We start from the raw sequence: 72,089 nt of genomic DNA on the forward strand, positions 1-72,089 counted from the left end.
TTTACAATATTGAAATAGGATAAAGCATATTTTAGTATGGTCAATTGAAAAATTAATTTGTGAACTTATGCTTCGTTGTGAGGTGACCCATTAAATAAATGGTTCTGAAATTTTGCTCATACAAAAGAAACTATATACTTTTAAATAAATAAATGCTACTATGTACATTTTACTGTACAATTAAATGAGAGATGACATGAAATGGAATAAATTTAGGCCTGCCTTTTCATCAGCAATGCTCATATCTTGACTTTATTACAATTTTGAATAAAACCCTCTGCTTTAGATTACTTTTTTTATTTCAGTGGCAGCCACATGAACGCACCACCATATTCCTGTATTTTTTTAAAATAACATTGGAACTGTCATCAAAGTAGAGCACGGAGATTGCGTTGAGTTTTGTTGGTGCACAGCATGGCTTTGGTACATGATCGGGGAACATCAAGTGAACCTGAAAGACAGATAAATACATAGCTCATACATCAAACAGAGAGGTGCAAGGACAATGTCAGTGCAAAACATGTCTTTGCAATTCAGCAACAGCTGTGGTCACAAATTTTCCTTGGTTAGCAACTTTAAAGTACAGCTTACCTCCAGCACATTTTTCTGATTTCAACTGCATGGGCAGAGTTACACAATAAAAGCAGATGGAGAGATAAATGAGAAGCGGCCAAAACAGAAAGTTGGTTTTCAGATGAAATTTGGAGAACTGGAGTTAGGCAGCTGCTCAGGAAAATGTTTAAACATATTGTCAGTACTGTCTTTGCTGAGGTCAGGGCATAACATGAAGCAAAGGCTCAAGCCCCAGGTCTCACCAGGATCCCAGCATGTGCTAAAATGCTTTCCTGTGTTGGGAGCTTAGTGTGGAGGAAAATCTACTGCAGACAGCAAAGGCTGTGCAGGCAAAGCCTTATAATGAAACTGTTTTCAGCCTATGGAATGGTAAGGTGTGGAGTCTCAGACAGTGTGAGTGCGTTTCAAGGTCTCATTTAGGTATCAGTGGATCCAAGTCTGCTTTCACTGAAATAAAAATCAGTTTGTAAGGTGGGTGCCAGCAGAATATTTGGGCCAGAGGCTGAGGCAGAGAAGTCTATTTGTTCACCAGGCTGAAATACATCAATGAAAAGTTTAAAGCAAAAGAAATGAGTTTTGAAAAGTGTCCCAGAACAAACAGGATCTCATAGAAATAAAATGGGGGAAATACAAGTTCTTTGTACTCGAAGGAAGGTTGGATGTAACATTCTACACATGCTGAAGACTTGGAAGCTGGGGAGGCCAGAGAAGAGGGAGTTGTAATAGAGAGGGCAGGAGATTATTAAGGCATGGATGAAGACTTCAGCAGTAATGGGTTTTGTTTGTGTGTTAAGTCTTCGTAAATCTGTTAGAGCCATCTGTCTTGCAGTGATATAAACCCAGATCCTTTGCCAGACAACAGAGAACAATCTATCAGGAAACGATTTTTACATAACAGTTACCATGAGAAGGTCTTTTGAAATGAGCAATAATAAATGCTGAAGTAGCTGTTTTGTAACAGTTTTGATACACATTTAAAAACTATTTAGCAAATGAATGGCAAAGCACTGGAGAAAAAAAATTATTGCGCCTGACCTGGGCAAATGTTTGTCCAGCCATTAATCCTGGTCCCACCAGCCCTTGCCACCCCTGATGGAAGACCTGTGGCCCCACAATACCCCCATGGAAGTGATGTTCACAGCTTTGTCAAATGTTTGCACCAAATTCAGTGGAGCCCAGCCTGAGGAACCACTGCCTTGCATGACCAGGAAGTCAATGCTACCCCTGTGCCTGTTCTGAGGGTGGTGCCGGAGACGAGAATAAAGTTTATGGAGCTCATTAAATGCACCCTATTATTTATATGCATCTGTATCATCTGTTCGCCTGAGCTCAGTTGCAGAAAAACGAGAGAGAGAGAGAGAGAGAGAGAGAGAGAGAGAGAGAGACAGAGAGGTACTGGCCTGTATTTCTCCTATTTTTGTACAAAAGAAAATAAAAAAGAATCAGCACAGTTTGGAGGGGTACCAAGGAACAATCGCTTCCCAACCCAAAGAGTAGGCTTTTTCAGAATGGTGTAATCAGTATGGCCAGGAGGTGACGGCATTTGGGTTAGGGTGGAGCATATGAATAATTGCTTCCCAAGCCATCCCCATATGCACACCTTGTGTAAATCTGAATGTTGTATAATTTAAACCAGAAAGCATTCAACTACTGTTATCTCATCTAATTTATGTACAGCTAAAATTTAATTGGCTTCATGATTTTTTGGCTGCATTGAATGCATGTACAGTACATGCAAAGGGAGGCGCACAATTCCAAAATGGCCATAAAAAGAGGGAAAATTAAGTATCCAATTTAAAAAAATAGGACAAACTACACACATTTCTTAACAATGGGAAAACAACCATTTTTGGACAGGAAAAACACACAAGAGAAAGTATCACTGAGCCAACTCTTATTTAACAGTCCATAATTGCAGGAGGGAGCTCTAACCTGGGGATCTCAGTGATATTGGCAAGTTTTCTGGACAATGTTTGCATAATACTGAACTATTGCTTTGCTGACCTACTTCTTTTCAGCTCAGCACTGCAGATATGCTGTTCTTCATTGTCTTCTAAGAACGTTGCTATATTCCTTGCCAACTGGCATTTTCTGTTCCTTTTCACATGAACTCCTTAACACACTTCTACTTATTTTCAGCCTCTGACATTTTCCCTTTTTTTGTAAATATTGCTGACTGGAATTCTAGTATAGAGGAATACTGTTGCATTGGTGACTTGACTTGGAGAAGGTGAGTAAATGAAAGACTGAACGGAAGGGAAAAGGTCTCAGTATATGCTAAGTTTTTGAAAATGCCCCTCTCATAGAAATACTTGGCAATTTTCACAAACAGAACTTGTTTTCTATCAGAAAGAAATAAAATTTTATTTTTGTTTGTTTGCTCACTTGGTTTCAGGGTTTGTTTTTTTTTGGTGTGGGGGGGTTAAATTTGACAGGGAGGGGTGTTTGGGCCTGGTAGTAACTCCACTCATTTCTCAAGAAAGAAAGGTTTTTCAGGCCCAGATTTTAATGTGAAAATATAAGAAAATGATCATTATCTTTTGACAGGCTCATCAGCATAATCTGATGGCCAGAATACTTTACCATTATCAGTTTAAATCAAATGGAGCCTTAAATCCATGTTTCTCTAATCTCAGTTGGGTGCCTTGAACTTTCCAGAAACTAACTGCGGATGACAACCCTTTCCTATTCTCATTTCGTGCTGTGACTCCCTCCTTGTGTATTATCTCTCATTCCTCTCCTTCTTAATCATTCTGTTAATACCAGTGCTATTCAGAGACAGTTGTCCAGCTGGCACAGGTGAAAAATCAGTTTTTGACCAGACTGGCCAGACTTTGGCCTCACAGCATTACATTTAGTCATAGACTAAAGGTCATGATTTCTGTAGCTGAACATGGCTGGGGTAGAGGAGGCCTCGCCAGCTGCCTCAACTAAGATCATCTTTTTGGCTGCTTCAGCTGAGGCACAGAACTAACATAAGAATTAGCAGAGGCAGAAAGCTGGCTGCAAATCCCCTTTTACATGTACCAGGCAAAGCAACAGATCCAAACACACTTATTTTTGAATTGCATTTGCAAGCCAGGCATGACTGAACACAATTTCTTACATGCAAATGCATCTGTTTGCAAAGCTTCACATTAAATTACACTGTAAGAATCTCTGCCAACAGTTGACAAAAGAGGTCCACAGTGGCCAAGTGTCATCATTTCTGGAAGGTATAACATGTAGATGTTAACACTGAGCTTCAATAAGCTGCAAGAACTCTTGGAAGTCAGACCAGGGGGCCCCTTTGGTTCCTGTCTACACAATTCTCCAGTAATACAACACAGTTTTCTCATGTGGTCTTGCATTTAAAATGGAGGTGAAGCCTATCACACAGGCTACTCTGAGCAGCTCATTCTCTCTCCAACAAAATCACTAAATTGAAATGAGTTATGATTTAACCAGAAATAATCAAAATTCAGTAGTTGTAAACAGAAGAGTCTGAGCAAAGACACAAACAAGTGCAGCATAGGCAACTATAACAGAGTCAGAGGGAGGCATACCAGAGTCTGAACAATGGCATGGTTTGTCGCGTTCATGTGGGCGTTGAGGGGGAAAGAACACTCTCCATCACAGTAAAACGCAGCATAGCCCTCTGGTGCAATAATCCAATCCTAAAACAAGAACAAATAAATTCGCTCATTATATTTTCTCATTCAGGGAATTTATAACTATATCGAACAAAAGCTTGCTTAATGACGAAATGAACTTCAGAGGGTGGCGTGTGAAATGAATGGGTTTCTTAAAAAAAAAAGTGCTCACTTTGTTCATGCAAAATTGTGATGAAAATTAATTAAACCTAAAAATCTGTACTGAATACCAACTAATGGGGCTATGAAGGAGATTTAAGATTAAAATATATTTGCAGAATACTTTTCCTTCCAGACTAAAAATATTGAGCACTTCTTGGTGCAACAAAAGTATTTAAAATGCATTCTCTTTCTTCAGCATGCTCAATGGTATTAACTGTATAATTGCATGAGACTGAGTGTTGCTACTGATTACCTCTTGACATGGCAATGAATACATTTTCAGTATTTCAAGCAACACAGCATGGGCAAAAGACCACAAGAGGGAAAATATTTTAAAATTTTAATGAAAGCTGTGTGTTTACTTTGCTGAATTCCTCCTCTGCCAGGTAATAGAGGTGCTGCAGGAAGGGCAGAGAGGATCAAGGAGCTACTTCTTGGGATTTGTAATTTTACTTTTTTCTATCTTATTTCACTCCATGTTTCACTGATCAAATATTGTACTGTGTAGCTCTGGCTTTCCAGATGAAACTTCTAATTCCTATAGTAGTCTTTATGTCAAAAATAGATTCTCTTTTTCCTTTGGCTCTCATGGCCACTTGGACCACTGACCTGATAGCCTAGCACATCTCAGAGCATACCAGAATTTACTGTCCAAAGAATCCCCCCAAAAAACTGTTGATATCTGAAAAAATCCCCTGTAATCAAGAAACAATGGCTCACTTGTTCAGTGGTCTGAGTTCAATACCACAAGCCTACTCTGTGGCCCTGGTAATTATGCTTTGCAGGCTTGGGAAAACAGCCTCTGCCTACTTCTTCAGGCTGCTCTGGGGATAAATATACTACAAAATATCAGACAGGATAATGAGGCCATATGAGAATCTGAGCTAGATACATAAAGGACAAGCTGTCACTAAAGAGACAGCATTTTCTCCTCACAGACTTGTTCTGCTCCTGGAGAGTTGTTTTAAAATATTTCAGAGAAATGTGAAATGGACAGACAACCATCCCTGAGTTCTTACCTACATATGCAATAGTTATAGGTTGCTGGAGGCCTTCATGTTCTTTCTTTATAGACAGTTCCTTGCTTGCTGGGAAAAATCCCTAGATTGATCTCTATTTTCTTTTCCCATAATGCCCTGCCTCTGCCTTCACGACCTTTTACTGTAAGTACATTATTTTTTTTGTTAGTGTATGGCAGGACAACTTTTCCTCAGAAATTATATAAAATTAGCTGTAGTATCATAAAGATCACTGAGCAGTGATCCAATATTTATTTCCCTAAGGACCCTACCCCAGTGAAATCTCTATGACCTGCAGCAGACAACACTGAACAAGGGAGGTTTAAATCTGAACTAGTGAAAATTTAAAACATTTCATAACTTGGTGTGGAGATTTTGGTTTCATTTACTGCAGATTCACTCATCTCTTGAGCAGGAGTTAAAATTTATGTGAATGAATCCAAATCATAAAGCTGCTAATGTATGCAATATCTTTGGGAGAAGAGCTAAAAAAGGTAAAGTTATAGCAATGCAGAGAAGGAATTGTTACAAAATGCACTTAAAGAATTTGCCTCTCATCGTTGTAATACCAATTTCCATAAAGAAAACAGGATGTAAATAATGGGGGACTTTAAAATAGATTGTCCCAGTTTGAACTGTTATGAAAGAGCATTTGTAATCTTACCTGCCATCCTAAGTCTCGGAAACTCACATAAAGTTCATGTTTCTTACATGCTTGCTTTTGCTCACTTGTGTTATAATCTACAGGAAGTAAATAACATTAATAAATTATTTGGAAGCATTGCTAGAACTGACAAGCTTTAGCTGTTTTTGAGATCCTTACCAAGCTGTACAAAAGAAAGGAAAACCATATTGTCATTTATATTCCTAGGATTAGCTGTAAAGACACATAAACCCAGAAACACAGAATCCACAGAGTCAGACTGATACAATTTCTGTACGCTGGTAAAATAATGCATACAACATTAGAGGAAACAGGTGTACAAGACCTGTTTTATTTGCTGGCTAGCTGGGTAACACCTCTGATAATATCCACACAGGTAATCAAAGAGAACAAGTGAGAGCCTGATCCAAAATATGGGGAAATTGTCTGTAGGTTGGCAGGGTTTTAATTGCCGGCTAAAGAAAGTAGCCCAATTCAAAAGATGAATTAGCAACAAGAAAAAATGTCCTGAAACAAGGGAATTTCCAAAAGTCTTTTAGTTAAACACATAGTGGCACATCTTGTACTTCTTATTTTTTACCATATATTCTGGAGATATTCACCACTTGATGATCTTTGTTTGCTAATACTAATGTAAACAAATAGACAAACAGGTGCTTTTTTAAGGACTTAAAGCACACTGTCAGAGATGTGTCAGGATAGAAGGACACAGAGAACTTCCATATATGCTTCTCCATGACAACCTTAATCCTGGAGAAATTCTAGTACTTGCTCCTTACTGCTCCTAAGTAAGAGGAAAGGAAGGCAACAGGGTCATGCCTTCATCACATTAGCCCCCAAAGTTGGTTTATAGAACTATTCATGTGATGCCATAAATGAGGCATGTGACAGAGCAGGGAGTACAGACTGTCTCCTCTGTTTCCAGTTCAAGAATGCTTAAGATGACTAGATGACTTTTTTGAACCAAAATAACCACTCTGGGGGAAAAAAAAAAAAAAAAAAACCAAAAATCAGTTTACAAAAAAAATCACAACAACAACAAGAATAAGAAAAAGCAAACAAACAAAACTCCGCAAAAGCCTATCAAGGAAGACATAGAAAAAGAAATAAATCTTTCCACTTCAGAAAAAGAAGTTTTTTAGGCACGTTTCTTTTTTAACATTATAAGACTTGAGACTGAAATGGGAAGGTCTCTGAAAAATTTCAGGATAATTAAGATTCAGAGAGAAATTCATTTTTCACATAAAATGAAAGGAATTGCTACAGTCTATGAACTAATCTGGATAGTTCTTCACCATTCTTGAAGATAACTCTTCCAAATATATTGCCTAGGGGAGTTTATTTTGCAAATTTGCCAAGTGTTTCTTGTTAGCCATCCTGACCTCTGCTACCATTGCTTCTCTGGGTTTTCTTCTGCTTCTTTGCAAAGATGTGATAGCCACAACCAAATACAGTATAAAATAAAGTAAAATAGTTATTTCATGCTTTTTTTGGAGTATTATAATCCAGAACAGGAGTTTTGCAGTAAAACCACACTGTCAAGTAATCAGCTTCCAAACTTTTTTAATATATTCCTTCCTCATCAGCCTTAGGAATCTGTTGTAATTATACAAATCAATTAATAAGGAACAGATTGGGGATGAGGATGTTGGTGAGACCTGCAGCATGATGGAGCTGCAGCAAGAATGGTAGAGTTAAGGTTCTGAGGGATGACATCAACAACAGCATAGCAACCTGCTGAAAGTCAAGCAAATATGGCACAAATCCACTGTGGTTGTCTAGGAAGATCTTGACTGAACTCAAATTCAAATAGGAAGCAAAAGTAATGTTTAATTGGGATGAAACACACAGAAATAATTTAAGCATATTGCCTGGGTATGTAGGGATGGATGCTAGGAAAGCTAAAGCTTAACTGGAGTTGAAACATGAGGGATGTGAAGGTGAACAAGAAGCACTTCTACATGTATATTCACAGCAAAAAGAAAACATAAGAAAAATACAACTTTGTTGTTCAGTAGAGCAAAGGCCCTAACGACAAGGACTCAGAACAGGTTAATGTAGTCAATGACTCCTTTGTCTTGTTTTTTACTGGCAAGATTTACCCTCAGGACTCCTAAGTCCCTGGCTCTAGTGGCTGAAGCTCTACCCACGTTAAGAGAGGTAGAGTTGGGAATCAGTTAAGCAACTTAAAGATACATGAGTCCATGTGAGCAGAACGGATGACTTTCAGGGTGGGGAATGAGCTGACCCACACTGCAAAGTCACTTCCTGCTCTTTTTGAACATTCATACACCAAAAGACATTTCTGATGATTCAAAATGGAAAATGTCACACCCATCTGCAAGGGCCACTCAACCTCTGTTTCTGGGAAGTCTTTGGAACAAATTCTCATGGAAACTGTCCAGGCACACAAAGAACAAGAAGGTGTTTTGGGAACAGTCAGCATGAATTTATTAGTTCAAACTGTGCCTAGCCAACCTGACTGTTTTCTATGATGATCTGACTAGCTTTGTGGGCTTTTGAAGATCTCTGGTTGTTGATCCTTTAGCTTTCAGGAAGGTTTTGGATATGGCCTCCCATAGTATTCCTTGAGTCAAATTGGTCAAACCAATCAATAACTTTGATAGGTTAGAGTACTTTGATAGGTAAGAATATAATGGATGGAAACTGGTCTAGGCTGCTGGGCCCAAACAGTTTGGATCAGGGGTATAAAGTCCACCTGGCAGCTGGTTACTAGGGAAGTCCCTAAAGAATAAGTACTGATATTAGCATCCTGTTTAGTAGCTTGGTCAATAGAACAGAATGTGTTCTCTGGAAGTTCACAGAGGATATGAGATCTGAGAGGAGTGCTCCATCATCCAAATTACCAATAAAAAGTTGGACTGTACCAGATCCAGAAGAGACTCAACAAGACATCATTCAAAATACAAATTTTTTTTCTCTTACTGGTAGCATGATCTTTGAATAGGGCTTTTTCTTTATTTTTCAAACAGGCTGTATACCTACTTTCTACACATGGGCCCCATATTACTCCCAAAACTGTGTCAAAAGTTGTCCACAAGTCATGATACGTCCCTTTGAAATACTAAATAAGCATCAGAGATGGGCTTTCTAAGCTATGGTGCCTCAAATCCTCATAGGTTTTAAAGATAAGCACTCTGTTCTTTCCTATGGTATTTTCCTAGCCCTTCAATGACAGTCATTAAAGGATCTCCACATATAGCTCGTTATGTGTTGCAGTCTCAGATACTCCCAGTTGTCCTTGGGCATGCAGGGTCAAAATATACACCCACATCACATGGGATATCTATGTCTTTTTGGAGTAGCAACTGGAAGCAAGGCAGGATACCCTAAGACATCACAATTTTTCAAAAATCTATGTGCCTTCAGTACAACCAAAATCCCTGAGTCATACCTTGTGCTGAGTTGTCTGTAATAACGTAATGGGTTTTGAACACACTCTAGAAGTACAGTGAAGGTGGCTGAAAGTAAAGGAACTTTAAAAAATTGGAGATGGGTTCATTGATCACTCTTCACAAGGATCTATATATTCATTTTCACTAACATCAGTGCTCATAGAGATGAATATTGAGCTTTTGTGTCTCAGCTATTAGAGGGAATTTAAAACTCATACATACAGAACACAAGTCACTTTGGAAAAAAAAACCTGTGACTGAAAAATGTGGAAAAGATACACATGAGAAAGTCAGGAAAGTCGCCATATGGTTTTTAATAGCAACCAAGCAGGCAAACAAACAAAAGCTGAAGATTGTGTTTTTGCCAGCTTTCTCTGCAGTGCCATTTTCATGTTCAAGAACGTGTACAGAAGTTTTATGGCCAGGATGTAGCAGAAGTTCCTACAGTTAAAGGCGAAAATCTGAATAATACATATGTAAATCACTGCACAGATGTCACTGTTGTGATATTCTGAGCCATTTGAATATAGGTTCAAATGATGTGTGGTCACACCAGAACACCTGATAAAATGGACGGTGTGTACAGACTGTTAGCCATCTAACCATCTATGAAGAAAGTGAGACTCAGTGTCTGAATTCCTTCTTTGAATTCTATCTTTCATCTAAGACAAATGTGTGCAATATAACATCTTATGTAAGCACCAAATGTGACATTTATAATAAGATCTGGTGCTAAGGACTCAATTTCACACACTTTAGCTTCAAAGTCCATATGCTTGTTCTGTCAAGAATCAAAACCATAGGCTATTGTGATTGAGAAAACATTGTTCCTCAGCTATTCAGGGACAGCAATTGGAACCTAAACCCCAGCCTAGCAGAAAGAGCTGTGGAAGGAAGTCAATAAAATTTATGTAAAAGAAATTTAATGAGATTTCTTTTTTTTCTCAGGAGAAATAAAGAACATAAAAACATGCTTCTACATACTATTGCAAAATACTGTATTTTTGAACCAGTTAGTATAACACCAATCAAGAGCATTCACAAAATATTTTCTGGTTTTATCTCCATAAGAACAAAAATTATGTAACTTTTTTTGTTTGTTTCCTGGTGCAAGTCACTATTCAGTATTTAAATGTGGATATTCTCTAGTGCCCAGTTGCACTGTAACTCTTTTTAGACAATGTTAAAAAATAAAATTAAGCCAGCTTCTTTTTAGAGGAGAGTTATATGATATACTTTGTAAACAACCTGCCTGGTTTTGGTTTGGTTTGGGGGTTTTAATTATTTTTTCTTCTATTAGAACTTTGACAAAAATAAAACTGGGCAAATAAAGAAGTGTTTAATCATCTGTGCATAGCAGGCAGGTAGAGCCTGAATGCTAAGCTTAATTCTGTCTGTCTTTACACTGCACTGACATCATTTTCTCTTGAAGTTCTTAGCAACAGAGGGATGATGTCCTCAAGTCTGTAAACAACTTTCCCAGTGTTATAATCATAGATATATAAGATTTTAGAATCACAGAAAGTTAGTTAGTTGAAAGTGACCTTAAAGGTCATCTACTTCCAACTCCCCTGCCAGGGGCAGGCACTCCCCTCATTTTCCTCTAGACCAGGTTTCTTCCAACTTAAACTGTTCTATGATTTTGTGAAACCTCATGAATAATTTAAAAAATGTCCTTTAGAAGGGAAGAGCTGAGTTGTCCAGTGGAGCTTCCCTTTTTTGACATGCTGAGAACACAGAAAACCTAATTGCTGAAATCCAAGAACTTAAAAAATAAGAAGGAAAAAAGAAGGTAAAATAGAAAAGGCAAGAGGAAAAAGAAAGATGACAAAAGGCAAGAGCAAAGGGAAGCAGGAGGAAAAAAAAGAGAAAGAAAAAAGATAAGGGGGAAATAAAGGGAGAAAATGAAAACAAAAGAAGCAAGGAAGAAGTGAAGACATGATTGTGTTAAAGTTGAGACTCATGTATAGAGAGAGAAATATCAGAAGTCTGTCATATATGAATGGCAACATACCTATCTGGGTCTGACTACTTTACCTCTGGCTATGTAAGTGAGCATTTTTCATTGTCAGTGTCTGTTTTAGATGCTGTAGATACAAGATTATGGAAGAAGCTTAGAAACAAAATACCTACATCACACAATTGTCTTTGCTCATCACTGTGTCAAGTGTCTTGCATCAAGGAGTGAATGAGAATAGAATATAGTCTCTTGAAAGTCTTTCATAAGAAAGATGATGGGCAAAATTCTTTGGTTTTTTTTTTCCAAAAACTGTTGTGTTTAAATATGAAGATGCGAATTATACTTTTGAAATTCTGCTCATTACTGAAACTGTAAGGAATTTGGACAATCAGCCTTCTCCACAAACCTAAAGGGATGCAGTATATCCCCCAGATCCTGGGGCTGGAAAAGAGAAGAAAAAGAGCATAGCTTTTGCCTCACAGCAGGTTCTCTACATGGAGGGGCTATATTCTGAAAAGACTCAGAAATCAGAGAAATAAGGATGTGTTCTTTTCTCTGTCTTTTTTGCACACTGGTGACACCTGGGTAGAATCCGTACATTGCCTTTGTAGGCTTCTGCATGCTCATCCACAGCATTTCAAAAGTATTGTTGTAGTAGTTTTTAAAAATGTTCTGTATCACCCATTGTGGGAAAAGTCCAATGAGTGATCATTAATGACACCCAAATAAAAGAGGTTTGTTTATTTGTGACAGGGCGATTGTTGAGGCAAACTGCAAGGCAGGAGCATGGAATGTGGTTTGCCACAGTGCAGGAGCTACGCCTCCAAGCAGTTTTGCCACAGAGGATGTTGCTATGTGAAGTTGTGGCCACTTACCTACCTTCAACTTTGTCATCTTTTCCAGCCTGCCTATATCTTGTTTCCTCCCTCTCCAGGCAACGGTCAATGCTTCTGATTTTGATGCAATTGCATGAGTAATTGCTTCTGAACCTGACCTTGTTCTAACAGTATGGTTTTTTTGAACTGCAATTTCTTTTGAAAAAGATCTGCCATGGATCAACCTATGTAACGATGTACTCTTTGTTTATGTAGACCTTAGAGAGATGAGGAGAAAAATTGTTTTCATAATGCATATTTCACTAATATGTTCTGACTTTCCTTGTTTTACAACAAGTCTGGCGCACAACTTGATGCACAGACAAGGTTGAAAAGTATTTTGAGACTTACAGACAGCTCTCCTCTCCTTGAGGTAATTATTATGTCAATTCTTGCCAGCATGTGATAAGTTTGTGTTTTTCCCAGGTTAAACCAGCAAGGAGCTTGTTTCCTGCTATAATCAATGAGGCTTAAGAAATCTGTTCAATTCTCTTTTTTTCATGCACTAATACGTAGAATTAAATCTGAAAGTATGATATTTGGGTTTAGGGATCTTGTGTGTACCACATACTTAGGTGATTATCCCTTCAACCAAAATAATGTGATTCTCAAAATTAGCAGAGTTTACAGGGAAAATGAAAAATTATTTAAATAATTCTTTAGCAACTCAGCAGTAATTTTTGGATGTTATGGTAAAATAATACTTCTGCAAAAGATCTGGGGAAGGCTTTTGCATTGCATTAGGGTGGTCTCTAGCCTGCTTCTGTCAAGGTTCTGAGACAGATATAAGTAATGCATATAGCTCATAATGCTTCTCCTCAAATAGATGATCCCCACGCCAAGGCTAAATTCCTTCCACAAAATACTGATTTGCTTACTTGTAAGACATCCATGGGATTTAAGAATAGCACTTATATTAATATTTTGATATGCTCTTATTAAATCTGCTATGCTTCTAGAAAGCAACACTTTCACACCCTTTTCCCAAAAAGTAGAAACGTTTGTTCAAAAGTGAGAGTATTTAGAAAGTGACTTTGTGCCTTAAGCTGAAAGGATTGTTTCAGGAAAAACTGCAGCAAAATTTATTCCAGGCTCTAAAGTGATTAAGAAGATTTTCATGTGCATTATCATCAGTACCTTTCAGGTAAGGGACCAAATTCATTCCATAGAGGGATATATTTTATATTTACATCATTACTTGTCAGCTGGTCTGAACTCCTAAACAGTTTATGATTTTTTCAGATTGGTTAAGCATCCTCATTTCCAGTATTGAGACATCTGTGTTACATCTTGCCTTCTTCAGTTGAAAGGCAGTTTTGCTCAGGCTTCCTAGACAAGTAGTAGGGGTGCAATCCTTTACCTCTATTTTTTATTTATGCATTGCAAAGATATCATCCAGTTTCATACTGCCTAGGCTTAGTTTCAAGCTCGGACACAGCCTTTCTTAAACTGCTTGGTCATTTCACAATCCTGGGGCCCATGATACATGTAATTGATCTGACTTACAGAAGCTGGATCATGCCCAGGACCGACATAACAAAAGAGGAGTGGGAACACTGTTTCTGACTGACTGGCTGACAGTTCAGCCAGTGAGCAGCATCTTTGTGAGCTGTTGTGACTGCGCTGCATTTGAGCAGGTGCCCATACCTCCTATAAAAAGGCCAGTAAATCATAGCTCCATCTTACCCCCAACACTTGGCATCCTAGAGGACTCCTGTTGACTACTGGATTTGTTGCGGTTCTGGTTTTTCCTTTTATTGTTGGCTGCTCGGACAGAACGGAAAAGCACTTCACTTGCCTTGAAGAATGCAACCATGAATGGTTGCTTTGACTGAGGCCCGTGTCTTCCAACCAGGCCAGCAGACTTAACATTGATACTTCGACCTGAAAGCAGTGAAAATTGTGAGTTAAAAGGTGAACTTCTGTCCCCCCCAAAGTACAGCAGGAGTTCAACTGCTGACTGAATCATAGCAAGGAATTTGCTACAACCCTGAATTTTCACGATTAGGAATCCTATCCATATTTTGTTGAATAGAACTTAGAAAGACAAAAACCTCAACAATTTGCAAAGGTTTCAACAGCTTGGCAGGTACAGTTTATTAGTGCATAAAAATTGCGGTCTCTCTGTGCTATATATCTTATTTATTACAGAGGTGTTTTAATTCAGTCTCATGCATACATCTATAGAGTTGAAAAATAAATGAGCCCCATTAAAGTCTATTTTCTATAGAAAGGATAATGTAATGCAGTCTTCTAATTTTGCACCACTTCAGTGGCACATGGAACCTTATATCCCCAAAGCAAACCAGTAGTAAATAGAAGTGTAGATAATAAATATAATTCTGCTTTAAAAATAAATATTGTGCAGTGTTACTCAAACTGATGTTCATTCACCAGTAAAGGTAGGAAGCCATTCAGTTGTTCAAGAGAAGAGACTTTGAAATATGTGCATTATTGACTCTGGTTCTGTTCCCAGGGGATGTGCATATTTCTTTAAAATATTTGTTCAGTCGGGACTGCGTGGTAAACTCACTGTATTATGTGGTCTAAACCTCACTGAAAGAAAGGAAAGCAAAACAAGTCACTGAAACTGCATCAGTGACATTTTAGCAAATAAACCCTCGCTCTTAACAGAATTTATTTTGGCAGCATAAACACTTTTGTGCGTACGTGTATTATGCAGAGCCCTTCAACCGTCAGAAAATGAGACAGTGTCATGTGAAGCTGTGCAGCTGTGCAGGGTGGGGACACAGGGGTCCTTTAAACGGGAAGGTATGGGCACTGGCACCGCCCGCCGGGCGGCATCGGGGCGCCTCAGGGATCCTCTAAACCCACTGGAAAATCTGGTACGTGGGCAACGAAGGAGCATCTGCCTCACAAATGTATAGTGCTGTTAACTCAATCACCCTGAAAAAGAATTTGCAAACAAGCATAGGAGTAAACCTTATAGAAATAAGCTATAGGTTTCCTTTTCAAACACAAACTTACAGTGGCTACACGCCAGAGTCTATATTTCTTAAAAAAACTCTATCACTGGCGTAAATGAAAGAGGCAGTTTGATTTGTGGTTAAAGTAGTTTCCATTCTACTTCCACTGTAACAAATGTATTAATTCAGCTCAGACTTCCTCCTTCTGGCAGCCCTTTTGCAGTAAAAAGAGAAATTAGAAGTTCCAGCCAAATACCATACCTTGAACTGACCCACTTCAATACATAAACACTTTTACAACATGTTTATTCAGGTGTAGCACTTTAAATTGGTTTAAGATGTTTCCAGTGACAGAGAGCCCAGCAAAGGCAAGAGAAGAACTGAGAAATTTAGCAGTTATGGAGCAGAGTAATTGGCAACATATTCTGAACAATTTTGATAATTACTTTTTTGACTGCAAGGGAAAAATATATTTGTTGAAGCTTCTGATTTCGTTTTAAATGCCTTTTTAGTCATCTGTTTCTTTAATTCTTATTTTCATGTGTTTGAGTTACTATTAAATAACTCAGTAACATTAATTTCTATATGTTCCAATCTTCTGGTGCTAGTCAGATATGAAAAACTGTACATGCTATTCTCTATTCATAAAAACATGACAAGCTAGCTTCTTACCACAAAGTTCCACATTTCCCTTCATTTCTAGAGGGAATATTTTTACTATTTTTCTTTATTTTTCATTCCAAAACTTTCAGAATTTTAATTTTATCTGTAAAATATTAAAGTTTTACTGGTGGACATTTTAAGAATATTATTAGATTTATATATTCAGAACTGTAAAGGTGTGTGAAGCTTTTCTGAATTTAAATATAGGTTCTCTGAATTTACAATGGTGGATATTGTGTGCGAAGCAAAATATCCTTCAAACCAATGTGAACTCCCTTTAAAATAACTTTTAATATTATTAAGTTTCCTCTGGGTTTCCTTTAGACTTCAGCAATGAGATGGCTATTAAGATTCCACAAGTTAAGGCTTACTTGGTTATCCAGGGTATAGAGATATACTATAAAAAATTAATCCTGTAACCCACAGCCTTTTTACACAGAGAAACAGCTTATGTGACTATATTCCTTTATGTGCTTGATCTTCTAAGCAGCCAGCAAAAGTTTTTAGGACTCATTTGTTCAATTCATGAATGGTATATGCACTGGATCTGCTTCTAGTGCAGAGGAAAACTTTTATTGACTTCTGTGGGTACATCGTTAAACTTTTCTCTCTCAGTTTATCATATACCTTAGCTTAACTGCAACTTTCAGAAGACGAAGCAATCAAAATATACACTGCCCTTGAGACACTATATTTCTTCTGAGGAGGATCTCTGATTTGTTTGGTTTGGAAATTCAAACTACATGTGTTGTCTCCATTTTAGGTTGCTTCTTTTCAAAAGAAAGTTTGCATTTACAGAACTTCTATTATCCTTTATGAAAGAAAAAAAAAGGTAAAAAGAAAAAAAAGTGTACACGTGGGATATTTGCCTTCAGTCTAAAAATAATTGACCCTTCTTGAACAGGAGGTATTTTAAAACATTCTGCCTCTGAAAATCGTCAAGATTTCTGCCACAGCACTAGCTCCATTGTGTGTGCCACAGTCTTGTTATGTAGTCCTTATTTTTGTTTGTAGTGTCAATTTCAGAATACATAAAAAAAAATTTACTCTGTCCTGAATTTCCCCTTTTAGCAAAAAGCATTAATGAGCTTCATTTTTGTAAGTGGTTTTAATCTATCATTTCTTGTAAACATTTAGAAAACTTTTAGTTTCATTGACAGCTGAAAATCCAGGTCTCTCAGGCATGTGGTTGTTCCATACTGTGGCATTGAAGCAATACTTTCTAAAGTCAGCTGAATGATTCAGGCTGACCTGTTTAACTACACTCGGAGCTTCAGCCAGATGAAACTCGTAAAAGCAAAACAGCAAAGTTTGTCTTTGTGCTTCTCTTGAGCATCTCTCAACAATGTTGCCAAGCATCCTGAAAAATGGGTTTGGTTTTGTCATTTGATCATATCTTTAATTCTGAGGATTTCAAAGATTTTCTTCAGATTTCAGAAGAAAAGAAGAAAGTGCAAGTAGCCAGCAGTTGGCTAATGCCTGCTCCACTGAACTTAACCATTGCAATTGCCCCTGCACCTTAGGAAAAATCTCAAAAAACAATAGATAGGTTTGCTCTGTGCAGTGATAGTCCAGAGGCTTTGTATTGTTCACATTCTGGCATGCACTTCTCAGTACTGCTCTGACAATTAATTATCTCTTCTACATACTGGCAGGTATATTTGGACTTATTTAAAGCATTATGTTTCGAATTTGCTGAACTCCTTAGTTTTTATGCATAGGATTCTGACTCTTTGGCAAGATGTATTTGTTTGACTTGGCACTTAAACTTCTTTTTGGCTTTTATGCTATTTGATAGTAAAGTGCCCTTAGCAGTTTGCATAAAAGCTTGCATGGAAGTTTGGGTTTGACTGACTGAACTGAATTAATATTACTTTCCTTTTTACATTCTCTCCCCTAAAAATAAAGGAATTCCTGCTACAAAAATAACTGTGAAGTTCAGTTTACAACAAGGTCCTATCTCAACAATCCTGACAATTTTGTGCTTTTTATTTTTTCACCCACAAAGTAGGAATAGCACTCAGTATGTTAACTGCAGATCTATTTGCTGTGTCACTGTGTCTGCTTCAGTGCTGTCACATGAAGTCATAGCATACAATTCTTTTTGTGAACTGATCGAGTTCCATCTTAAAAGTTCATTTCCCCCCAGCTGCTCCAAATGGAAATGCAAGAGCCTTTCAAGCTTTCAATAACAATCTGTCTTGCAGTCTTGACCTGGAGACATCTCCTTGTTTTTTCATAACAATCAGAAAGCTGGCATTTTCTGAGATTGCCAGTGTGGATGCCAGTGACAGTAAGATCTTGTGCCTTGGCTTTATCTCCTCAGACAGTACATATTCTAAGTAAAATATTCATCAGACACTTATTTTTCAAGAGCTTTCAGTCATTATGCATCCTAGCCAGATTTACACTGGCAACAAAGCACAATGAGTAATTCCAAAATCCATTATTTTGTCCTGAGTCATCAGCCTGCACCAAACCACTCATTTTGTTATGAAAAACAAGAGCTTATTTACTTTCAAAAGTGTTCAAGAAGTCACAAAACACATTCTACGGACTAACCACTACTACTAGATCACAGGAGTTATTTTTGGTAATAATTTTGCATATTTTTACTTAGAAATGAAAAATGTAGTGATTTGGAGAATTAATTTCAACACAGGTTGCTGGAAAAAAAATTAATTCCAGTGCCACACCTATGGCTTCCTTCCTTTGGGGAGTGACATCTGAAATGATTGGGAAAGGTCTTTTGAAGAACTATCCTGAGCATCCAAGATCCAATAACATTTAATATTTGAGCAAAAAAACTGCCCATAGGCTCTGACTATGAAAGTTCACACAGTAGTTTTCAAAATTAGAGAGAAACTTCTGTGTTTTCTCATGCCCAAACAGTACTCTTGAGAGCAATGGAACTTGAAACAAAAGAATTGAGGCAGAGTTTGGCTACCTAAGCTTATTTTTAAAAAAAGTCAAGAGAAAAGCTAATGACACCAATGTGATGGTCCATATATAACACATCCTCAACATTCCAACTCTAAAGTATTTTTCATTGTCTCTATTGTATTATCTACATAAACTGCTGTGCAAACTTTCCCTTTGGTGGACACATTTATCTATAACAACATAAAATATGCTTTTGACACAAGCTTTATGTGTTTTATTAACTCTTCTTCTCCCTGGAGGCTTTAAGGAATTCTGACAAATGTGTGGTCTTGGATGCTCTGCTCTGCCTTTCCTAGGCTTCACAGCTTTAGTCAGTACTAGATTCATCTTTTGTTTGTCAAATCTTACATTTGGTTGTTTTTGCTCAATTGATTTGAAGGAATTTTGGGTATCTTTTTGTGTTAATTTTGGTGTTCATAAAGCTCTTGAAGAAAGCACTTGGGAACACATAAGGAATCCTGATATGCCATATAATATGGCAGTACCACATATGCTTACACAAAATATCTAATGCAGTTATACACAAAAATGCTATGTAAGTACTTGATTTATCCTTTCAAGTTAATGCACTTAAACTGTGAGTGGCTTGTGGGAGTCCTGGGGCTTTTCTGCACCATTAAAAATGTGTTCAGGAAGACAATAAAACAAGGAGAGATTAGATTAATTGGTCATCCACCAAAGAATAAAATGGATAAAAGCCTTCTGAATGGAATGGAACACAAGTGCCATTATCTCTAAACTAATAGTGTTGAGAAGCAGATGTATCCTTCATCTGTCTGGGGAGCAGGGTGTGGGGTGATTTGCACAGCTGTACAGCCAGGACCAGTGTGCACCAGTGGTGGTAGGAGAAGGGGTGGGAGCCCATTTCACTCCCCTCCTTGGCCCTTCTGCTTAAAGTGAGTGTGCCCTTACTAACAAAGGGTGTGTTCACTTGCTACAAGCCAACACAATGCAGGCCATGTTTGTGACCCAGCTGGAAGCAGTGGTTTCACCTATCTGAGCAAATTAAAGAGTGCTGGAACTGGATCATCCGCTCTGCTCAGAATGGGAGTGTGCTCCTGGTGTATTTACATCCTGAGCCAGCTCCACCACAGAGTCAACAGAACCTCAAGGCAGCACTGCAGTGCTGGGAGCTGTCTCATGGGGACAGACCACTTCATCATGTCGTCATGTCATCATGTCATGGGATCACTCTGTTTTGGAGACTGAGAGACTCATCCCTCCAGCTTGTTTCACACCACAGTATTCCTGAGCATGTTTAATTTAAAACTAGTGCAATTTTGGCCAAAGTCAGCTCTGAACTAGAAATGAATGTAGCTGTACTTAGGCAGTGCTTGAGCCCAAGCTAATAAAACCTGCTGAGGGGCAGGATGTATTAGCTTGGGTTCAGTGCTGTACTAACATGGCTATATGGCTTCCAGATGGCTCAGAATTTAGTCAGACTTATTGCCTGCCAAAGTCCATATATATATATCAATATGAATACATATTTCCTAAGTTCCCCTGCTACAAGGACAGTAATGAAGGTGAAATTGCTCCTCATACTTTGCCTTGTAAATACCAGATCCATCAAGAGGTTTGATGGTAAAAACCCAGCAGCATCCTCCTTGTACTTGATAGCTGCCATGGTCATGTAAGTGAGGTGACAAGGCTGTCTAGGGGCAGCTGTGGGATAGAGCAATGACACTTAGTGTGGTAATGATGAGGCCAAAACAACATCAAATATACAGTCAGAGGCCAGAGTGCTGCCTCAGGTTGTCTGTCATGGCTTAAAAGTGTACCAGACACTCCATGCCACACCAAGAAAGCTGCCTTTCTGAAGGCTTAGTTGAAGAAATGGACCTTGGAAAATCCAGGCTAAAATGAAGAGAGATTAAAAAGAGAGACTATGATTTTTAGTTTCTTCTCCAACATCTCTGGAGAAGAACTTCACCAATCCTTCATGCAGCATGTAGGGTTAAGAACCAAACCCCCTTCCAGGGGACACACATCAGAGCATAGACAAATTCATGCTGAAGAGGGAATTGGCCTTCCACAGGCTTCACTTGAATCAAGGAACCAATTTTTTTCAAGTTTGCTTTAGCTCTGAGGAAATAAATACTTGAAGTAAGAGTCAGAGTCAGGGAGCTGAGGGCTCCTGCTGCCCTCCCACCTCAGAAAGCAGGAAAGCCCAAATAAGCCTTCTATGGGTCTTTGTGGGAACAGAAATCCATTTCTTCTTTTTTAAAAAGTTGACACAATTTTCTTCCGCTCTGGTGTGCTGGTAGATGAAAAATTAGTGGGAGCTGCAGTAATCTAATAAAAGGCACAGAACTACATGACTGTGGGGCTACTCAGGATGTTGTATTGAGAGCAGTGTATTCACAATCCATTCAGAATCCATTGCACATTATGTCCCTCTCCCATTCTCTGTAAACAGCTCCAGGTTCTCCTCAGCAATGACATAAACAGGAAAAGGATCACTCTTTTATACCTCTTCAGCAATAGTGATGTTCAGATCACTGCTAACATCCACTTATAAAAATGCTAAATGTTAATTCAAAGGTGCTGACTCACTAGTTTTAAGTCTTAGGAGTTGTGTGGTATATATATGGGAAAAGGTTGCATAGAGCTTTCAAATTGTTTGTGCATCTGTATTGATTTTATGCTGCAATTCATCCAACACCCATGCATCCATCAACATGAAAAAGATCACTCTCATTTGAATCATGACAGAGAGTTTTGGTGTCAAAACTAGGGAATCAGTCAAAAGGGGATGCTGTGCAATGTTGAGGATGCATTAAAAAAGAGAATAAAAAAGCCCGTGATCCTTAATTTACCACAGCCCCAGGGAAACAGTGCATTATATGTTGACAGCTTCCATATGTGTCATGCAAACCTTTATTCTTACTGTTTAAAAAAAAAAAGTCCCATTAAAAGAAAAAGTCTACATTTCATGTTAAAATGAGACCTATGATATCAAATACTGTCCTAAAGAAAAAATAAAACACATTCCAATGTCATGTGGCTTTTTGTACTTTTTTCAGGATTTTCAAAGGGGGAAAAATAGAAATTGCAACAACCAGACATTTTTCCAAATATTTTTTTTCCACACTGTTGTATTAGATAGTTACATTTTTAAATTCTTTATATAGGCATTATTATTATTATTATTATTATTATTATTATTATTATTATTATTATTATTGGTGGTAGTAGTAGTAGTAGTAGTAGTTGTAGTAGTTGTAGTAGTAGTAGTAGTAATAATATTTCAGGGATGCAAAGAAATATATCTACACAAGCAATTGCCTAAAATGTCTCTGATAGATAACTGTAAGAAAGATTACTTTTAATGGTAGTGATAACAATTTAGTAGCACCTGGAGTCTCAGCTGCTATTGGTGCCCCATACTGGCTGTATGAATAAATCTAAAAATTAGTATGTATACAGACTTGATTATCCAGGACCACAGCGTAGCACCAGAATAACTCAATCAGGGATCCTCTTACTAAACAGAATCCCATTTAGTTTAATGATCTGTTGCAATAGAAAGGTTAATGGATCAGGTCTTATCTTAAATATCTCTCCAGTTATGGGGAGAGTAGTACTATACCTCCTGTAAACTCAGCTGACAGCTGGAGGCATGAAGAAATGTGCTTCAGACCAGCCTGGCCTGAAGTTCGCTCGAGCCAAGGGAAGGTTTTTCAGTTGATTTGAAGCAGTCCCTGAGCTCTCACAGAGAACTGGTTGGAGGAAAGGTGGGTGGGGTTCTCTGGGTTACGAACCGAGCCCGCTGCATACTGAGTGTATAAAAACTCATGTTCCATCTGTACACAAACGTGTCATTCAACTGCTGGTGTTTCTAATCGCTTCCAGAAGTAACAGCAAACCCAATAAAAATAATCAAAGCCTTAAGAGCAAAATTGTAAGAGCATGAAAGGATGATTTTGCTTGCACTAAGCTGAAGTGGCGTAGCACAGGTCTATCCCATAGTTTTGAAAACTTTAGTCCCTAGAAGTGGACTCCTGGTATGAATAAATTGAAAAAGGGAATAGAAAATGAGAAAAAGGCAAATTCCTTCACAAGTCAGGTAAGGTGCAAAAGGTAAAGCTGTTTGTGGCTTTAGAATTTAAAATAGAAAATTATCATCTTTCTGATCTTGGGAGTAGGACAAGGGAAATATTTACGTGAGCTATTCTTATACAATTTGTTCAGTGTATTAATTTAAAGGTTTCCTTTTGCGCATACAAACTTTCCTGTAGTTTACCAAATGGATGTAATTTTGAGGCTAGAACCAACAAATTGCTGGTTGCAGGGTTTCTTAATGAATGCCTTTCATGGATATTTAATTTTGAACAATTTCTGTGTTCAAATCTCCTGGAAAAAAAATAAAATTAAGGATTCAGTTTATTCTGGAGCAGGAAAGCTGGCCAGAAGCCAGCCCACCTAATTTGGATTCCTAACGGAGGTGTCACCTCCCCAGAATTGTAAGAGTTTTAAAATGGCCTCCCTAAACCAGGCTGCCTAAGAGATCTGCTCCCCATGCAGCCCAGGCTCAGGAGTGGTGCCTTTGAATGCTGGGTGAAGGCAGCAACAAGGTGCAAGCAATACTTTGCATTGGTGGCCCCCTTGTCCACTGGCTGTTCTCTGCAAAGGTAACTTTAGATGAAATGGCCATGAGTTTTGGTGCAAGCCTGCCAGCTCTCTTTTTAAGCATCGTGCCTAAAGGACAGTTTTTGCATAACTCTCCGGCAGCCAGGGCACTTGCTGAAAAAGTACAAGACGCTTTGTTCACAGCCCAGCTGAGCCTGAGGGAGAACTTAGATCAAAACCAATGACAAAAATGTAGCCAGAACAAAGAAGAAAAAAATATTAATCCTTACACCAGGGTTTCTTCTGCTACTCATTAACATTATGTCAGCTAAGGTTTAGATTAACTGGCATCATAGATCCCTTGACCTCTGACATAAAAAGCTTTTTGACAAAAAGAGTTAAATCTGAGTTTGCTTGTAAAGTGGTATGGATTAAGTGAACCATCACAGAAAAAACAGCATATAAGTCCCTTTTTATTAGTTTCTAAAGAAGTCTAAGTAAAGAACATTTCTTCTAAAAATATTGTTTTGCATTGAGATGCATTTTCAAAGTTAATGAAGAGCATAACTATGAATAATGCAGTAGCCCAGTACATTTGTACAAAACCCCCCACAGCTCAAAACTTTCTTTTTTTATAGTGTTTTCTTCTGATTTTCAGCTAACCACAATTTTCAAAATTTCAAATTTTTTACCCAGTTCAAGATAAAAATAAAATAATAATTTTTAAATTTCAAATTAAAGAAAACCAATTCCCACGTTACCGTATTGTTAACCTTTCTTCAACATCCACATCAACAGCTGCTATACTTTCTGAATGGGTCTGAGGTTTATTTGATATCTTTCTCCATGCTTCAGCCCAAGAAGTTCTGCAAATCTTCCCGAGTTTCTTGAATGTAATCATCAGTGGTAGAAAATTAAAATGGGACTTAATTTTGTACATAGGAGCTCTTACCCTGAACTGAATTTCACTTGATTCAGCTAGTTTTATAACTGACATATTCAACAGAATTGAAAACAGTGGAAAATTTGCAGACCACAACAGCAGCAGGATAAGATTTGCGTTATTTGCTTATAAACTCTCAGTGAATTGTCACCTAGTCAGATGAAAAAACACCCATCCAGAAAAGAGTTCTACCATGGTTTGACAAGAGCACACATAGGATCTATAGTTTCAATCTTACCATCCGCAGTCTCAGCACAGAGCTGCAAGCCCAGGTTGTTCTGTGGATTAATCACCCAGTGATTGCTGGTCACAGTAATGTCAAAAACAAACCAGCCCACGTCAGAAGCTTGAGCCTTCCTTGTGTCTAACAGGAACAAGTCTGCATCCCTAAGTTAAAGAAAATAGAGAGTTAAGGCATTCAAATATTGTTAACTTTTTTCCTTAATTTCTTGCTGACAGTAACTTCTTGGAGTCCAAATTAACAATCCTTTGACATATCCTCATTATGACACAGTACAGCATGTGCTGTAGCTAACAAGCAATTATTAAGTGTAATACAGGTGGTATTTCCCCTAAGAGGCCTTTCTGAAAAGAGTTTCAGCATGAAAAAAACTTCAGCTCTGGAAAATCTGAAAAGTACAACTTCCTGATATAACTGCTCAAAATCCATAATTGAGGCTGTGTATAAAAAATTCATCTTTCAACATTAGAATGTCTCAGGAAGATTCATTTTTATAAACTTTTCAGCATAAAAGACAAAAAATTGTCAAAATCACTTTTCAATTTCAACTAAAACTCAGACGCATAGCATTGCTAAAAAGATCTGTTGTTAATAACATATGAGGGCAGCTGTATCATATGACAAAACAGGACTAGATGGCAGTTCAGACAGTTTCCTATTACTACAGATGTTTAGAAAATAAGACTCTATATCAAAGCATAAATTACATATCTATTCAATAATAAAATTATTACATTTTAACCCTTAGTTCCCTGATATATTTTCAAATTTGTTCCCATGAAATCTTCCAGTAATTCAGAAGGGATGCTCAGGGGAGTTAGCATGATTGTGCTACTAAATTTTTAGTATGGGTCATTTATTTGTTCTGTTTTCACATATCTCATGACACAATTGGTTCCTGATCATCATCTGTATTACAAATAATTTAACTGCAATAACCAGACTAAACCGAAGATATTTAACTCTCATCAGTTTCATTCTACACACTTCAAAGCAGTATGCATTATTAAAAATTGTTGTCACCATTTAACCTTTTAAACCTAAATCTATTGTTATAGAAATACATTTATTTTGTGCCATAAATAGTAGTCAAAACAGTAAGATACAAGAAAAACTGTTTTATTCTAATTTTTACTGTACAAGTCAGCTAAAGGCAGGCTTGGCTCACAAAGATCTGGGAATTGTACTGTTGCCTTACAGACAGAATAAATATATGCTTAAAGAGCAAAGACAGACAGAAAGAACAAGCTTTGTATTAAAAAAAATTGATTTAAAGTTGCTAGTGTCTTTTGAAATTTTGGCTGTTAAATACTGAAGAAAATAAGACCAAGTGAACTATGACAAGCATGTGTTTACTTACTCATGAGATACATCTGCAAAATCAGGTTAAAGAGCTCAGAAATTAATAAGGAACATAATTTAAAAATGAATTGGAAGTGCTTTTTTTCAAGTCACCTTTTATTATCTTCTGTTAAAGGATAATCTTTTGCTGGGGTCCTATCACTTCCATTCTAGTAGAACTGTGCTAATGACCACACAAGGAGAAAATCTACATTCCCCCTCTGGAGTTAACATTAGGAAAATCTTACAATTCAAAAGAGCCTGACCTGCTATGCTAGCACTGAACAAATTAACAACGTACCACAAGCTCATAAACAGTACCCTCTGGAGTCTTAAATGCCAACATTTTTTCTTTAATAAGCAGTTTTATCAGAACTTTAATCCTAAAAAGTTTAATTCTGACTAATAGTCTTTGAGACGTTTATTTAGAAATACTTTTGCATCACTCATTTGATTTAATAGAAAGCTGTAAAAGTGTTTGGGATACAAAATACTACAATACCGCAGTGATATAATTCCAGACTTGTCTTTTCTCCCCCTAGAATATATAATTGTTTTCTCATACAAAGTCTTTCCATACCAAATCCAGGACTGATACTATATATTCTTAAAATCACAATGTTTCCCATGCCAGATCAGAATAAGACAATACTAATGGTCCCATCCAGAAATCCCTAAGAAGGACAAATTTTTTTCTCAATGTGACTTTACCACTTCGTAGTGCAGCAAAAACTCAAGCTAAAGTGTCTTTGGTATTGATACATAAATTACTTACCTGTCTCCCTGCAATTATAGTGATCTGGCTAAGATAATTAAGGAGACAGATTGCTCTTACTCATTAAGGGACAACTTACACTAGGACCTGTGGCTCAAATCCCCATCCAGCCTGTCCTTGAAAGCTTCCAGGAATGTGGCATTCATAACTTATGTGGGCAACATGTTCCCGTGCCTCCCCATCTTCAAACTTCTCACTCTCCCATTCTGCAGTTGCAGTTTCTAAAAATTTTGCACCTAAAACCTCATGTACATATGTAGAACAATCTCGAGGTGACAAAGTCAAGAAAATCACAAGTGAAGTCAGGGCACAAAAGCAAAAGGTGTGGCTTTGTTGAGGAAAAAAAAATCCTGGGAATTTTTCTTGGGGTCTGGAGACAGCAAGAGACTTGTGGAAAAATTTTCTTGTTTCTAATTTGAACAGTGAGGAGCTTATGTTCCTCTCCCATCCTATTCCACTGAGACAGTTGCCTATAATATCTCTACATATGAGTAGAAACTGACCAAATCAACAGTAGGAGAGAAGCTCTTAGTCTACATCTGAAGCATCTGTAGTTACACTGGTGAAATCAAATGCATGGCACATCATTGCCTGTTCCTCCTTTCAGCATCATGCTTCCATTAGAGGACATGAGGCCATTATAATTGTAAATCCATATATAAAATATTTATAAATTTCAGTTTATGCATTGAAAGAAATCAAAAGAATTGTTTAACACCTTCACAGAGGCAGTTGCCATTTGATCAAGTCAGATAATATTAATTATGATTTTCATCAGAGTGGTAAACAGTTTTGCTTCCTCTAAAACAGAATACAAGCCACCTACTGTGAAACTATTCAAAAATTTAAAAAGAAAACATCAAAAGTGTTAGAACAACTAACTTTTCCCATTAGTTCATAAAAAAATCTGAGTTCTCAGGTGAAGAGCTTTCATCACCTTAGCCTTGGCCTGTGCTCTTTAAAAAGATGTGTTTTGTTCCTTTCTGCTTCATCACTTCCTCCAAGAAGTTTCTTTTAAAACCTATGTCAAAAGAACTTTTTTGGAATCTGAAGATAGATCTAAAAAAAAATAAATAAAATAAAATCCCACTTTATTTTCTTCATCCCCAAATTTACTATGTGAAAGGTATTCTGGAAGGATGAGTTCTTTCCCTCCTGTTGATTCCATTGGTATAAAATCAATCCCTGTTTATAGACATAAATATTTTATAACTTAATGTTCAGAGATCTGACCTGGAGGGTACAAACTAAAGGTTTTGTGGGCAGAAAAGAGATTTGTACTGTGGCCCAGCCTTCAAGCTAATTTGTGATGGGACTTTTATTTCCTCCAGAATACTCTGCAAGTTTAAGCTGACATTTTCTTTGGTGTTGCCAAAACTTCCTGAGATAGAAATCGGTTCCAAGATGAAGAAGAGTTTTTGTTTATCTTAAAACAGAACTTCTTTTTCCCCACTTTTCTGAGAAAAGACGTAAACTAATTTAATTTCAATCCCCATATTTTGGGTCTATGTAGCTTTTTCAGAAGCATCTTGGAATTGATACTAGTTTTCAATCATAATTTTCAGGTATTTAGCTACTTTACCTGGTGAAATCTGCCGATTTACTGAGATCTTGTAGAGTTTTGGAAGCATGTCATACACAGAGTTCTGCAAACTCAAATTCAGGGGTTTGCTCATGTTCATCATATGTGGCACTTAGGCATATGGTTTAATGCTGGATTTGGCAGTGTTAGGTTAGTGGCTGGACTCAATCTCAAAGATATTTTTCTGTGACTTGTTTTACTTTTCAGTTAAGCAGCAGCATGTCTTAAGTATGTACATGTCATCTTCAAGTTAGTGCATGAGTTTATATTTTAATTGTCTTCTGCAGAATTGTCAAACACAAACAAGAAAAGCCATGCTTCTTCAAAAGTAATCAAAGTTATACAATCTTTCTGCCTCTAAGGGGCTAAGTGAATCTTGGCTTGTAGTACTCCAGTGTCAGCAAATGGTGCATTTCCCAAATCCAGACACTTAGACTGTGAGTGGGATTCTGCCATCTGCTCACTGAGAACATGTACCCTCACCTGCTCTGTTCATGGGCAGATTATTTGGTGAACTTGGACATTTACCTGGAATAAATTACACTTAAGGTAAATTTTATTCTTGTTCAGTGTCTGCTGTTGTTGCCTAAGGATTTATACCGAACAAGCCACAGTGGTAGCAGCAGCAATGCCTTGTCAGGTGTACACTTATGATTGATTATTGCCTCCCTACTTAGCACGGGCAAATGAGATGGTATTCAACATGTGAGGAGTCCATGCCAGGGGGGTACCTGTTGGGATACTCCTTGATGATCTGATATATGCTAATCTGAATGGTTTCATTCTCAAAGCGGCTGTGGCTCCGATCTTTGTATATCCGGAATTCGGCGGCAGTCACTGCCTCTCCATGAGGGATCTGAGTAAGGTCAAAGCGGAATTCTTTGTAGTGCCTTCGGTGGTGGGAGAAGTCCTTGTCCCTTTCAACTGTGAGAAAAAGAATTGAATGTAAATTAAAGATGTGAAACAAATTCCTATTTTCCGTGATTAATGGAGCATTCCCTCTGCTTGGGGGTTAACAAACATGACAATATATAACTGTGCAAATAAGAAAACCACAAGCCCAGACGTACTTCCAGTTAAAGGAAATTCCACCAGCCCAGTATCTTCAGTTCAAAAGGGAAAAAAACCTCCGTGGCTTTTATATAAATTCCAGAAGCTGGAGTGGAAAGAATATTGAAAAAAGCTGAAAATGGGCATGTTGTAAACTAACTAGAAATATGGACAAACTAAAAGCTGTGAAAGGATTTAGGACTTCAGTTAGCCATAAGCACAGCAATAGCTGTCAGAACTATAGATGAATTTGGAAAACAGTAATTGCCTCTAATAACTAGCTGATGAGAGGAATGCAGCTCATTTCCGTTTAACATAATAAAAGTGGTACTAAAGTGCACTGCCACAACTATATAGTTAAGAAGCAGTTAAGTCATATAAATTAGCACAAGTTGTACTCTAATGGCATGCATGTCATTGTTCCAGTGCTCAGAAGAAAGAACTGTGGGTAAGAGCCAAGTGGTTCTGGCACCCCAGTAGCATAGGATGTACAGTTCTGGTCTGAGAAACCCCCTCAAACCTGTTCTTGGTGGGCAGGTGCAGCTCCCACTGCTTCTGACACTGACACAATTTAAAATAAAAGAAGCAAACCTCATGATTACTTAATTGAGGTTTCTACAGAATTTTAAGAGGAACAAACCAGAGGATTTTAATTTACAACTTGTGTGGGTCTATTTCCATTTTCCTCTGCTGTTCTGATTCTAAGTTAGGAGCAACTTTTGGAATGGAATGTATGTTTTGATGTGACAACGGAAACTACAGGCCATAGTACTGGTTGATGATCACCCTATGGGATTAATACTTCAGATTTTTAAGGATGTGGAAAGAAAAATGATCCATGGTTTCCACTTCCACAAAGTACAACATATCATTGACCTATGAATAAGCTGCGCTCCGTGGGAAGAGAGTATTTTTCTCTTCTGGAAAAGTTCTACCTGCCCCGTGACATACATCCTTTGTTTTACTGATGGTGGACAAAATCTAAAACTCAGTTGGGATTTGGTTTGGATAACCAGCTAAATACTCAGCTTCCCTAGACACTGTCTCCTCTAACCCCAGCTCTTTTATTGCATTTTAGTCCTCAGATCTGAGAGAGGAACCATGTCAGTTCTGATAAAGCACATATTTGGATTACTAAATGCAACATGTATAAATAATGTGTATATTATTATAATATTTATACCTACATGGTCACATATGCATCCCTCTCAAACGATATTTTTACCTACATAATGTGTATGCGTTTACATGTATATACATATAATTATATATATTTTATATATAAAATTATATACCTGGATTATTATAATGCATATGTTGTCTTACATAATAGAAATGTACTAAAAGGTAACAAAAAAAAAATGGGCTTGTCATATAAGGGTATAGTTCTGGACATATTAAAGTGAGAGCTATTGAACTAAAAGTATTTAACACTGTTAACACTGTTTTCAGAGCAGTAGTTACTAGTTAAGTCACCTGTGGTCATGTAACTAGTCCTTTACAGTGTACTTCCCTGTCACATTTTCAAAAATTTAAACTCTCCTTGCTTTCATTAGTTTTTTTTTTTTTCTCTGGGAGGCAGGGGGGAGGAGAAGGGGACGTTCCACGTTCAAATTTGTGTTGCCTTAAGAACCACCAAAAAATAAAACACATAGGCTATAGGAACACTTTATCTTCAGTGAAAATGAACTTTCTCCTGGCTGACAAAAGGAAAATTGTCTGCTGTGAGGTTTACTTGGCTCAAGTGCATATTTAGCTTACATGGGCTTGCCTTCGAATGCCATGTAGAAAAAGTAAAGCAGAAAAGCAGCAGAAGCATGTAAACTGGCTGCTCTGTACCTGAAGATGAATGGGCTGCTACTGAAGAGAAACAGGATGCAGTCTATTTAGCAGCTCCACTGCCCAGTCCTAAACTGTGAGATATATACAGAGATCTGACTTAAGGTTTGGGAGTTGTTTGCTTTTTTTTTAAATACCCATGTAAAGCCTTTCATTTCAGAGGAGCTTGGCAGACATTAGCATATGCAAAAGCACTGAGCCGGGAGGGTTTTTTCTAGTACAGAGTCTGCTGCAAGTTTCTGAGAGTATAACTGAGCATTTCAAAACTGTCATGGAACAGATATGTCAATAACCTTCAAATGAGAACTATATTTAAAACAGACTTAGGGTAGCACAAATCTTTTTGCTGTCTCTGGATAGTATTTTTTCCAAAAGTATTTACCAGTATGCATGTGTAACAAAGCACAACTCACTATGAATAAATATTGAATAATGAGACTGAATAAAAGGTTTAAATGTCACTGCTCCCGGACTGATTGATTTTTATTTGGGTTTGAAGCTTCCTTTTGTCTAGCTTCTACCCAGCTAATTGTTCTAATTAGTAACATCACTTTAGAAACAGTAGCTGTCTCCTTATATGTTATACTTTGGACAGAAACCGCCACAATATCCCTGTTAGTATCACTGGGGATCTCTCAGGATCATTCACAACTGCTGAAAGAATACTGATAGACACTTTCTGGCGGGACTCAAATTAATTGCTACAACTCACACAGATAGTACTTATCTGTGTTTTCACATATATACCCAAGGAAGACCCAGCACTTTCATCTGAAAGGGACACAAATTCAAAATTTCTTTGTTTTGAGACAGCATTTACAGGCAGGCCAGGACTTCAGAGCAGCAACAGTTTGTAGAAGTGAAGGGTTGTAGGAAACAGGCACTGAACAACACTGCATATACATCCCGAGTTCAAGGAGGTCCCATTCTCTGCAATTAATCCAGAATTTCTATCTGCAAATTTATATCAGCTAATATATAAAGCAAAAAAAAAAAAAATGCATACAAATGTAGACAACTTAAAATCTCGCATTTTGTAGCAGACAGTAAAAACTCAGTGATGGTGATGTTGCAATAATGACCAACAGTTAGAATGGCAGCCAAGGTAAAAAAGTAAAATATTATTTCATGATATTGAATATTTTATTACTGAAAACAATACACAAATCTTGATTCATTCTTCATTTAATAAATGCCTTGTCAGGCAAAACTGTGAATGCTCAGTAGGAAATCTGTCAGGTCCTTTGTCCTGCTGAAATAGTATGAAGTGCAGGAAGGCACAATTTCTCAAATATTTTTATTTCACAGAGTAGAGCTTTTCAACACTGGCAGCCTGAAAAACACAGGTTAAGATTTTCAAGTATTCAATCCTTTCAGAATGTTCTCATGTCATTCCAGCCCTGCTCAGTACTTCTGCCAAAAATGCATTTCTGTGGGACAAATCACAGCATTTAAAACCAGTTGACCAGAAAATCACTATTTTTTTTTTTTTAATCATTGGAGGAATATAATTTCTCTAAGTAAAAATTAAGTAGAATATTAGGGTCAATGCTGATTACAAAAAAAAAAATCTTTCTTTGCTCTCATTGGTCAGGATTCTTAGCACTGACTTTTAAAAACATTATTTTTATACCACCTGAAATTGATATATGCAGCGCTACAGTTACATCAGACAAATCATGGCTCAGGGGAATATCACAAACACCTGTGTGTAAGATGGGAAAGAATGATGTTTTCCACCCCTGTGGCAAATTGATGAAATATTCACACTGTATCAGTACTAAGTCCAGTTCCAAGAACAAAAAAGTCAAATTCACAGGAAGAAGGTATTTTGGAAAAGAGGTCTTCTTTCACACCCAAAGAAAATATCATGCACTGATTTTCCTTAAAAAACTATTTATTTTATGGGGAAAAAATAACAACTAAAAACAACCAAAGCACTTATATGGATGTATAACAAGTAATCAGTATTTTAGAAATTCAGCTATAAATATTTGATTACATTAACTGAACTTAAGAAATATAAAAACTGCTAGCAATGAGTTTAGGTCATAGTGCATGAGGGACTATTAGATGTGCTCTTTCATTAGTGATTAGCTCCACACTGATATGTGCTTCACTTTTCCTGAAGATGTTGGTGTGTGGCTGTGATATACAGGCAAAATGAAAGTTGCTTTGGAAAATGGGTAACAAACCAAAGATATGCAGAAAGACATGTTATAATAAGATGATTTTACAATAGAGGATGCAAGGATCCCAACTGGATTCACAAACAGTGAAACCTCACTAACCAAGTTAATGTCACTTTTTAACTACTAAATATATGTGCCAAGGCAAAATGGAGGGTCTTACTGACCCGTGTAACTATAAAGGGTCATTTACACTAATCTCACTGAATCTCACTGTTTGACTCGAAATTCTTTGTATAAGTACTAAGTAAACCAGTCTGTTTTAATCACTCCAAGGTGATAAAGTTTACAGTAAGCTGATACACTACAAACGACACTCATTTACATCTTGAATATAATGAAATGATAGTTTATCTACAGTGAACACTTGTGGTTATCTGACCAAAACAGGTCAAATGTTCTAGTCATTTTCTCCTGAAATTACTCAGTGCTGCCTCTAATGACTGATAATTGAAAGCAGAGACTGGAAATATCAAATGTGGTAGGTGACAGATAAGCAACAGATTAATACAAGTACTCTGTTACAGGACACTGAAAGGTCAGAGGCCCTAGGAATTAGCTATTGTGCTACTGTGAAAAGACAGACATCAAATAGCTGTTTACCTCTTGCTCTTCTCTCTCTCATTCTAATCCCAGTACCACAGATGAGACTGTTTAGAGTGACTCACTTTTCATAAATTAAGACAATAAATGTTTAGTAGGGTATGTGGAAAGGTGAAAAGTGGTTCTAGAGAAGCATACAGGGTAAAAAAAAACCACCAAAATAAAACAGCTCTGCTGGATGTAAATATTTGAATGAAGTGCATCTGAGAGAAGTTAAGGACATTCACCAGAAGGTAATTCTCAGTTGAACAGAGACCAGACTACAGATTCCAAAACATGTATTTTAATGGTTTTAAGATTTGCAACTTTTTTGGCTTGTAGAAAATGAACATCAACTTTAGAAAATCACTCTATAGTGATAGCAGGCATACCATTCCTCCTAAAAATGTAAAATCTAGTTACTATTGAACTAAGTGGCAGCCATTTCATTATGCTCATTGGCCTTTGAACGAGGATTACAGTCTTCTAGATAAGGTTTTAAATCAGGCGGACTTTTAAAGTTCAAGAATGAAGAAAAATAACTTCCCGATGTGGTGATTAAAAAACAAAAAAAAAAAGCACTAGTCTGTGATTCTACTTCTCCGAGCACTGCTGCTTTACTAGGTTTATCTGTTTTTTAGAATGCTAAATTTCCTGATCTGACCTCAGGGAATCTATTTTAAGTTGGACGTTGAAATTGAAAAAAAAATAGTCACCTGCCCTTAAAGCATTGTTTTGGACACCAGAGATGGATGCCTGATACAGTCAGTGGAGAGACAATTCTGTTTGTTAAGGGTCAGCTGTCTTGTACCAGCCAGTAAACAGAACAAAGGAGTTTATTTACATTTCCCCTTTAGTCCACTGCAGCACCAGAAAATCAGACTGAGATAGTCCTTGCTCAAAGGACAGTTCAATCCTTATCAGCTGATTTCAATGGCTGTATCCTAACTTGCCAGGATGCCAGTAGCCCAGCAATGGGACATCCTGAGCCATTCCACAGAAGAAAAGCAGGGGTTAAGGGCCAAAAAATGAGAATGAAATAAGTTTTTGCTCCCAGATCTTTCTTTTATTATTTGACATTAGACATTTACCATTTACATTGCCATAATCATTCAGTTCAGTGCTTTAACGACAAAACTTCAGACTTATACACCCAAGTGCATGTCTTCCATTTAGGATGAAGTAGTTGTCGCCTCCGACACACGGTAGGATGGTTTGCGCAGCTGAAGTTCTGCTAAAGATGGTTATAAACTCTTGAGAAGGGATAGGCAAGGAAAGAGAGGCAGTAAGGTAGCCCTCTGTATTAGGGAATGTTTTGATTGCCTAGAACTTAATTTTGGCAACAATTGGGTTGAGTGTTTATATGTTAGAATCAGAGGGAAGGTAAATGGCAGATATCCTGGTAAGAGTCTGTTATAGACCATCCAGCCAGGATGGAGAGACAAATGAAATGTTCTACGAGCAGCTGGGAGAAGTCTCCCAATCGCCAGCCCTTGTTCTCGTGGGGGACTTCAACTTACCAGATGTCTGCTGGAAATACAACACAGCAGAGAGAAAACAGTCCAGGAGGTTCCTGGAATGTGTGGAAGTGAACTCCCTGACACAGCTGGTGAGGGATTCAACTAAGGAAGGTGTCCTGCTGGACATGCTGCTGGTGAACAGAGAATGACTGGTGGCTGATGTGATAGCTGGAGGCCTCTTGGGCACAGCAATCACAAAAGGATGGAGTTTACATGGAGCTTTTAATTATTGAAGAAGTAAGGTAAAGAGTCAGCAGAACTGCTCCTTTGGACTTCCTGAGGGCAGACTTTGGCCTGTTTAGCAGGTTGGATGGCAGAGTCCCTTGGGAGGCAGACCTGAAGGGCAAGAGAGTCCAGGAAGGATGGACATCCTTCACAAGAGAAATCTGAAAGACTAGGGGCAGTCTGTTCCCATGTGCCAAAAGACCAGCCAATGGAGAAGAGGAGCAGCCTGCCTGAACAAAGAGCTTTGGCTGGAAATCAGAAAAAAAAGGGGGAGTTTATGCACTTTGGAAGAAGGGGCAGGAAATCAGGACTACAAGAATGTCATGAGGTTATGCAGATAAAAAATTAGAAGGACCAAAGCCAAACTATAATGTAATCTGGGCACTGCCTTCAAACGCAATAAAAAGGTTACTGTAAATACATCAGCAACAAATGAAGGGCTAAGGAGAATCTCCCTTCTATGACATGTGGGGGAAAACACAGTGACAAAGGATGAGGAAAAGACTGAGGTACTTAATGTTTTCTTTGTCTCACCCTTTAATAGAGCTGGGCCAGTTCCCTGAGTGCCAGCTCCCTGAGGCTGAAGACAGGTACAGGGAGCAGAATGAAACCTCAAAGTGGTGTACTTGTCAGTGAATACTGACATAATACTTGGAGTCAATGGTCTTAAAGGCCTTTCCCAATATAAATGATTCTGTGATTCTGTAATAACTTACGTTAAAAAAATTTAGGCAGAAGTTGAAAATAAGAGTCCCCAAAATTACATTCCACATATAGCCCATCTTAGACACAAAAGTCATTGTCAGAAACTTAATCTACCTTCAGATCCCCTTCCAGCTGGAGAAAAGCTATTTCCTTTATCAGTGGGGATTTTGCTTAATTAGAAAGGGCAAGTCTGGAGAATTTCTTTTTTTTCATTCCAACAGTTCTGTTTCTTAAAAACTGATCTATTGCAGTACTTTTCATCTGAGTCTCTTTGCATTTATTATTATTATATTAGTTGTTTTTTTAAAATAACTAAATTTAAATAATTAATTTAAAATAATTTAAAATTCAATTATAAAAATAATTTACAGATGTGGTTTTGAAATAATGATGTAAATTACTTTCACATTGAATATACTTTCTTTTCAAAACACAAAGAATAATGTTTGATCAGTTATATGCAGAAGCTAGATATACTGCAGGAAATTTAATTATTTCACTAAATTCTTTATTTTCATGTCACCTACTGACATCAATAAACAACATTTTCCTATTTTGTTTACCAAAATTAGAAGCAATTTGAAAATTGCTTGATGAAATATTGTGCAGTTAGTGACAGTTTTTATAAATGAAATATTATTTATCAAAGCCAATTTTTAGTAGTAGAACATCCCTTCTATAACTAAGCAGACTTACTGAACTGTATGAATTGCATAGTAATTCAAACCAAAATAAAGTCAATGAAAAAAACCTTCAACAATGGCAGCAGAATCTAGAGCAGGAAGGAAAAGAGAAAGCATAATAAAAAATCAAACGAACAAAAAACCCCAGTGCCTGTCTCTTTTCAAAGCAAATATTTAACTTGTTTTCTTTCTTTAACCCTCAAAGAAATTCATTTCAATATCCCATATTCATAAAAAACGAAAATGTTAGAATATAATAATGTATTTTAACCAAGCACTGAGTGTTACATCTTTTGAGAGTGCTTTTTTATTATTAAAATGTTCATTTCTTCATTTTGTTATTGTAGTCAATAAGATCTCATAGATCCTTGCCAATTAACAATACACACATTTCAGAATCTTAAAGTATTGTAAAAACTAAAATAGTAATGAGGTGGAATTTCAAATTATGTGATTTCTACTTTGTAATCCCCTCAAAATGTGCATGTAATGTTTTCACTTTAGAAAGTGATAGACAATACCCAAATAATGAAATTTATACAGCCATGCTAGAATAGTAGTGAATATGTAAAAGGATAAGTTTGGTGGTTTTTTCCTATGAAATATTATAAGAATTAGAACTCAGTTAATAGTTAAAAGCTTCCAGCACTCACCACGAGAAAGAAAGATTTCCCAGAAACCTGTAACACTGCGTGCCAGCAACTTTTATAAGCAGATACCTAAAGAAATGCCTCAATCAAAGAGGCATAACTGGGTTTGGCTTTCTCACACATAATCTCCCCAGTGATCTGGACACTGTGAGATTACCCATGATACCTTCTGGTTACTTTATATTAAAATATGGAGTGAAATAGGAGTTTTAATGAAATTGCTGGTCTTCATTCAATAGCCAATGTTTCGTTAAAAATTTCATTACTAAACATGTGTTATTCATTCAATTTACTCTTCTTCCAAGTCAAATGCACTTGCTCAACAAGTCAAAACAAGTGCTGCACTGCAGCTGGTCCAATAATAATTAGATGCTGGAAGGTTTTCAGTTGTTGATACAAAATAAATGGGAAGCAACACCCTGCCTTTCTCGGCCAAGACAAGAGGAGAAGTAACCAGACAAAGAGATCGAGTTATAGAAGTGAACAGAACTTTGAGAGTCTAAATTTGGGCATTATCACAATCCTAACATAAAAAATAGTTGGCAACGTGATTCCTCAAAGTCTCTTTTCCCTGATGGTTTTGACAATATAATGCACTGTATCTTTCAGCCTCACAAATGCAAATCTTTCACTCCAGTTGCTCAGCTGTAGTATGAAGCACAACAAAAGATATAACTGCACATATCTGTCATTTAATCTTTAGTAAGTAAGGACCCTGGGGTTTCTTTATTGTTTTAAGACACACTGTATTACAAAGGCACTCCAACTACAAATACATACTAATCTAAGTCTGCTAGATTTAATCTAAATCTACTAGATTTCTGATTGTGTTCAGTTTCATCAGTGATAAATAAATCTTTACTTGGAAAAATAGAATTCACCAAAGATCCCTCTATGACACAGTTCTGAGCTAATGCATAGATAAATTAGCTAATCATTACGCTACCAAGCCTCAGGTTGCTAATTTTGTCTGCTGCTTTCAATGATGTCTATTTTGCCTCACCTTTAGCAAAGCCAGTAGATTTTTATACCATCTGTCAATAGACTTCCATTTTTTATCACATTTAATTTTGTTTTTCTATAATCACAGATCATCCCAAAGAAAACGAACAATTATTGCCAGGTTTCTGACTGTGTGTGAAAGTCAGGATGTCAGATCAACACAACCTCAAGGTTAACAAATGACAGAAAAAAAAAAGATCCCTCTTGGGTTCAGCTGCAACTGGATAGAAACAAAAGTTATACCTCTGGGATCCAATGGTCAGAAAATAGGTGTAAGTTATAACTGTTTTGACACTGTAAAAGTATACAGATGAAACATAACTTCTGAGGAGGGTGAAAAGGCATATATCATCATAGGGCAACTGGCAGGGGAGGAAAAGCTAAACATTAAAGTGCACTCTATCTTTTCACATCTCCTTAGTTTCTGCTCCTGTTAACCCTCTGCTCACTTCCAGCCAGAGGTGGCAAGTCACTGTACCACTTACCATTCACACATGCTCTCTAATAAACTCCATCTATTTTCTGCTCCGGAATTTGTTGGAAATGCTTCCATGGACGTTGTGTCTGCACATCAAACTGGATAGGATTGGGCAGGCAATATATTCTCCTTATTCTGTGCTCACATCTGAGTATTTTAATTTTGCCAACTCATTAATACTGACCAAACATTCCATAAAAACAGTCCAGCTGTAACAAGGATAAAGAAGGAAGCCCTTGAGAACATCTCATTTAGAGAGTAGAAGGCTTCTTTACATATAAGAAATAAAAAAATTTGCTAGAATATAATACAGACAGGATACTAAATACAGTTGCAAAAAGATAGCTGCTCACAGACCATGTATTTAGTTATTTTGTAAGCTTGGCTCAGATAAATTCAGACATCCTCAGATTACACTTTTGTTGCACAAATGATTACTGCGCTAATCACTGTACTCAGTCATCACCTTAAAATTAAAATGTAAGGAGACTAAACTTCATCTTTTATAATCTGTTGGCCCTTGTTTTGAAGTTTTGTCCTGCACACTCTTGCTGGAAAGCCTGGAAAGCCAGAGTGAAGCCTGGAAAGCCTTCACTTAGGAAAGCCTAAGCAGTGGTACTGAGGAGCAGAGCAATGGGGTAAGAAGCATGGCAGGGGCAGGCCCTCACAGACACTACAGTGAAAGAAAATGGGAGGAAAATGAGGAGGAAGAGCAGGATAGGAGACTGGCCAGGGGTTGTGAGGAATGGTATTTTCAGTTGGCTGGTTTTTTAATAGCCAGTTTGGGATCTGGCTGCGGTTTCAACAGCTTTTTAATATGGATATACCCTCTCCTCTGCAGCTCTTGTCAGTCTAATCTGACCATGATTTATTCTCACAGAGATAATTTCACTTAATGAAATAAGTCGCCTGAAAAAGAAGGAAAAAAATCGGAGTCTTTCCCCCCAGAAAGAATTTTAAAACTTATCAAAGCTAGTGATCATTTTGACCCTCTTTCTAGGCAGAAACTCATTGACTGTTAGTGAATAAAATACCTCTGGGTTAGCCACCCAGCATTACACCTGCACTGCCAAAGGAAAGTAAAAATAATCTTCACAAACAATGTGAAGAACTCAGATTTACTCCAGGTTACACAGCAGTAGGTTCTTTTGGGCAGACTTGGGGAGAGAGACACAGGAGTCTCAAAATGAGAAAAGCAAGAAAATAATTTCCAAAGTAGAAAGTATGACATTTTGAGCACACAGTACTGTTCATCCAATAATTTTCTGATGCAAGATCATCACTCCTCTCCAAAAAACCCTGATGATTGATGTCAATGTATAAAACAAGAGTAAGGTCTGCCTTCTTTATGATTACTCTGTCACAGAGTCACAGAGAGGCTGCGTTTGGAGGGGGCTTGAGGAGGTCATCTGCTCCTGGCTCAGGCACAGCCACCTAGAGCTGGTCGCCCAGGGCTGTGGGTATGCTTGTAATACTTCTGCATTTTCAGTGTTATTCCACCTGAGACTGCATTCCTCATAATCCTCACAGTTTCTTACAAGCACAATACCCAAGCTGGTTGCAGAGGTATCTATAGGTGTAACACGTCTCTGGAACAGCAAAGATGGTCTCCTGAAGCTTGCACTGCCTGCTGAACTGAGGTCCCCAGACAAAACTTGTGTGTCTTTCTAAGCAGAAGGTAAGAATGAGCAGGGAATTGGAAGCTGACCCGCAATCTTTTTGGTACAACATCACTAAGAATATTTCACATGCATTTTCCAGCATCGGATCAACCTTTGTCTTTGCACATTTTTGCTAAACCTGTTCTTCCAGTAGGACTGGAAGGGACAACTGCTCTAATTTTTGGAGAGAGGCTTAGGTTTTTTAACAAATAAAAAACCCCTTTTGTCCACCCCCAAAACTGGAAGCATAGCAGTCTCATCTTTTAGATACATGCTTTCATTTCCATTTTGATGAAAACCACTCCCTACCTGCAGACAAGGAGAAGCAGCTTGATTTAATGGAGCTTGTGGTAAACCTCACAGATATAATGATGTAACGTTATATGTTAATAAAAGAAGCTTCATTACTGTACAGTAGCAGATGGTAATGTAAACACAGCATGAAGAGGTGACAACTTGTTTGGGAGCTGTGCCCATGGAGTCAAGGTTTCAGCTCATGAGTGTGCCTGTGTACTGGCTCCAGCTGAGTGATGAGCATCTTTTAGACAAGGCCTCCCGTGCACACACATCCTAATAAGCACATCTTCTGTATTTTGCATTTATAAGGAATACATACAAATATGGAGGAAGCAGAACACAATTGCTGGGCAATCAACATAGTGGCAATATGCTGTTAATATTAATGACATTTCTTTCTTCATTCTGACCCAATGAATTGCAGCATGAACTTGAACTAATCAGCCTCAAGATTAGCTCAGTTGGCCAGAGCATGGTGCTATTATGACCAAGGCTGGAGCTTCAATCCCCATGTGGGCCATTCACTTAAGAGTTGCACTTGATCCCTCTGAGTCCTTTTCAACTCTGTATATTCTGTGGTCTGTGACTTAGAATTTACTCCACAGCATCAATCGCCTCTGGATTTTGCATTGACATACATCTATATTTCTCTACAAAAATAAATATGTACACATATTTCATAAAAGTGTAAATATATTTAAGATGTACTTACTTAAATTAAAAAATTGATGTATCTAAAAATATTTGTCCTTGTAAATGTGATCTCATTATTATATATAGCCTCATTAAACATGGTTCTCAATTCAAAATTGATGAAAAAATTTACCTTTTGAAGAACCATTGTTGATAGTTATAGGATATTATATAGGAGATAACTGAAGGATTAAAGAAAAAAAACCCTCATTCTGAAATAATAAGTAATTTTAAATTACTGTGCTATACAATACTATATAGTGTCACATTATATGACCTCTCAAAATTCTGAAAAATAAACCAGCCCTTCCTGACTATCATCATATCTAATTGTATGTTTCCAGGTATACTTTCTATTGCTTAACACCCAAGAGGATTTTAAAATCATGATGTTTTGAATACCTTATTATAACATCCAGAAAATTCTGTATTTTATTTTTAATCATATAAGCTTGTAACTTAAATCAATACACTAAAAACACTTAACTATGTAAAGGAAATTGTGTCTAGTTGAACTATAGGTTTAACCTTTGCTACATGAAATAGAGTACAGAGTTTTAGCTTTCACAATAGTGTTCAGTTCACAGTGACAACCATGGGCAGCCAAAGAGCCCACAGCACAGCTCTAAGTACCTTACCTTTTTTAATCTAGAATTTGACTCATGTTGGATGATAAACCATTACAATAATGCCATAATGATGTGCAGTTAGCCACTAAAAACAATTATTTTTTTATGGCACTTCATTCTGCAATAAGTCTATTTATAACTGTTATAATAAAACAAAATTGAAGGTGTATTCTTTTGCCTTGTCTTAAAATTCTGGGAGTAGATTTTCACCTGGTAATGATAATTTTTTAGCTTCTCTTCCCTGTGTTTCTTCATGTATTTCAGGAAATCAAGTTTACTACAAAATTGTGGAAAGTAAGCTGTGGAAAAACAGAAAAGGAAACATATATGTATATATATATATATCTCATCACTAGTGAGAAATTATACGGACAATGCCATGTGTTTCAAAAGCCATTGACTATATGGAAAGCACTGTAAAATAAAAAGTGCTTGAAGTTGCTTTCTGAGCCTTTAGAGTGACCATTTTCAGGAATTGTGGCTTTTTCTGGATGTTGATTTGTTTTCATTTTTGTTTTTCTGCAGCTGCAGGGGATAATTGCTGCTCTTTATTGAAATCTTAGATGTGCTCATAAATCATCAATGCACAGAAAATCTCATAGCAAATATTATACAAGTCTTAAAAAACTCATGGGAAGTGGCAGATCTATGGAAGTATAAGAAACTATGAAATTATGGAAAATTAGAAAGATATAATTTGTGGAGACAGAGGCTACCGTCTTTTATATTATCAGATGTGAACTTCAGCCCTTACAGCGCTGTTTGTTGATATCTCACTTCTTTCTTGATCTCTTTGGAGAAGTATCCAAGCTGTTAGTCAGAGGAAAGAAGCCCATCTCAGAACAAAAAAAAAAAAAAAGTATTTTATTAGCAGTACCAATGATCCTAAATGGAAAAGGACTGGTTTAAGGATCTAATTTTGCCAGCAACTGGATGAGCCGCAGCTCTCAGCTCCCATTACCCTCACTACATGACTATTCAGCACCTCATACCACTGAATTGTGCTGCTGTTTTAGTGTTCAGGTCTTTGGTGCAGATCCATAAACTCTCCTCCTTATTTCAAAATGTTACAACAGGATGTAATTAAGTACAATTAACAAAGAGGTCAAATGGTCATCTGATAAACACTGGTCCAAACAGGCAGCTTGAAAGGTCAGGGCTGCTAAACCCACATAGTATTGATGGGAAAGAATATTATGATTTAAGGGGGAAAAAATTCCAGTGACTAAAACTGAAGAGATTTACATGCTTTCTATATTACATACTCAAAGCCATGCACACAGACTGATATGTATGCACACATGACTGAGAGAGACACAAACCTATATTCTGAGAAGAAGAGCTAAGCTAGCCATGCTTCCTCTCTTCATTACACCAGAACACAAATCTCAGTCTTGGTGCTTAAATTCCAGTGCCTCTTTTTCATTTTCATTATTTTGTAAACTGTGTTTAAGAACAGCAAACTTGTTGCCATTACAGAAGAGCCTTTTTTAGCCCTTTCTAAAACAATATTTGAGATCACCATGATGAAATGCAAGGTGTAAGTATTTTACAGAGCTCACAGCCAGAGTAAAACAAGCCTTCACAAGAAGAAAGCTATACCAGTACTATGCAACTTCAAAGAATGAAAATGCACAGAAGAGAAAATTAAGACAGGAGTATTTGCCCATCCTCATTTTATGGACTGGAAAACAGAGGTACACTGTTTTCATTCTCTATCTGAGGCTCTTCAGGATTTTCTTATTAGGTTGCTCTGACTTTTCACTCTCTGACTCAGCTGGAGGTGGGACTGACTTACTACAAAACTTTAGCCCACATTTAATTTTCATGTATGAGGCAGCAAGGTAACCTGGTCAGGAGCAGCAGATTAACCTTTGGGATCACTAGCATGTTATGACTTGTAGTTTTTGACAAATATTCCAGCTGAGCTAACCTTGGGAACAACCTTCCCAGAGCTCTGTTCCACCATCATAAATCATCCCAAAGACTACAGTTGTTAAGTGGTTGTGCACTGGATTTGCTCTCACAAAGATATCATCCACACTACTGCTCTCCCACTCTTTCAATTTCTCAATTAGTGTTTTTGAAAACCATGCCACCAGAATCCCATGGCTCTAGGCACCAGGTGCCACCTGATACCATCTGCCCACTGCTTCAAAATCACAGTCCCAGATCATTCCGTGTCCCTGCTCCTTCTTTTTCTAAGGCCTAGAATGAAACAGATCACATATTTTTTTCCAGAATTTTGTTTTGTCAGAACAGAATTTAACACCTCTAGGTCCAAAAATTATGTCATTCACAACTGAAAAAGTCCAATGCAATGAATTTTTCAAATTGCTTTGCAGTATCTTATTGCTGCATACCCCATATGTATTTCCTGTCCATTTAAAAAAATGTTTTAAATGGATATGCCTAGCCAAATTGCTCTTAATTTACAATAATTACTCCAGAATAGGGCTACAGCTTTACCAGATCATGTGATTTAACTTCATTAATTTGATTACAGTCAAATACCTACGAATTAAAACAACAATAATTTCATTTAATTGACCCAGTCAACAAAGGGATATAATTACAGAACATTGAAGCTGGAAAACACCTTAAGGTTGTCATGGAGTCTGAATAAGTAATATTGTCAAGCCAGATAAAGATAAAGCTTACAGAACTTTCAGTTGTTCAAATTTCTTCCTCATCCTAATTCTCCTTGAAAAATAATTATGTGGAATTTTACTTCTGCAAAGTCACTGATTATTAGTTACAGACACATCTCATGAACCAGCACTAGCTGTCCTGGTTAGTTTTCTAGGTTCTGACTCATTAATAATTTTTGCCTCAGTTTGTCTTGAATTACAGTGGGAGAAAAAGTAGAACCATATTTTGGTGAGGTACCACAGGTGCCTCATCTACCACATGTCTATGAAGTGGTATAGTAGTGGTTAACAAAGCCAGGTTCTTGATCTATTGCACCAGAATAATTGCTCAAAAAGAGCTAGGAACTAAACACTTAAATTCATCTCTTGGAGCATTTCTCAATAACTGGGAAATTTCTGAGTGGAGAGCTGAGCTATAAAATCTTTCCCTTTCTGCTTATATTACAGTCATGTTTTGTATAGAAACAAATTCATAATTCAGTACAAAACACAAACCAGCTCTTGCTTGGTGAGCCCCACCCACAAACTTAAATAATGTAGTTGTCAGGGTTGACAAATTCTGCCCACTGTAGCATTTCTGTGTTTTATAGGAAATTTTAACCGGGGGTGTTATTTTAAGAGATGAGCAAATAGGGAAACCCCATGGCCTAGCCAATAAATATGAACTTTAGGTGCAATGGAGCACTCATAAATATGACTCAGAACAAGGGGATTCATTGTTTCTCCTGACCCCTCTTAGCTACTCCTCTGATCTCAACCTCTGTGTGCGTCATGGCAGCCCTCATCCTTTAACCTGTGGTTTTTAAAAGCAGCTTCTAAGTTATTTACGGCTGCAAATGTTAGTAGCCTGTCTGTGTGCTCCCAGCACACACATACTGAAGGGTGGGGGGAGCTGCATTTTGTTTTGCAAGGATGAAAAGTTTTGCCTGGGGAAGCTGAGGTAGCTGCTCTGCCACAAGGGATTCAGAAGAAAAGTCCTCCCTTTGCCTTCAAGGCTTACTTGGGGAAGAAACCCACACCTGCACTCATTTTGCCTTTCATTTGTGCATTATCTGTCTTTATCATGCTCTTTGCTCTTTCTCCATCTGCGTTCACCTTCTCCCTACCGTGACAAACTTCCACTTTTGTAATTCTACTGGCATGGGAAATGCTCTCAGTGCTGCACCATCAGTTCCACGTGAGGCCCAGAGGTGCAGGACTTCCAGTAATTTCTGCAGTGGCTGTTTCTCTTTTGTGAGCCTTTCCCGTGCCCAGCAGGTCTGTATTCAGCCCTGAACATTGGCTGTTCTCTTCTGAGAGGAGGGATGTCCTCCTTCTAAAGCTCAGCCTGTGCTTTGCTGTTTTTCCATCATGCCTGCTCCCATTCCTTCCCTCTCCATCTCCCGCACTGTCGCCTGGTCTCACCACCTCTCAGCCTTTAATCCTTTCTACAGCCAAATGCCATTGACATAAAACTAAAGTTCAGTGACCCTGCCTAGGCAGCAGGGGTTAGAGACAAGGGGAAGGACAAGGAGGAGAGAATAGGGAAAAGTGTGGGAAATAATTATAAAGTCTGGTAGCAGTCAGAGCTCTCCTGAAGCCCTGGGGAGCCTTTCTTTAGCTGGAGGCTGCAATTGGCACTTCATAAACTGTTCATTCTCAGCTATGTGGAAACACCAGACAACACCTAGAATGATCAGACTGCAATCAATCAATTTTTTCCAAATTCTATTAGTCTGTGGGCCTATGAAAGCAAGCTGAAAGGAACTGTCATGGCTAAAATGAAAAGAAAAAGGAACTGCCTCTGTCATAATTACCCCCATCACTCCAGCAGTAAGGAGGCAGGTGGCCACAGTAAAATTCTTTGCATAATTTAATGTCCAGAGAAAATAATTACAGGAGCAATAAGTGTGGGAGATGACATAGATGCCAAAGTTGTCCAGTTAGCTAAGAAAACAACCCAGAGTTTAGGAAGAGAACCGAGAGGCTCTCCATCCAATCCATGGCAGGATTCCTCCCCTAATACTCTCCACACAGAGATGTCTCCACAAGCCTGCCTCCTTCTCTTTCATGGTTAGCCAGAGTCACTGCCAGATTGTGTTTTCCTGGGAAAATATGCACTGTACAATACATACAATCCCCAAAACCCCACCCAAAGTCTGTGTTTAGTCTGGAAAGGAACACTTTCTAAAGAAAAAGCGGAACTGGGTCAGCCGTTCTTCCCAATGGGAAAAATATTAATAATAATATATATTTTTATATATCCATACATATACATAGCTTTTCACCATGCACGTCTAACCATCTGCTAAATCAGTTTCTATTCAGTTATCTGCAAATTCTTTCAAACCTGTCGGCAAGGAGAGTCAGACAGTTTTATACCCCAGTTAATGGAGAGCTTGACGTTTTTTTGGCTGTGTAGATACAATAATTTACTTGGATTTAAAGTGCTAACTTTGGCAAAAAAATTAATTGACAGTTATAAAAACATTATTTTGTTAGATGATATTTATGGATCACACAAAGCTATTTTGAGGTAGAGCCATATAGTTCTTAAGATTCATGTAACTTGAGAGATTTCAAAGGAAATATAAAATTTTTCAATATAAAACAACAAATGTAGTGCAATTCAAAAAAGAGGATATGGAGGATATTTCTAGACAAAAATTGAAAGCAATCTCTGAAAACCTGCTCTGTCATTGCACAAAAATTGGTTGAAACTCTAATGAATTATAAGTATTGGATGAGGATTTTTACCTCATGTCATCCTGTGAGTAAAGTCCTTTCACTCTATAAACAAGTAAAATTATTTTCAAAGGGTTATCTTAATATTTAACTTGATCATAGAAATTTATTTCATAATTCATAGTTATTTCTAATACCTGACTGTACTAAGTCACAAGAAATTCATTCTGTTCACTGACTGGGTGACAAAACTTTAATAAAGGGGAAAAAAGTCTTAGGATTTCAAGATGCCAAGTGATGACTTTTTGGATGAAAATTAAATGAGACCTGCTTGATCCAATTTGCTCTAAATGTTAGGTAAAAGAGTGAAAAACAGCACCTTATTGACTTGGGTTTGCCATTGAATAAAAGCTTCACAAACATTTTCTCATTTTTTCTCAGTATTGATCCAATTCCACAAGTAAAGACATGGGGTCTATCTGTTATTTAACAAGTTTTATCTCTGCAATAGCATCCCTCTGTTCAAGGCAAGATAATAGCACTCTTTCCATGGCTTCAGCTACAGTTGTGTCAATGTTTTCATTAGAAGCCTGCATTTATACATTAAAACTGTACCACAGCCAAAGAAATTCACGTACGGTTAAAATTAAGAGAGCAACATCAGAAATCCTGTGGAAAAGAAAGAAAGTGTGCTCATTCCTAAGCTTTAGGAGAGAAGTTAATGATCCTGAGGCCTTTTTGCATGTATCCTTCAAACCCCTTCCTCAGCTCCTGGCATTTTATGGCTTAGCACTCCATATTCCTCGCTGATGATATGTTAGCTGTGAGTGGAAGGTTGTAGAAACTGAATTAGTTTAATTTAAGAAATGAGCTACTATGTATGCACAGGGTCTGATTGCAGTAAGGAATCCTTTCTTTTTCATGTGTAACAAAAATATATTTGTACAGGTATTTGGCGTGGATTGATGTATTATAAGTTTCTCAAAGTAGCTGTAAAATTTGTTCTATGCCATGTTAGCATTCGCCAATGAACACTATAGGCTAAAATCTTTTGAATTTATGTATTTGCTTAATGATTCCGGTTTTAAAGAAGAATATAATCTGTAAAACAGTGTTCAAAGTTGGGACAGAGAAGCTGGAGAAATATGAATAGTCCTCTGTGCCTCAGACAAAATTTCCATTGGTTTCAGTGTTTGGTGTAAGAAATGAACACAGCACGTTCGGTTTCAAAATTTTTCTAAGATTGTGGAATCATTCATATTGTCTGTGAAGAAGAAAAAATGTCTTTTTGGGGTTACTTAAAAAAATCTCAGTAATTATTGTATCCTTCTTAGCATATGTATGTCAGGGCCACAAATTTTATTGCGATCTTCACATTCAAGATTTTGAAATTTATTTTATATGCTGAAAAAGAAAACATAACACGAAACCACAAAACCAGATATATATCTCCCATTTTATGGAAGGTTTATATCAATTAACAGGAAAATATGAAGAAAGCAAACAGACTTGCTAAGCAAATTAAACACTCTCTTAGGAGAAAAATTAACAGATTTATTGTAAAAAAAAAGAAAATACAGACCATTTGAACGGCATGAAAAAGAACACCTAAGTATAGAGGATTTAATGATCACTTTGATGATAATGGAATATTTGCAATGTTTAAATGCAGTTTACAAAAGTGCTTCTGTTTTTCCAAACCTCATCCATGTAGATCTATTTTATTCAATCCCCCTCTTTTTGTAAGAGGTGAGGAGTGGGAACACTAATATTTATCTTAAAAGATCCTTCCCTAACTAAATTTTGAGAGTGCAAAAAGTGAGTTGGACTGCATAAGTATTATTTGCCTGTTCTTTGGGGAACAGGGTATCCTATATATGTCATTTTGGGAGAGCAGCCAAAAAGAAGATGCCAGAACTCTAAAGAGTCAGGGCTTTGCAATAATGTAATAAAATATTATATCAGGATAAAAAAACACCTAGTCAGGAAAACAAAGTTCTGAATTTGAAGGTGATATAATCAAATCTTTGAAAACCCCAGTGTGTTTAGTGGAGGATTTATTCTTTGACTGCTGGACCAAACCCAGTTAACTCCTCTGTTACACTCATCAATATTTATGGTGAGCTGCCAACACACACAGTCTTATACAAAACACAGGACAAGACATAGTCTCTGTCTTCTTGTACCTTTCAAGAAAGAAAGAGATGGAAATTCTGAAATAAACTCCAGTAGAAAGAGCAGGTGTCTACAATTTTAACTTCAGGAAAAATAAATGCTTTCTTATTTGTCTCCCTGGTTGCTTGACAGAAATATGATTGTAGTTCCCTTGATAATTATTTTCTAAATTTGTTTTTCAAGGTGAGGTATTTGCAGCTCCAACAGGTTGCAGTTTTAATCAAAGTTAGTACATAAGTTTAAATTTTTATTCTTTAATAGAAAATTATTTGCTTCTGTCCATTTTTTCTTTACTTTTTAATCTTTTTCAGTCTTTTCAATTCTTATGCTTAATAATTTCTATCCAACATCTCAGCTATATTTCTTGTTTCAATAAATACGTCCTAAATTCTTATAACAGGTACAACTACATACAAAATTTTCAATTTAAAATATCATGATGATTTATTGAGTTTTATAATTACACATTATGTAATTAATGGTGTGCAAGTGTGAGCATGGTCAATACTATTTTCAGAGCAGATTTATTTGATGCAAGTTGACTGGGGCTTCAATTTTAAATCCATTTGAGTTATTACTGTGCTGCATCAGCCTTTATTGATTTTAAGGTACAGCATTAGCATTCACTTATCACTGCATATTTTTCTCCATTCTCCATTAAAAGAGCTTGCCCTCATCTGTCACAATCTCATACTGCATAAATCATATTAAATAGTTACTTGTTTTCATGATTTATTTTATTTTATGTTAATTATGCAGTAACACAGGATAGTTTAATGAAAATGTTGAAGCTAATCTATATTGGTCTTCAATATTTTTTACGCATTTTGCACTGTGGAATGTGTGATATACCACAATATCCAGCTTGCATGAAAGGGTATTTAGAGCTGAGACACATTTAAATTTTACAGATGCCAAATTAAACCTGACCTTTACACAGAATTTTACTATAAGCTAATGGTGTCTATTAATATTAATCACTAGAAAAATACAGCATCTCAGCCCAGTTTTCAGTTTTGAAACACAAGATAAGCTTTAGCTTCTCAAAATTACTTTCTTAAGGCAAAAAAAGATAAATATTGGAACATTCCTACCCAAGGTAAGACACTCAGTGGAAATTTGAGTTCTTCCAGAGAAGGCTTTTGTCTGAGAAAGCACAGTAGGATCAGCCTAGGACATATCTGACACTGAAACTTCAAAGACTTCTCCTCATTCACTGCAAGAAGCCCTATTGTAATCAAAGACATTTCTGAAATCAAAGGCTAGGTCCCACGTAAATGTCCTCAGGGATGCTGATGGAATGGTCCCTGATATATTTACAGAGGACGCTTCTCAGGACACACAAGAAAAATTTTTGCTAGATGAATGCCTTGACTAATGCTAAGAACAAGAGCATTTCCGATTTTTCTGTATAACTTTACTAGTTTAAATTCAGCTGACTCCAGATACTCTGGGTAAATCAAGGCACACAGTGTTAATTTAAAAGCAATACATGAGCAGTATGTAACTGTTTCTTAATGATAAGGAACACATATTCAAAAAACAGATTCCATTTCTTTCCTAACCTGCTATTTCTGGAGCAAAAACAAAAAGCAAATATATTTAGAGGTGTGGACATCTGTTACTCTTAAGGAAAAAGTCTCAGACTTGAGCACCTCCTTGTCAGCCAAATAATTAATGAAAAGTGATTTGTTATTATGGTAAATAAACTCTAGAGTGTTACTTTCTTAAAATTTTAGTATTTTGAGTATTAATATTTACTGAAAACCTGGTAGACATAAAAAAGTACAGAACGTGTTGATAAAATGAAGGTATTTTGGAACATGTGCCACTGTTAAAAAGTTTCTACAGAAAGTTCTATCCTGGAAAAAAGAGTTCATCAGAATTTATAGTAGCTTATTCTGAAACTTCAAGTTTTCAATTAAATCTCTTACTATTCACGTCCAATGAGAAATGGGTTTTTAGCCAAATTTATCAGTCCTGCAGCATTTAAAATACTTATAAAATACTAAATTAATTGAATGAATTATTTGCAGCTTTCTATATGAGATTTAAGTTGTTTTTTAGTAAAGAAATCTGTAACTGCTTTTTTTCCTACAATGTAACTGGCAAGCATGTTTATTATACTCAGAAGCCAATATAATTTAGTTTTATCAGGTTTTGTATCTGAATTTATATAATTTTCAAAAGCATTCTTTGCTTGCATGTTTCTGGTGTTTAATACTCTACTTGTCATTTAATTTATTTATGACAGAGAAAATAAGAACCATTGTAGATTGTGAGCAGCGTAGCAGTATAATAAAACACAGCCTGTTGTTATTAAATAGAAATAACAAAGGAACAGCAACAGATTATTTAAAATCCAGTCATCCAACTGAAAAGATAATAAAACTCTGTCTCTGAACAACAGAAAACCCGCACTAAGTAACCTAAGAAATTTTTTTTATGGTTTTAACTTTTCCCTTTTCATACCTTTCTAGGCTTTAAAATATTAACAACTGACATTTGTTCATGTGTAAGTTTTAAGGAAAATACTGAGGGAAATAACTGAGCAACAGGCATAAGTGTTTGATTTTTAGAGATTTAAAAAAAAAAAGGAGTTAGTTGGCCTAAGGCTAGAATTTTCATTACATCAATGAAAGAAAGAAAACAGAAGCCAGCAGAGGGAAGTTATAGAAACTGACTTTATATAAACAGTGAGAAAAATCTTTTTCCATGGCCACCTACAATGTAGCTACTTTACCATCCGTATGGTTTTTCTTTTACCAGTGGCACAGCAGCCCGGGCCCAATCCTGCTGTTTCAGAGCAGGTCACAGTTCAGCCGAGAGGTTTGCCCTTCACAAGATCACACTAACAGTTTGTCAGAGAGAGCAAAAACAAAAAGTATTTCCACGTACCTAAATTGACAAAGCTCATGACCATGTCAGCATCATTCAGAAAGTTGGTGTCGTGCAGGCTGGCTAAGGGAGGATTCTGTGTGGTCAGGGGGGTCATGCGAGATAATTGTATTCTCCGTGAATATCCATTTGGAGAGGCAGGGTATCCTTTTCGTATCCCTCTGCTCTCCCCTGCCATTGATCCCTTCAGTGAATAATCCAGCTCCTCAGAATCCTCTTCATTTGTCATGGCATTATACAGGTCCAGCATGAAGAGGGGTGCAGAAGAAGCCTGCTTTCCTGGTGAAAATGGTCTGGGTCTGTGAGGTAAACCCAGGATAGAGAGAATCTCTCTCTGAATCTCCCTTCTCTCATGGTTCCGCAGCCTCCTGTAAATAAAACTCGAATGGACATGATTGTCTCCTAAACCTCCCTGTGCGTGACCCACCAGAACCCAGCAATTCCAGAGCAAGCCCACGAAAGCTTTGAGCGCAGTTAGGTTCATCTTTGAAAAGAAAAAGAACAAGGGAAAAAAAAGAAAAAAAACAACAACTTTTCTCCTACTTGTTCTGAGTTCCTATGAGGTCTGCTTTCCCAGTAGTTGAAAAACAAAATTTACCTATTCTTCATGTCAATGTCATCTCTAAACGTAACATCGTAACATCTTTGATGATTCCTCTCCCCCCACCCTGTTTAAATATTATGGAATGTGTCAGGTTGCAGTTATTTCTAAGAAAGCTGAAATTCAGACTTCCAATTTTCCACTGTTGTTATCGTTTTTTCTGCATTTATGGAGCAGAAGACCAGTATTTTGTCAGCTGACCTAGGCATTCCTATATAAACCTTAGATAACCAGGTCTTTGGTGGGGAGCTGTATTAGCAAGAGATGTTCTTCTGACACATTGTAGTTCCCAGAGTTATCTTCCCTCGTTATTCTGAGTTCTTCGTACACCTTGCGCTCTTCCCAAGATAAAATCCTGAGTCACAGATTTGTCTTGATCTGTACCTTGGTGGTGTAACACATATCTGTCCAGCAGCCTGGAGATAACTTTAACATCTTTTGAGTCGCTTGAGTGTAAAGTAATTCTAAAGCATGTACTAATCAAATTAATGTGTTGCCATGAATTTACTTGCAAAAAATAACCTTCTGTAAATCCATTCAACCCTTTTCAGCTTCTGAACTGTTATTTCCAACTGTAGCAGGCACAAATATAACAGCTCTCTTCAAGAGAGATCTAAAGACTAATGTAAGCACAACCCTGCTGGGAAAGAAGAGGCTTCTCATTGTAATTTGAAACGGGTATAGCAAAAAAGTCCTTAACCCTTTTCTTGCCAGACAGAGCTTTAAACCTCTCCCCCTGGCTCTCCAATTTACAGTAATATACCTAATTTTGTCCATTGGCTGTTTTCTTCGTGACAGCTTGCACAATCAATTTTAAAAATTTTAAGATATATAGATGGCGTCATATGGAAGCTCTTGTGAGTCTCATTATGAGTCTCTGGTTTAGTAAACCTGAGTAGGAAACTCGCATAACAGATTAAAATAACATCTCACTAATTCAAGAAAAGTTTACGTTTTAGGCAAATTTAGCAAACAAAAGTGACCTTTCCAAAAAACTCTGTAGGAATATTTGTCAGTGAGGTTTGATTCACTCTTTTCTAAAAATGTTGGGAATGCAATCTGAATGAAAACAAATCCAGTCAGAAAGCAAGATTTCAATTTGTGCACAGCCAATGCTGTAATTATGCTTATATTCACAACTTTCATAAACTGTAATTTGCAATGATAATCTATGCAAAATATATTTTTACTCATAAATTGCTATACTACTTTTCCCACTAAATATGAAAAGCTAAAATTTAATTGCATAGATTGTTATTAACTGAAGAAGGAGACAGTTTAACTGAAGAAATAAGAATATTAAATAGATTTTAAAGCTGTTGCCCATGAAGTTAAGGTTCAGTGTAGAATTTTTTGACAGCCAGTAGCTGGTGTTTCCCCCTCACTAAAACAAAATCACTGTGTTAAATTTCATACTGCTCAGATTGTTGGTGGTTATTTTCCTTGCTGCTAAAATTATTCTTTAGCCTTGAGGAGACTTTTATGAAGGATAGAAAAATGGGACAAAAAAGGGGTTTTGTCAACATGAAATTGAGGGGAAAAACTAGGTGTATAAATTCCATCCCTTTGGGTTTTCCTGTACATGACACTTACTCAGCAAATCACACAGTCCTTGAGCAAACTTGGGAGTGTGACAGCAAATATAGTTACACCCTAAGAAGCCAGGAACAATTTATTTAGTGTATTAAGCACAAACAAGCTTTACAGTCTAGTCCAGCCATCCCCTTAAATACAGCTGATTCTCTCTCATAAATCAGCACATGTAATAAACAATGCTTCTTCCAAGAAAGGATTTATCTCATGCTAGACCTGATGAATTGGCACTAAAATTAGGAAGATATTTAGCAAAAGTTTTGTTCTTCTTAGCAGAAAAACAATCACAATCAGAATACATTTTTTTTTTCTTGCTAAGGTGCTCCTTCCAAATCTATTTGTTAAAAGAAAAGTATTATTTCCTGGCTTTTCTTCTTTTCACTTGTTTTGCTCAGTCAGTTGCAATAATACATGAGACTTTACCATGCATATGTCTTTTCTGAATTTGGCCTTCGCATATACTGCAACAAGATTTCTTCCTCTTTTCCAGTAATATATTTCCTTTTTCCCCTAAGCATTCATAAAAGCCAGTGGATTGATTGCTCGGAGGATTTAAGTTCTCAGCCCATCAGTATGTCCAGCAACAGAAATTTCCTATATTATGTCACTAGAGTGTCTGAAGTTCCACATTATTTTTTTTAATAAAAAAAGCCAAAAATGCCTTTAAATTCGAGGATATTTTTATGCAGCAAATATCTTTCCAGACAGAAACTAAACAAGAACACATCTAAACTAGTATTCATATGTTTGATGAAAAAAGCTCTTATTATTTTTTGATAGAGCCACAACCAAACTGCTAAATAAATACAAAGCCTTTATTTTACAATAACTTGAACTACACTGAGGCACCAAATGTCCTGGACTAGAACACATTTTTTTTTTTAAAATTTTATTAATATAAATACAATTTTTTTTGCATAAGTTTATATTCCATAAACACTCATTCTTAGCATGGGTTTTTTCATACAGGGAGACACAGCTCTAAAACTGAAGGTCTTTGCTAATGAAGTGAATAGTGTCTGTAATCGCTGATAGACCCCATTTTGCATTTCCAATATGAAGCTATCAACTTCTGAAGAAAAAATGCCATGTACAACTTCAGCATTTCAAGATATACACAGATAGACTTCTTTCTTCTCTAGATGATAAACCTCGTAGCAACATAAGAAATCACCTGAACAGTCGTTACCCAGACCTTTAAAACTATAAGGAAGACTAAAATGACTCCCAAAGTGAGCTCCCCTTAGGGACAGATGTCTGACAGAGGAGCACAAAACCAGAGGTGCACCTGGAGAGCAGGGACTCAGAGGCAAGAAAGCAGCAGAGCATGGTGCAGGCACCCTGGCAGTACAAGATAGGAAGCAGCTGCATGAATTTCTTAAACAATGTGGCATGTATGCACATGATGAGTGAATTCAGAGCTCATTATGTTTGTACTAATCTAAACAATGCTAGAAAAAATATCGTAAGGGAAGTAATGAAACCTGGGAATCCAGATCTTGCCAATCTTGCATTCCAATGGATCGCCATTCACTATAACGGTGAAAAAAAATACAGCTACCCAGCAGACCACTGTAATAAGTGAAGGTAGAAGTGGTTTGTGGGCAATGACCACTACTGAAAATATACAAAAATCTGTGGATGGTGACTCAATGCAGAATCCCTTTGGTTCTCAATGTCACATCAACAGAGGGTGATTCCCCACAGCAGTGGTTCCCTGCAACTGTTTGGCAAATTAGGCTGAAATGCAGATCCTCTTTAGTCTAAATATGAAACCTATTCATGCACACAGAATGATTCTGATGGCCATTTCCCTCCTTGATCAGCTAAATTTGACATTCAGATCAATATTATGCATAAATAGATGATCCAGCATTAAAAATAATTAAGTCTGTTCTTGTGACTTTCCTGCAAGGCTATTGCTGCAAAAGGTACATGGAGAAAGACTCCTATAGAAGGGTTTCATGAGAGCTGGAGAATAATTAATTGCTAAAACTATAGATTCCCCAGCAGAAAGAAAGCAAGTAGTCTGGACTTCTGGGAGAGAAATGTGACAATGACACTACAATTTGGCAAACCTGTTACACTACCTGTACCAAAGTCAGATTTACAGTGGTATGGGCTACATAAGGTGCACATTTGAGACTTTGAACATAAGTATGCATATGTACAAATGTTCCAAGTGTCCAATCAAAGAAACTTGTACGATAACTTTCACCCAGTTTTTTATTTTATTGAGTTGAATGTTGTATGATAGATGTATTCTTACCCTGCTAACATAAGAATGAAGCACAAATGTATTTTTCTGCATCACTGAAAGACGTGCCTTCTAATGCAAAGATTATTCCTTTTGTAATAGGCACAGTGTGAAAACTGGTAGAATTAACTGCAGAAATTGGCAGCGGAGACATAAATTAAGTATGATATTTGTAAACCGCTTTTATTCAGAGTACTATTTATTTGTAGAGAGAGAACTTCCATTTTATGCTACAGCAAAAGGAATCCATTGCAAAACAACACTTATTATGTGGCAGTGTTTAATACTTAGATTATAGCGTTATTTATTCTGTTAGCAACCAGTTTCCTGTAGCAAAAGAGTTTTTCCTCCAGGTATTCAAAAGAACAGGCAAAATCACAAATCAGCCTAGGAGGTCAGTCATCAAGCATTTTAAAGGTGGCATTTAATATAACACTCTTCAAAATTTACAGAAAGGGCTCCATTTTTAAGTACAATAATTTGTGAAGTTTGTTCTATTCACAGTACATACACAATGTTGTAAAACTATCAGCACAGAATACTTTGCAGCATTAAAATGATACCTTTCTTTAACATTAAGAAAATTGAGAAAAATAATTTTACAATCTGCCTTAGGCCTTTTTTGAAACTTATTATATTCAAGGTCTGGGAAAGAAAAAACCGTGTTACACACATACACTTCAGAAATGAGAACAACAAAATATACTATTAATAATATGATTTAACATCACAGTGCTATCATTTGCATAATTTAAAAAAAACCCAAAGAGCTTCCAGAAATCCCCTTTGGTTTACAATAAACCCCTAATTATCTTAAAGGAAAAATAAAAAACCAACCAAAAAAACCCCAACCAAAAACAAAACAAACCAAAAAAAAAAAAAAAAAAAAAAGGAACTGCAAAACACAGAACACTTGGACAAAAGCAACAACATTTTTAAGTAGCAAAGCACTTTTAAAGAAGATTATTATTCTTTAAAGAATAAAGCTCAGCTTGTAGAAGGGTTTTATTGTGCCCCAGCTGCAGACTGGTACCTGCTGGTCTCCTTGCTCTCTGGCTGCAGCACGGCCAGAAATATCCTGTGCTGTTCCCAGGCCGGTTGAAGTGCTTTTCCAGGGAACTTCTTCTGCCTCTTGCTGGAGTTCTTTTTTTTTTTCAACTACAGATTCATACAGAAATTAATTTCTAAACTGATGGCTTCTAGGTAGCTGCATAGCACTATTGTTCATATCGTGCAATACTCTACCTATCTAAATATAGGAATTATTTCTTCCCTTGAGCATTTTGCTACTCTATTCCATAGCCGTGGTTTTAGCACCTCTACTGGCAATGGGATAGTGCAGCAGTCTCTTAATCTCTCTCTAAATTAGTTTTGGGGGGGTTATACCGTTTTCCTGTGCATCGTTTTATACACACTCTCCCTCTCTTCCCAAAACTTTCTTCTATTACATCTCTACATTTAGTCTTGAATGTGCTGCCTCTGATCCCACATAGACTTTCTTTTCAGCTTTTTAAACTTTAAGTATTTTTCCCCATCATCTCCATTTTCACATTTCTTCTTTACCTCCCCACATATCTGTAGACAGATGTTATTTTCTAATTTTAAAATTACTTCCTTTGTTTAGCAAAGTTTCCTCTCTTGTAAGAGATCAGCTGGCTTCTCAGGCAGTAAAAAAGGAGCTGCTGCTCCAATACTTTCAATTGAAAGTGATCACTGCCATGAATCACACAGTCCTTGAGAGACTAGTAATCTCCTGCTGTTGGAGGAGGATTGTGAAAGGAAAATATGTGCATGGTACAATTTCTAGATTATGTACACCCGAAAATCTTTGGTATGTGCTAACTGATCTTTCTACACAGAATCGTAGAATAATATAGTTTGGAAAAGATGTCTAAGATGATCAAGTCCAACCATTAACCCAGCACTGCCAACTCCACCTCTCAACTATGCCCTGAAGTGGCACATCTATAATATAAATGTAATAATAAATAATTTAAATACCCCCAGGGATGCTGTCTCAGCCATGTACCTGGGACAGCCTGTTTCACTGATTGACAGTCCTTTCTGTGAAGAATTTTTTATCTAAAGTTCCCCTGGTGCTACTTGAGGTCACTTCCCATTGTCCTGTTGCTTGTTACTTGGGAGAAGAGACAGATCCCTCCTTCACTAACCCCTGCTTTCAGGTGGTTGAAAAGAGTAATGAGATCTCCCCTGAGACTCCTCCAGACTAAACACCCCCAGCTCCCTCAAATACTCCCCAAAAGACTTGTGCTCCAGACCTTTCACTAGCTTCATTGCCCTTCTCTGGACTTGCTCCAGTCTGGTCCAGAACTGGACCCAGCACTCGAGGTGTGGCCTCAGCAGTGCTGAGTACAGGGGGACAATCCCTGCCCTGCTCCTGCTGGCCACACTATTGCTGATCCAGGCCAGGATGCCACTGGCCTTCTTGGCCACCTGGGCACACACTGGCTCATGTTCACAAGTGTAAACCAGGACCCCCAGGTTTTCAGCTGGGCAGCTTTCTAGGCACTCAGTCCCCAGCCTGCAGTTCTGCATGGGATTCTTGTGACCTAAATGTAGGACTCAACACTTGGCCATGTTGAACCTCATTGGATTGTTATTGACTCACTGATCCAGCCCATCCAAATACCCTTTCTTACAATCCAGCATATCAACACACCTGCCCTACTTGGTGTCATCCACAAACTGACTGAGGTGCCTAGATTCCCTTATCCAGATCATTGATAAAGATATCTAACAGGACTGGTACAAATCCCTGATCCCTGGAGAACACCACTAGTCTAGTGACCAGTTACCTAGTGGATGTGGCACCATTCATCACCAGTCTCTGGGCCCAGCTACCCAGTTTTTAATCCAGAAAAAAATGCAACTATTCAAGTCGTGGGTTTATTTAATAAGCCAACATGCTACAGCAGTGTGGTGGCAAAGGTAAGACACAAATCAAATCAGTTTTTAAAATAAAATACTCTTTTCCTGAATTCCTCTCATTTGGCCATACTCTCTTCTAGCATGTAATACCTTGATCTTGCAAAATTATTGCAATTGGCCACGGCTGATGAAATTTATTTAATGAACAATGGAAAACCGTTGCCAGTATTTACTACAGCAGTCTGTTCAAACCAGAATTTGATAAGCTGGCAAAGCAAAGGAATAAAGTGAAAAGTCAAGTTTATGCTGTTGGTCTAGAATATCCATTTTTTTCTCTCAGATGTTTGTTACGGTGGATGAGAAAAACTGATATACTGGAGAAAGTATATACCTAAAACCTAAAGTAAATTTGCTGCAAAATCTTTACACTGAAGTTGAAAGACTATTGTAGCTACTAAACATTCCTTTATGTAGCCAGAGGTCTGAAAGCATGACCTGTATGATGTTAAATAGAGTAATCCAAGTCTCTTATAAAGCAGGCTTAGGCAAGAGGAACATGATTTGCATTGCAACCCTTGCATCTGAAAATGCATTGTAATCTAAACATGGAAGAGACACACAAGCAGCCCTCAGTTTCTGGCTTTTTTAGCTTTACTACTTTCAGTGTTTGTTCCTTAACATTTAGACCTTTAAATTTGAAAAAAGGTGGTATTTCCTGAAGGAATTCTAGCTAAACCATACAAATTATGAAACAGCTACAGATGCTGACTGAGACTGCAGGACAGTGTTTTCCTTCAGGAAAAACTAGGAAAAAATGGGATTCACCTATGATATTTTCCTAGGTTTTGCTATCTGTTGTTTGGCGTTAATCATCAAAAAATATATCTGCCTCTCCAGAAACAAGCACTGAATCACAAAAATACCCCAGATCTTGTTCATTAATAGCTTAGATTAGGATGATACCTATGATAAAAATACTTCTGCATAGCCCAAGCATGTGAGTGTACCTTCTCATCGTGATTTCTCAGAGCAGATGCCCAGGTCTGCGCTCCTCTTCTCTTTATCACCTTTTAGTGATAAAATGTACACTGGGCCAAATCAATGAGAATTTTCTATGATTCATAGGCAGTTTGGATATTTTCTGTATGTTCCTGTGAGCACTGCTGAAAGAATCAGATGCAATGGGCTGGCAGGAAAGCTTCCACCTTTGAGACATTGCTGCCTCCTGGCTCTGACATCTTCTTTTGGCACAAGAAGGGTGCTAGAAAGGGAAGGTCAGTCTCATGGCAGAAATGTTTTGCAACAATCCATTCTGAAGCCCAAGGTTAACTAAGTTCTCATTTCTTCACTGTAATTCAAAGCTAATCAGTCTCCATTACTTCCGTAAAGCTTTGTGAAGTTTATTTTCCTATATTTATGGATGTTTAAAAAACTAAAATTCTCTGCTTTTGAGAAATTAGTGATCCTGTTAATGCAGATGAAAAAAATAAAATATGTTTGTACTACAGAATGGCCAGAGAGCCTCAAGGCCATAAAACTTCTGGCTTATTTAGTGCTCTCCTAAAAAGCATAAAGATGACCGAACAGATTATTTGTATTAAAAAAGAGGGAAAAAAAAAAAGAAAAAACACGTTTCAGTCTAAGAATTTAGTTTCCAAGTTCAATCTAAAATTGTTTTATGGCTGCATTATAGATTGCTTAAAAATTGGGTTTATAATGGAAATGGTGACAGGCTTAACTATGGCAGCACTAGCAGGCGCCAGCATAATTACAGTCTTCTCAAGACATAACTTATTACAGGCTACATAGCAGAGCCAGTATTTTGTATTTTAATTAAGAAACCTGGATTTTGTTTGTAATAATTGACTGTTACGCCGTCCCTCTTGCCAGGACACTCTTTTACAAGAGACTCTTGCCTCTAGTAGTCTTTCTTTGTGAAATATTTTAAATACATTTTATATTTTTGACCAGAAGATTGCATGCATTTTATAGGTCATTATTAACTGTCTTTTGATGACTTCAGTTGTTCTATATTTTTTAATAGAGATCTTTGTTCCTCTCATCTGTGACGAGAAAAGGTTTACAGTTTAGGTCTCTGGGAAGTACAATACTGCCATATCTGTGTTATCAGCCTCAATCTGTACCATGCAACCATACCATAAGAAAGCATTTTCTTTGGCAATGCTCTCCTAAAGCCCTAGGCAGGTACTGCAGACCCTGTTACCCAGAGATACCAAAACAGTTGCAGTCAGATACCAAAACAACTGCAGTGTCCCCCTGCTGTCCCAAGAAGGGCATCATGTCAGCTCTCACCATGTGGGACAGAAAAGCTCAGCTCCTGGCACCGAGCCGTAGATCCCACGTGTTACAAGCTCCTTGTACACTGCTGAAATAAAGAAGGATGGCACCTAGTGATTCTGAGGAACATCAGCTGTCAGTGCTGGTGGGAGCCAACTGGGACAATGCTACATGGGTTGCTGCCATCTCTCATCACCTCAGACCCTCAGTGGCCTCTGCTGGCCATGCTCCCCCACCTGCCTTGCCATCACCATCACCATCACCGTCACCATCACCATCACCATCACCATCACCCCTGACCTCTGCAGCAGTTGCTGCTACAAACATACTCCCTCCTTTTTCTAGCTTTGCCTTTGTTTCCTTATTTCTTTCAGTTGTTCTTCATGTTGCAGGACTGAGTCCTCCACAGCCAACACTGACAAATGGTAGCAGCTCTGTACATGCCTGGTCCACAAGCAGTAGGTATCTAATTTTGACAGTAGGAAATTAGATATTCAGAGAAGGACCTTGATATGCACATAATTAAGCAGGTCAGGCCAGCCCATGTGCAACTTAATATGAAAATAAGATCTATAGAAACATTTAGCATTTTTAACTGGAAACAACATATGAATTGAAGCAGTTCAGAACAAATAGAATACTTTTCTCAAATTGTTATTTTTTTCCTATGCCTGACTGGCACTCAGTACAGCAGACTCAGCTAAAAGCATTGTTCACAGCCCCTTTCTTTCTCTCTTTTTGGCCTTGTAACAATGCTGTTCTAATACTGTTCAGTCATTTTCCCCCAGGACTGTCTACCAACCAGAGAGATTATCAAAGTTAATTATGTCACTTCCTTTCTTTTCCCCAACACACTTACAGAATAAGAAAAGAGACAAAGGAGTCAGCCTTACCAGCAGATCTCTCTGTTCTTCCTCCTACAGAAGTTTGCCTCCTGCCAAGAGTACCTTCAACAAGACTTTGCTGCTTTTGGATCTTCCAAGTAGAGCACAGGAAAAAGAGCATAGGATATAATCTACCACTACATGGCATAGGAGGAAAAAAAGTATAGAAAATAGTGGTATTGTCCTGTGATTTTCTTTTAAATCTTGAAGCACTTATCAGTATTACATTACCAAAGACTTAAAATTATGGCCAAACAGATGACTAAAAATGGACAAAAAAAGTTTTTGTTTATATTTTGTGTACTTGGAGAACAAATCCAAAGTGAAGTGTAAGTGGAAGGAAGAAATAGACAGGAAGAAAATTCATAGAAGACACAGAGAAATTATATCACAGGCCTTTCTCTAATATCTATATTTGGGAAATCAAATATCTTTAAAATCAGTCTTCACCAGCTATTTGCTAGGTGGCATTGATTTCAACTGTGTGAGGGAAAAGAGCTGTAAAATATGTTTCAGCAATAATGCTCAGTCAGAAGAAAAGAGGAGCAAGCAATAATCTGTGGGATGACTGGAAAGGCTGAAGTCTGAGCCTAGAGAGTTCACATTTAGCCAAGGTCCACCGAGGTCCCTAGGAAAAGGAAAGTCTATTTGATGAACTGATGGATCATTTTTTGACATGCATCCTGCTTTTAATCATGAGAGAGAGGGAAGGCTGTAAGGTGAGATGTCAAGCAAGTCCCAGTTCAGCTGATGCTACACAAGGGAAGGAGCAACCTTGTCCAGGGAAGTTGTCCAGCCAGAGAGGAACCCAGCACCTTCCAAGCAGTGTTATGGAGCTGAGAGCAAGGAATCAGGGTGGGGTATGACCACCAGACTTCAGAAAACATGGTAGATTTGAGGACTGCTGATGAAGTATTATTGCAGTAAATGCTAATGTGGGTTCAGTTCCATAATTTTTTCTCTGCTTGGTCATATGTTAAAACACCTTTTCATCTGATTCTCCAAATAAAGCTCAAGCAATATTTCATCATGCAGGAAATGAGAGGGACCAACAAACAGACTGCATGTGACAATGAAAAAGAAAGAAAATCCAGCCCCATGATCTGACTCCTTTATCCAGACTGACTAGACTGATTGCCTTGACATCATATTTATCAATTCCACATGTTTTATGGGGAAACTTTTTATAATTCCCAGAAAAGGATGCTTACAAAGGTGAAAGCAGAAACGAGTAGAATCCATCTCCTAGGAGTATGTATTTCACTGCAGCACTTTGTTATTTTGGACCATAGAAGGGAAGTTAATATGCCCTTTTAAAAGCAGCAAGAAATTTAGAAAAAAATGCATGTATTTCAGAAACAAAACTTACAGAAAAAGAGATGTGTCAGAAAAAGCAAATAGTGTATAATTGTCTCTTCTGTGGTCAAGTGGAAGACAGCTAGATGGAGTTCTTGAATACCAACAGATTTTCCTCATGCAGCATCTTGTAATATAAACCTGAGTTATTGTCAAGATTTAGGCTACTCAAGAATAAGAGAGATAACTAAAAATACTGTTAGGAGTCATTGCTAGAAAACCAGAATTAGACATCAGTCAAGAATGATACACAAACAGGAAACTAATTAACCTAAATCCCTGCCACAAGATATCAAAAAATAGAAAAATATAATAAGTAAAATAAAAGAATAAGTATTTTTATTGGAAATGCATTACTATTTTACAGGATTTGTCCAAGCAGAGTTTCTTATACAAAATATACATGAGCTAAGAGGAAAAGCTTCGTTTTGTTTACCTGATGGGAAACCTATTTCATGTTATGTGTAAATAGAAGGGTCATTTAACCTGAGAGCTCAACAGGAGCTGAGCAACAGGGTTATGTCCTATCATTAGCAGTTGTGAATCCATTTTCAGGTTCTGCAGTCATCTTCCATTTGTTCTCTGAATGCAGTGTGGAGCATGACTCCTTCTCAGCTGGAATTGTTCTGGCAACTTCTGTCATAACATTGGAATGATAGGAAATGTTGGCCAAATCATGCAGGCTTTAGTCAGGCAGTGTACCTAATTAAGTCAGTGAGAGATTTTCTCTTCATTCAAACTGTGGAAATAAGCCTGTTTTCTTTATTCACTCATAGGGTATGATTCTTACCTTCTGTTTGTTTGCTTGTTTTAGTGCAGTACTGAAGGATAAAATGAACACTGTCTGGCTACTTAATGCAACAACAATCCTGTCCACAATGCACCAACTCCATCCTTTGTAGGGGTGGACCACTTCGTAGGTGTGTGTGCAGCACATGCTCAAACTCATTCTAATCAGCAGCAAAATATACTCTGGCCCCATTCCAGAAGAGCACTCAATCATTTGCTTATCAGTTGAAATGATAACTCAAATAGTCCAACTTATGAACATGATTTTATGCCTTGTTCCATCACACCCAGAATGTTTGCACTATTTTCTTGGATTAATATTAACCAGAGACTGAAAGAGATGAAATGGGGGAGAGAGGTTTAGAGTGAAGTGACATTTCAAGCACCACAACACACAACTGCAATATTTTAATCCCACTAATACTTTTCAAACAGTTTTGTAAAACCACCTGCTTAACAGATGAGATCTCTGATTAGAAACTTAAGCCCTGGTCTTCAGGAGTAGTAATTTTTTAAAGACATAATCTTGTTTTTAAGTCCTCTCAAACCATTCCACTTGCATTTAAGCTGGTGTCATCAGTATTTCAGTTTCCTGGGACGAACACTAAAAATGTCCTGAGGTCTTTGCTTTTCCTAAAATTATTTCTCTTACCTGCTATAGATGACACAATATCCATAAAATGAGGACCTCCTGAAGGTAGCCCCAGCTGTCTGTGGGTGATGTCTGAGTGAGGCTACCAATAGTGCCACTGATCAGATTCCAGTCTGGCATAGCTTCTTTTCCGCAGCCACATGGACCTTTCACTTTCTGAACCATAGGCATGCCCTACTTTTACCCATTGATTTATTTGTAATGAAATAATACTCAAAGTCAGGGAAATATTTATATGATAAAGTAGTAAAGAAATGAATGCCTTGTATGGATGACATAAAATATTGCTTTAAATAAATGCGTTATTTGATAAAAGGTAATAAAAGAAATGCATCAGACCAAAAAGCTTCCATCATTAAAACTTAAAAGGCAGTGGCTACAGATAGTAACAGATGAAAAAATGCATACATAAGTAAGAGTTAATGATAAATACTTTGAAAATACTTAGAATAGGAAAGAACCAAAAGTCTGTCAAAAGCAAAAGCAGGAGAGAAAAAAAGGGAGGAATTCCTGAAGAGATTATATTTTACAGAAATTTCTTCATTGCAGCTCAAGAAAATACACGGAAATTGTTCAGTGTAAGTTTCTAAGAGGAAAAAAACGGAGTTTATATTATGCACCAAAGCTTTGTGGTTACCATCATGCTGAAAATATGTAACCTTTAGGTTACAAACCAATATTTACATACACCTTTGAAAAAAAATTAGCCTTCACCATCCCTTTTAATAGTAGTGTGAGGCTGATACCAATGGGATTGGTTCACTCCCATGATCACTAGGCATATTTAACAAAAGAATCAAGAGTAAAAGCACAGCTATCCACACACAGCTCAATGAATGAGAAGTGAAAAAACAACAATTCACTTTTACATTACATTTATGCTTGTGAGTGAAGTTTGGACAGACACTTCTTATTTCACCTCCAATCTACAGCAGTGTGAACTCCCTGCCATTTTATTTAGGTTATTACTACTGAATAAAATATTCTACAAATTGTCCATTACCTAAATCTCCTCTTATTTCCCATAAGATGGCTTGAACAACTAGAAACTCATCTCTGTTATTTTTCATCTCAGCTTCACTGTTCCGGTGCCCACTTTGGTTTGACAGAAACAACCTAGTTCCTTGTTGGTGATTATCATGGAACTTTGTAGGGCAGACAGTCATTTGTCATTGGGCTACCATCTCTCTTGAGGTGGCTGGGACTTACACCCATCCTGCCTAATAGCAAGCACAAGGGTAGGCTCTTCACAGTCAGAAGACAGGAATGGGTCTAGACAGGATGCATTTCATTCCTTGGGCACCCTCATCCTTCTCAAGAAATTACAAGCCACTAGAATTTTGTAGTTTGTAATTCTCCTCAGGACAACACTGTTCCCTGAATACTCCAGCTTTCTGTTTAACAGGAGCTAGGTGTGTGAATTATTCAGTAAAGAAAGTTTTATATGTATTTCTATCATGGGATCTTTCCATAAATATAAAGAAAAGAGAACTGATGAAATATACCATGTCAACAATCTGCAGTAGCAGAAACCATCTATCTGACCTTATCAAATACAGGTAGAGGTCATTTTCAACACACGTGTGCATTTACTGTTCAGTGTGCAAGTAGCAATGCATCGCTCCTAGCTGAGATTACTGTGATGCACTTACAAACTTGATATGTTTGATATGTATAGAAGACAGAGTAATCCTGATAATTAACAATGTCTCATAAAAGTCACTGACATTTTGATTAAGTTAATTGCGGAAACTATTTACTAAATATCTTAGTGAATTATTAAACTTAATACACCAAATATCCAGAATGTATAAATAATGAATTTTAAATCAGTCACAGTATGGGTTAAATATATTATATGATAAATATTGTTCATCACCACTAATAAATTTTCTTAAGCAATCTTAATCCTGCTTGCTGGTTTATGCTAAAGTAATATATGGCAAGCACTGGGGTTTCATTTAGAGCTTTGTTTTTTTGTCATAAGAGAATTCATGTTTTTGGAGAAATACAGATTTACAATCAAGGAGACAGCTATATGACAATCTTGATAGAGAAGCTGGTCATACTGTGGGCATATTTAATAAAGAAATAAATCAAACATTAAAATAATTCTCTGAGGAATCTTACTTCATTTGAAGGGAGAAATAAAGGTTCACCAGTAACCATAGTGAGTTCATATTATTGCCTTTGTTTTTATAAGTTGTTGCCATGACTTTTTTGACTTTTGGGCTAGATTGGACTTAAAACACAACAGATGGCTACAATTATGTGTCTGTAACTCTTTTTTAGAATAACTAAACAGAGCACAATAAAATAAACAGGCTTATATTCCAAAGAGACTCGCACAGTTTAAGAGAGCTATACATGGTTATTAAAAAAAATCCAAAGCATTCTAGACTCTATATACAATAGGAATAAAGTATAAATGAGAAGTTAGTTTCACAATGTGCTGTATTCCATAGGCACATGATTCATACCTATAATTTAATTCCTTTAAATTAAAGAAACTAGCAATTTCAGGAATAAAATGAAATCACATTATAATTTTGTGATTATTTGGGGTCCAAGCGTGCATTCCTTTCAACAGCACAGCTTCCACTGAATTTTATCTCCACAAGAAGTGTTTTCATGGGCTTTTTCTGGGGTAGCTTTTAAGTCAGCACAGATTAATTTTAATATTTTTTATCTCGAATGAGTTTTTAGGAAGCCTTTGGATCAATTGTTTCTTAAAAAGGAATTTATTTTATTACCTCATGGTACCTCAATTTGTGTACCAGCAGCCTTAGTAAAGGGCAAAAAGAGACTTTAATAGTAGGAACTGAAAAAGTAATGGAAATTTTTTTGTGACTAAACAACACCCCACTGAATCAAAACACAACACTGTTGTGCCTTTAAGGCTGTGTTGTGTAACGTAGATTAACACAAGCTATTTTGAAGAGCGTAAATGGCCTCAACTGTTGCAAAAATCAGGCTATATTTGAATGGAATCTCAGTTTAACCTTCAAACTTTCTAGTATTGTTCTTTGCTATTTTATTTTTTAAATGAGACTGTTAATTAATTTCTTCTCTATGACTGTTCAAGTTATTAAGGTATTTTAGATATATGGGTGTCTAAAAAGACTTGGGTATTACTTGCAGTGTCCTGGTCATGCTCTGCATTTGTCAGCCAGCAAAGAAACATTCATGGCCTGGGAATGAGCCTTTCTGCTCCTGTCACACCCCAGGCTGCTAAGTCCAACCCATCCAGAATTTTCCCATGTTCTTTTCCCATCTATGACTGAAGTAGAAACTCAGTTTTTTTCAGAAATCACTGATATATCCAGTGACTACATGACCATACCTTCAAGACTGATCTAAAGCTGAGGTTTTGCAAGTTAAAGTCAACTGCTTTTTCCCTCGTCAGCAGCATAGTCTACCTAAACTGTTGACAAATGCAGAGCAGCAGTGACTTGAATAAGTCAGTCTCAAGCACCCATTCATGTAATCTTTAATTTTTCCAAAGAAAAGTAACCATAACTTGCCCAAGAAGAATACTGTGGGTCTCTGGATCCATTAGTGGTGCAACATCTCCCATTCTGTAGGCTTCCATTACTCTAAGCTCATCCCTGAACACATTTAGCATCTTTTCAAAGCCACATAAAAAGCTTTGAATGGACCACACTGAAGTTTTTGACACAATATGGAAGCACACTGAAGAATCAAGGGTTTGTAGTAACATGCCTCCTTATCTAAGAAGATAGGAAAGCAGTTTCTTGATTTCAGTCCCGTTGACTCAACAGTACTCATTGATCTCATCTTTTGTTTCTCATCCTTGCTGTACGCAGCTTCCATGGGACACTTTTTGCTTTGAAAAGTGGCATTTTTCACTACTTATCAAGAGTGAAGGGAATTTTTAAAGCAAGAAATTATCTAAGCTGTGAAAGTAAAAGTTACAAGCATGAGAAACTCAGACAGCATAATAAAAGCATGATAAATCATAAGATACAACCAAGTTGTCCAGTTCAGCAGAGCCCTCCAGCATATGTTAACTTTTAAACACATGCAAAAATTCACTGAGGCAAATTCCTCTTAAGCACTTTATTGGATACAGGATAAGTTTTAGAACACAGTAACAAAAAACTGCAACAGACATGACATATGTTTAAAGATTTATTTATAAGCATTTACAAAAACTCTGTATACAAAATAAGGTAATTTTATCTTCATGATGTCCGCAACTAATTATCCTGATATCACAATAGCATTTGCTGTAGTGCCTCAATTTTAGTCAAAGTAAAATAGCTGGTAAATCTAGACACAGACAACTGTGTTCAGTCTGGCTGTATATATATACAAAAATGCCGAGGAAAATGAGAAAACCAAATTTGCTGTACTACTGACACTTGATTCAGAAGCGTCATGGAAAAATAGAAAAATGCAAAAGGTGAGAGGCACTAATAGTTTAAGGTGGGGTAGAGTAAGAATGGCTGATTAAATATAATTACCGATGCATATTTTAAGTTTATAATTTTACAGTCACATCAGTAGGGCTCATAGAAAAGGCTTTGCTGACAGATACTCACATACACTATGTACACAGTCATTTTCTATAACTGCTGTTTCTTGAATTATGAAGATAGATAGCTCTTCCTTAGTTTGCTTGATTTTTCTGTTTAATTCTGATTTCTAATGTATCCAAGTTCTGTTCTGTTCCTTACTTCAACAGTTCCTTTAAATTCATCTCTTCACTCTTACTCTGGCTAGTTAAATGTTTCCTAAGAATCTTTATAAGCGGTTGAGGTCTAAATGAAAAAAACACAGAGGATGCCACATGAATAGGAAAACTCTACTTCAGTTCCTTCAAACCAAATTCCACCAGCTTCTGTTGAAATCATGAACTCACCACTTTCTTTATGCAAGCTGACACTTGTGAACCCAAACACTCCCCAGAAGTTTCTTTTTATAAGATCTGATGAAGGATGAAACAGCAAGGTCCCTAGATTTGTTTGATAGGTGAAGAGATAGGACCACACCAAAGTGCAAATGGAAATTGCCAGGTTGCTGCAAAGAGTTTTTCAGACTTGCAACACTATTTATATGAGATTTCTTTCTCCTACAAGAAAACTGATGGGGGAGTTTTCTGCAACTTGTTCAAACACTTCATGGAAAGGAGATTAGTTTGGCTTTAATTTAACCAACTAAATTGAGTGTTATTACTGGAAACAGCTCTAAGCTTTTCAATTCCCCTAATGAGGTCCAAACTTCTATGGATGCTATCACCTGAGACTACTGTAATATTTTATTTGGATTTAAATCTTTAACTTGGCAGCACTGCTGTGTCTCCGTGGACACCTCTCATTTTAGTTTTATATTCTCCCAGGTGGTTGATTACTTATCCCCGTAACAGGATTCCTTTTCATATTGAGGAAGCTCTGACCTCCATTCCAGCACCGTAGTGAAATTTTAGCAGACATGGGATGTTGTTTTTGTTTGTTTTGTTTCACTGTCAAGACCAAACAACCCATTATATTGGATTTATTTGACAGATATTTCAAGGCACCTCAATTTGCTGAGTTTCTTTGGTTCTTAATGTTGTTTGGAGCTAATCTCTTCCACTAACATGAAAGCAAACTAAGAGCCAAGATTTTTATGGGAGACAGGAAACATATATTTAAAGTAGTGCTGTGTTATCTTTTACAGCTACAACAAAGGGAATATAGACCCAAATATACCCCCCAGTGACATACTTGATTTTTTAACTGGTTTTAAGTGTAAGTATTCTTGGATTATTTATATGGTATCAGCAAGAGCATTAAAATCTGCTTAGAACCACAACCCCAAAGTAGCATTACCATCTGCTAACCCACCCAGAACTGTAATGGATACCTGATCAGTAGGAAATGTTATTT

At 37.2% G+C, this 72,089-nt stretch overlaps 1 protein-coding gene across 5 annotated transcripts; it reads right to left on the reverse strand.

The window, feature by feature from the left end:
* Nucleotides 1–301: 301 nt before the first annotated feature.
* Nucleotides 302–53,809, reverse strand: BMP5 (bone morphogenetic protein 5). 5 transcript variants are annotated; one of them, XM_062488555.1, is made up of 9 exons: nt 53,083–53,809; nt 52,880–52,938; nt 29,020–29,212; nt 24,588–24,736; nt 13,988–14,185; nt 12,302–12,320; nt 6,051–6,114; nt 4,119–4,229; nt 302–451 (listed from the first exon to the last, which is right to left on the reverse strand). In XM_062488555.1, the coding sequence occupies exons 1-9, from the start codon at nt 53,361–53,363 to the stop codon at nt 302–304; spliced, it is 1,224 nt and encodes a 407-aa protein (XP_062344539.1). In that variant the 5' UTR covers nt 53,364–53,809. The 5 variants fall into 5 exon arrangements, with proteins under 5 accessions (XP_062344539.1, XP_062344537.1, XP_062344535.1 ...); XM_062488553.1 differs by lacking the exon at nt 12,302–12,320 and having other exon boundaries at nt 6,051–6,127; nt 52,880–52,971; nt 53,062–53,809; XM_062488551.1 differs by lacking the exon at nt 12,302–12,320 and adding an exon at nt 10,070–10,072 and having other exon boundaries at nt 6,051–6,127; nt 52,880–53,809.
* Between the last annotated feature and the right edge of the window lie 18,280 nt (nt 53,810–72,089).

Source organism: Cinclus cinclus, chromosome 3, assembly GCF_963662255.1.
Source record: "Cinclus cinclus chromosome 3, bCinCin1.1, whole genome shotgun sequence".
Classification (NCBI taxonomy): Eukaryota; Metazoa; Chordata; class Aves; order Passeriformes; family Cinclidae; genus Cinclus; species Cinclus cinclus.

Excerpts from the sequence above, each read along its gene's own strand:
- BMP5 (XM_062488551.1), bottom strand. The coding sequence starts at position 53,363 with ATGAACCTAACTGCGCTCAAAGCTTTCGTGGGCTTGCTCTGGAATTGC. Across the intron at positions 29,213-52,879 it reads CATGAGCTTTGTCAATTTAG|TTGAAAGGGACAAGGACTTC; the intron begins GTACGTGGAAAT and ends TTTTTCTCACAG. Across the intron at positions 452-4,118 it reads ATGCCATTGTTCAGACTCTG|GTTCACTTGATGTTCCCCGA; the intron begins GTATGCCTCCCT and ends TCTGTCTTTCAG.